General features: G+C 33.5%; 5 protein-coding genes and 1 long non-coding RNA gene across 8 annotated transcripts; 4 read left to right on the forward strand and 2 right to left on the reverse strand.

Annotated features, from left to right (window-relative positions):
* The first annotated feature begins 3253 nt into the window (after positions 1-3253).
* On the forward strand, positions 3254-6736 carry LOC122597840 ((3S,6E)-nerolidol synthase 1-like). Its single transcript, XM_043770411.1, has 7 exons — positions 3254-3389; positions 3512-3773; positions 4490-4850; positions 4937-5155; positions 5270-5408; positions 6078-6326; positions 6435-6736. The coding sequence occupies exons 1-7, from the start codon at positions 3306-3308 to the stop codon at positions 6705-6707; spliced, it is 1587 nt and encodes a 528-aa protein (XP_043626346.1). The 5' UTR covers positions 3254-3305; the 3' UTR covers positions 6708-6736.
* Positions 6737-19082: 12346 nt separating this feature from the next.
* Positions 19083-20171, reverse strand: LOC122597067 (pentatricopeptide repeat-containing protein At1g55890, mitochondrial-like). The gene has a single exon (XM_043769700.1). The coding sequence runs from the start codon at positions 20169-20171 to the stop codon at positions 19083-19085; it is 1089 nt and encodes a 362-aa protein (XP_043625635.1).
* A 1705-nt stretch (positions 20172-21876) lies between these two features.
* Positions 21877-23403, forward strand: LOC122597068. The gene has a single exon (XM_043769701.1). The coding sequence runs from the start codon at positions 21877-21879 to the stop codon at positions 23401-23403; it is 1527 nt and encodes a 508-aa protein (XP_043625636.1).
* Positions 23404-29875: 6472 nt separating this feature from the next.
* LOC122595730 (DAG protein, chloroplastic) lies at positions 29876-33102 on the reverse strand. Its single transcript, XM_043768159.1, has 5 exons — positions 32667-33102; positions 31165-31262; positions 31020-31085; positions 30692-30890; positions 29876-30111 (listed from the first exon to the last, which is right to left on the reverse strand). The coding sequence occupies exons 1-4, from the start codon at positions 33026-33028 to the stop codon at positions 30715-30717; spliced, it is 702 nt and encodes a 233-aa protein (XP_043624094.1). The 5' UTR covers positions 33029-33102; the 3' UTR covers positions 29876-30111; positions 30692-30714.
* A 23796-nt stretch (positions 33103-56898) lies between these two features.
* On the forward strand, positions 56899-59594 carry LOC122595878 (transcription factor bHLH112-like). 3 transcript variants are annotated; one of them, XM_043768348.1, is made up of 8 exons: positions 56899-56974; positions 57078-57360; positions 57637-58063; positions 58212-58322; positions 58414-58479; positions 58611-58676; positions 58790-58840; positions 59100-59594. In XM_043768348.1, exons 1-8 carry the CDS (start codon positions 56914-56916, stop codon positions 59247-59249), a joined length of 1215 nt encoding a protein of 404 aa, XP_043624283.1. In that variant the 5' UTR covers positions 56899-56913; the 3' UTR covers positions 59250-59594. The 3 variants fall into 3 exon arrangements, with proteins under 3 accessions (XP_043624283.1, XP_043624284.1, XP_043624285.1); XM_043768349.1 differs by having other exon boundaries at positions 57640-58063; XM_043768350.1 differs by lacking the exon at positions 56899-56974 and having other exon boundaries at positions 57008-57360.
* Positions 59595-68357: 8763 nt separating this feature from the next.
* Positions 68358-69140, forward strand: LOC122598624. The gene is made up of 4 exons (XR_006323671.1): positions 68358-68534; positions 68651-68716; positions 68806-68855; positions 68986-69140. It is a non-coding gene; the product is annotated as an uncharacterized LOC122598624 (long non-coding RNA).
* Positions 69141-72089: the final 2949 nt, after the last annotated feature.

The raw sequence follows: 72089 nt of genomic DNA on the forward strand, positions 1-72089 counted from the left end.
AAAAAATAGATGAATGAAATTAACCGGTATAAATGTATAATGTCCTTCACTATTGAAGAGTCTAAAACCAGCAATGTTGGATGAATGATTAATATTCTCGGCTTCAGAAACAAAGGTCAATGGTTATATTTTAGATAGAACTTGAAAGCAATTTTTTTACATCATTGATCATAATAAAGCTAAAATTGTGTAAATATAAACTTTTTCATATACCGTTTGAAATATGGAGAGCTAAAAACGGTTTTAAGATCGTGTGCAATTGTCCATGTTGAAATATGAACGGAAAGTTATAAACCCCTCTATCTAAAACCAAATATAGCTGGGCCATTAAATGCAAAGATACAAACCCACATATAAATTCCAAGCGGTCATGTCCTTTTCTACCCACGTTAATCATTTTTTATTTTGATGATTCTCAGCCCGACTAGTAGACAAGCAAGGAAATTGTCTTAACGTTTGGTTTGATCAATGATCATGATAACATTAATTTTCATTTATTAGATTTTAACTAAAATCGGATAATTAGAATATTTATACTAAACTATTTTTTTACTCCAATTTTGCTTCGGAAAACATAATAATAATTAAAATTTGCAATGTGTATAAGGTCTAGCAATACATATATATGTTAAAAATACATTACAAAGAGAGTTATTAGCCAAAATACCACACGAAGAAATTTAAGGTAAAAAAATTACAACATGAAGAATTTTAAGTTGTGCAACAAAAGACTTTGAAAACTGGCCATCTTCTTATCACATAAACACTAGATCATATTATTTTGTAACCCCAAAATGTAGAGGCGTTATTAAAAAAAATTCTAGAAAAAAAAAAATTAAGAAAAAAATATTTAAGAAAAAATTACAGAAAGGTCAAAATTTATAAATTCATTTAAAAATTTTAAAAAATGCATGTCAAAACTAAAGTTAGAAGGGAGTATCAGCCCCCATCCCTTTTTTGGTACAACCTCAGTCAAAATGTATATACCTTTTTATTAAGTATTTTAAATTTTTACATTTGAAATATCTATAATATATATTTAAAATACTTATAATACTTATAATATATTTAATTTACAACACCTATTTGTAACTCTTAAATAACTACAATATTCCCTTTAATATCAATTACTTTTACCATAACAACCACATCATTATCATCGTCATCGTCGTCACTCGTCACTGACATCACCACCATCGTCGTCGCCATTATACCGTCATATTACACGAACATATGACTTTCTTCTTTTCTTTTTTTATAAATGACACTGGGGTGAATGAAAATTGGAGCAGATTGTTTAAGAGTTTTGTCACTTTGTGTCATAGGTTTATAAGTGTGGAAGGTGGGAAGTTGGTGGAAAAAAAAAGTCAAACATAATAACATTTTGCAATGATTTTGGGTTAAAAAAAACCGCCAATGTTTTAAATATGTGTACCGGTATGGTACTAAGGTCCCGTTCTTTTTATCAGTTATTAAGTGTTAAATTTATTAAGTAGTTTAATGTATAAATAATGTCTATTAAGTAAAAAATATGTAATGGACAATTATTTTTTTTCATTAAGTAAAAAAAAAAAACATAAAATTTGACTAAATGCATTAAATTCTTAATTATTAAGTCAATTAAGTAAAAAAAGAACGAGGCCTAAGTATGGTTAATTATATATATATATATATATATTTAGAAATTTTATTAAATTTGTTATAATTTAACGAAAATAAACAAAGTACAATACTAAATAAACATTTTATAAGAAAATATAAGTTTTAAAATTTATAAAGAACAAGAAAATACTGGCAGTGGTTAATAGTAAAGATATCAAAGAAAATATCAGAGTAGTTGTACCGGAATACCCCCGATAACGGTATTACCGGCCGATATACCGGTACTTAAAACATTGACTTTAGCTAATCCCTTTAGCGAAAGTAAATGCTAGTTATTTATTTTTTGAAAAAAAAAAATTATTTATTTTTTCTTTTTTGTAAAGCTAGTTTCAATTCAGACGTAAACAATTTTAATCAGCAATTTGCTGGACCTTCTCATAAAAAATATCTTGAGATGAGAACCAGTTATCCTATTAATAAATATCAAAATAACATATTACTCTATTAAATAACATAAATTATCTACTTATTGAATATTACCAATAATTATATTTACCGTCCAACAAACGTATTAATCTAGTGATAGATATTTTAAGTTTTCAAAAAGAAATACAATAGGTATTTCAAGCTCACTTAAAAAAAGGAATTATAAATTATCTAAAAAATGGTAGATTGATAGGAACCGTTTGATCTCATGTATCGAATTGGTACCCACATAACCCCCGGTAGGGATAGTGTCAAGGTAATTCAACCACTTAAATTCAATTCTGCCTCTAACAAGATTCGAACCCAGGTTGCTCCTAGAAAGTGACAGCTAGTGGCTAATATACCCTTAATGAAATAATTTACACTATTAGTCTGTAATCTTTTTAAAATTTCTTCACTACCTCTTTAGATCAATTACATCACCATCAATTATATTTAAATCAACCTACACCACTCGACATCACCGCCGCTGCCAGTAGTCACACCTCACCATATGTCGTCAACACCACCAACCGCCGTCACGACTAGCATTGCCGTATTGCGTGGATACCGTGTTAGTAAATATAATATACGTAAATAATTTATCATATATATCAAGGTAAATAATATTTCTAATCAATACTACTCTTTGAACCACCAAACAAAATCATCCTAGCTAACTCAGTCTGATCATTGAAGATTAATCATTGAATCCCATTCTAATCTATTTCAATCAATTCAACCATCAATCAGTCATTTAAAGTTCCCCTAATGTATGTATATTATGACTATATATATCCACATATCCACCATAAGTTTTGATCGTAACGGAAAGTTCTATAGTGTAGTTAATTAGCTTATTTCGCTCGTTTATTTGTATACAGAACTTTATATTATTATTTTTATCTTTGTTCTTGCAAATATTGTAAACTAATCGTATGTGTGTGTATATATATATATATACCCAATCTACATATTCTATTTTTTTTAGTACTGGTATTATAACTAGTTTAATACAAAATATGAATATGAACATTTATACATGCGTAATGCACATGTGCAGAATATAATAGTATAGTATATTCTATATATACAAATGATATGTCAACATCCCACTTTATTAGGATTTTTGTGCAATAGTTAAAAGAGTACTATAAATATATCGTCCACGAGTTATACAATCTTATATCAATCTCTCTTAAAAATAGCCTTTCATTTCCAATTTGTATTTATTAGTAATGTCGATCGATAAGTGTGTTACAGGGCAAAACATCCAACCAATCCCCTCACAGGAAAGTTTTAGGCCAAATGACATAAACAAGGTCTGGTTCAATATATCAAAAATTATGGAAATTAACATCAAACATGCAACATACAACTTTTTGTTTTTTTGTTATTTTTTCTATATAATTAACCATCTAAATCATGGCTCTGTGAATTGTAGGAAGAGTTTTACATCAAACACTCACAACTCATAGAAGAGGTCCGAAATCTTTGTAAGAATGGTCCATTTAAAACCTTGGATATGGTTGATGCTCTCCGTAAACTTTGCATCAACCATCACTTTAAAGAGGAGATCACATCCATCTTGAAAATGTTTCACACCCAAATGCCATATGTAGATGACTATACCGATGCTCAAACTCTTTGCGACGTTTCCAATCGTTTTAGGATCCTTCGTCAAGAGGGATACATTGTTTCAGCAGGTAATTAGAACAAACACACGTCCATGTTTTCAACTTTTATTACAAGGAACAACTTTTGATGTTCCACATTGGTCATTAAATATTGGTCCCCGCCAATTTTGGGATCAAACTTTGTATAGTAATGTAATTCATTTTTCTTCATTATTCAACCATGCTTTTTTTTCACTCAATCGGGCACTGCACATATTGGTTTATACAGAATTACAGACATATAGTCGATACTTTCTAATTAAACCATATAAATTGCAATGCCCATTACACTAAAGCCTAAATATACATAGGGCGGTACCAAAGAGGGGTCAATGCCCCTTGGAAATTTAAATTATTTTTAAATTTTTTATCAATTTTAAAAATTAGTCTGTCAATTTTTCATCAATTTTAAATTATTTTTATATTTTTAACATTTTGTCATTTTTAGATTTCTTTTTCATGATTTTTTAACTCTGTCTTCTTTGGGGTTTTTTTCTAGTACCACACTTATGTATGCGTAGATTTATGTCCCTAGCTTTTATGTGCGTATAAAACACTTCTAATAACTTGGTCACTTAATTGGTAACAATTCAATCACCAATTTATGTGGATCATCCAGATAATCAGGATTCTGTCCTTTTTCTTTCTTTTTTTTTTTTTTTTATTACATTATCCTTCCTTTGAATTCATAAAAGTGCTAGCTTTTTTAATTACAAGGTACTTTAAATCTGTTCAAATTAAATCAGATGTTTTTGAGAGATTTAAACAAAAGGATGGAAACTTTAAGCAAGAAATGGCACAAGATGTTAAGGGTCTAGTTGCATTATATGAAGCATCACAATTGAGCATAGAAGCAGAACATATTCTTGAGGAGGCTGCAGAATTTAGTAGCCATGCTCTTAAAGATGAAAACTTGCCGTTTCTTGATCAAGATGAAACCACTATGGTTAGAGATACATTAGAGCATTCTTATCAAAGAACCCCTTCAACTTTCAAGGTCAAGAAATTCATTAATCTATTCTTTGGATCAGCCATATCTGATCTAGCTAAGTTGGAATTGGCTATAGCTCAACACTTACATCGAACGGAAGTAGAAGAAATCTCCAAGTAACTAATGTTCTATACGTGTTTCCATCTGATTAATTCTTTAAGCTTTTATAGATGTGCTTATCTAATTTTTCTTAATTGGATAGATGGTGGAAGGACTTGGGATTGGCTGATGAGTTCAAGCTAGCAAGGAACCAACCGATGCACTGGTACTTATGGCCAATGGCTGGCATCACTGATCCCTGCCTGTCCGAACCAAGAATTGAGCTCACAAAGGTCATTGCATTAGTCTATATAATTGATGATATTTTTGATGTTTATGGAAAGCTGGACGAACTGGTAATCCTCACAGAAGCAGTGCAAAGGTAAAATTTAATTACTATATATATATAGTCCTATAAATACTTGTGAATTGTTTCAATAACATTACTAAATTACATGTTCAGTGAGTATGTATTCAATAATAGTTATATTTGCAGATGGGATCGTAACACTCTTGCACAACTCCCATATCACCTACGGATCTGTATTCAGGCTCTCTACGATGTCACACATGAAATTAGTGACAAGATATACAAGAACCATGGCTTCAATCCCATAGAATTTTTAAAACAAGCGGTAAAGACTTGTATTTATTTTCACTCAATGTATTAATAATTAAGCCCCTAATTTGCATTACAATGAATACATTAGATGACTCCCAATGGTTACTGGTTAGGTACCTATGTCGCATAAAATGAGCGCTGTCACGTCAGCTCCACACCTTCATTAGCTAAGATATCTCCGTATCTCTTTACATTTTTATCATTATTCAACCAATCATTTAAAAAGAAAAAGAAAGATGAATGGCTTACTAAACTTAGGGACCTACTAGTTTTCTTTTTAATTGCTCGTATCTGCCATACCGACAAGGGGCTTGCAAAACCATATTTGACACAAACGTGACGTGCGTTGATTAATCAGTTAACGAAGTCATTGGGAATTTTATATAGTACTACAGTACAAAATTCAAGAAATACGAATACGAAGTACACACTATGATAAGATAGCTCTATATATGTAAATCCATATATATGTTATCATCCACTACACTGTACACATATTGCCTGCTTTCCCCACATATCTTTGACATATTTACAAAGTTAGAAACGCCTTCATCATTCGATCTCTAGCTAGAATATATTTACAAAGTTAGAAACGCCTTCATCATTCGATCTCTACTAGAATTGAATTTATAAACTAAAAGTTTATATATATTCTTAATTGGTGTCTAATATTGTTTTATAGTGGACAAGCCTTTGTGAAGCATTCCTAGTCGAGGCAAAGTGGTTTGCTTCTGGTTACATGCCAACGGCAGAGGATTACTTTAAAAATGGGATTATTAGTTCGGGGGCAAATGTCGTGATAGTTCACATGTTTTTCCTCCTCGGAGGTGGCACTAGCAAAGAAAGCGCAAACACTATTAACGACAACCAAGGCATTTCATCTTGTCTGGGGAAAATTCTTCGACTTTGGGATGATTTAGGAAGTGCTAAGGTATAAAATTACTCGTAATTCACTACAATCTCTAGGTAATTATTTGATTTGATGACTTGATGTTCATAACTTTATAACTTCAATCATTTTGAATGATCGGTAAAACAGGACGAGGATCAAGATGGTAATGATGGATCATACGTGACGTATTACATGAAAGAAAACGAAGGGAGTTCAGTTGAAAGTGCAAGGGAACATGTGATGGAAATGATAAACAACACTTGGAAGCAACTGAATAAGGAATGCCTCTCCCCAAGTCCATTTTCTGCTACATTTATAAACGCATGTCTCAATCTTGCAAGGATGATTCCTCTTATGTACAATTATGATGAAAATCACACCCTTCCTCTACTTAAGGATTATATAAGTTGCATGTTTTAATGGGAATGTTTCATCTTTCTCATAACAAACACATATGGTTTCTTATGTTTAAAATTTGTGAGTTACTCTTCTATTAGTATAAATTGTTATGTAATATGATACATATAACATGTATATTGGGTATGTATTATTGTATTGCCTATGTAATGAACCCAAGTTAATGAATAACATAATTAAGGAACAACAATTTTCAGCCACCAACTTTAATAGGAAAATGATATATATATCTTTATCAAAAAATCTTTCTAATTAACCCTTGATCATGATACTAGTAAAATCAATGGATAAAGAAAAAAGGGAAATTAATAGATTACATTGATCATATAATGAAGTTATTAGAAAGATTATTAAGCTGGTTTTCATTAAGTAAATATATCATTTCCAAATCCAATATTCAAAGGTGAATCATATAAAATTGGAGCATAAATCAAAATGACGATGTGGTTTAAAAGTTCGAACTTTGGAAATACAGTTTTTTTTGGTAAAAGAAAGTACCGAATAGCTACTATAAGAACCAACTACCAGCTAAAAACAATAAAGAATTTGAAGCTGGTTAAATTGCATTCATTAATTAAGTTATTTCGAAACATCGTAGCTAGCTTTATGAAAAACAATGAGTCTATTGCATGACTTTCTTGCATGAGCTACTTGCATCGATTTATTATAGCTAATTTAGGTTATTTCGAAACATCGATCCTAGCTAGCTTAATTATATATTGAATATGATCCATCAATTAAGAAAAAAATATATTGATTATGATCTATCAATTTAGAATAAAAGTAGAAATTTAACTTGTGTTTAGTTGAGGTTTTATTTGCTATTCTTAATTATATAACTTATATTAACGTCTTTACAAAAATAAGTCTTCGGCAAAACATATACTTGTGCATGATTAAATCAATTTAACGTGAAATCCGACATGTAAATATCACATCTCTAAACATATATAAAAAAGAAACCTTAAATCTAAAATGGAAAAGTTTGAACCCTTGGATAAAGTTCAACTTTTAATTAGAACCATTATATCAGATTGATGATATCATTTACCTTTTATAACCTTTTTTATATTTAATTTAAATTTAATATATTTAAATATGGTCATTAATTATGGAAAATAAGTTTCTACAATTTATAATTATAGAAAGCAATTGATTTAATGATATAATTATGGAAAGTAATTCATAAACTTAATATTATTTTTTTAAAAATAATTTTTTTATTTTTTTAGTTGTTAATATATATGACTTTATACATGTTTTATTTATATAACGTAATAATTATTAGTTATAATTATAAGTATTTACTTTTATATTGTTAATATCTTATAATATTTAAATAAAACATATATCTACTATACATAGCGTCTAGATCAATAAAAAATAAAAAGTTATAAAAATGATAACATCGCCAAATTTCAACATCTTTTATTTATATTTGTTATAAAATGATATAAATATAATACGAAGATTAAGTATGTGAACAATTGATCACTAAAATCTTTTTTTTTTTCTTTATATCTACATCATCCAATTCTTTTTTAACAGATATAAAATTATTTTTTTTCAATTATTTTTATTTACAATTTGTCAATATATCATAATGAAATATTAGTAATTTATTAGTTATATATGTTTATCCGCGTATTACGCGGGATATAATCTAGTACCTTAAGATACAAACAACTATAAAATAATAACATATATATTTGCTATCATTTAATACACGAGTATAGATGTTTTTTCTTCTTTATTTATTTATTGTAAAAATGTCATTGATAAATACTGCCAAACAAACAATTTGATGTATTTAACATATAGTTTAAATTTTATACCGATTTGAGCCTAAAAATTTAAATCCTGTATCATGTGATTTATGCTTGATTTATTTTCATACGTACATTAAACGCATAGTACCCGCGCATGGGGCGGTACCTGCATATTGATGTAAATATATCGTAATGGGAAATGATTAATCTTCCCAACAAATTAGCCTAAAAGTTCTCCTAACTATTGGATGATGACATGTGGAAAAATCAGGGGCAAGATTAGGAAAGAGAATTAGTGGATACCACATGTCACCTTCTTAATGTATTAGGAGGATTATTAGGCTATTTGGTTATGAGGATTTACCATTTTCCTATCGTAATTGATGGAAATAAATACTCGTACGGTACCCGCAAAAAACATCAGTGTTTGTGTCAGCGACGGGGTGATGGTAAGAGACGATTGTTAGTGGTAGAGACGGCGTCGGGTTGTGTAAATAGTTGATGTAAAAGTAATTAATGTAAATGATTAATGTAGATATTTTAAAAGATAGAGTACTGAGAGTGTAATATAATCATGGAAGATATTTTAAACTGATATTTTTTAATAATAAAGGATAGATTAAATGGACATGCGTTAAATCTTTAATTACAAAGAGGTTACTGTTTCGGTCAAAAATTACCTAACATAATTTTAGAAAGGATTTTGGATTAATAATCAACCGAAGATTTGTAAGTGGAGTTTGGTGTTCAAGGATCTTCAAATAAAAAGGAAAATTTTCTTATCAAAAATAAATAAACTAGGAGTTTGTACTAAAAACGAGTTTGAGAAGATCTTTGAGATCGAAATACATTGAAATCGAAATACTTTGAGTAAATAATAAAACAGTTGAAGATAATGTAAAATAGAATAAAATAACGTAAAAGCTTAACCAAATTGCAAATAAAAGTAAAGACACCAGATTTTTGTTGACGAGGAAAAACCCTTGATCCAATTAAGTGATCTTAGGTAAAAACCTCGGGAGGATGCAATCGATCCTCCAGTTATTCTTTTATTACGATATTTGTTTATGAAAGATCGATTACAATGAAATAAATAATTGAATGAAATGCTTATAAAGTAAAGTGTTGTTAATGATTGTTGAATAAGTGTTGTAAAGGTGTGAGTGCAGATGAGAATGTTCGTCCCTTGTGCAGATCAATCTTCCTTCTATTTATAGAGCTAGACGTTGAACAGTATTTTCGAAATATCCGGGATCTTCCTTGAATTACTCTTCTTTGCTGACTTGACTTGCATGACCGTTGAGAACTTATTCTTCTTCAAGTAATTTTGTTTTCAATCCCGATTCTTGTGGACGAAGTGGTAGACTAGCCGTTGTGGCACGTTTTTAATATAAGACGCGTCTTTGACCTAATTCCTGCAAATAAAATCTAATATACTAGACGTATATTCGTTAGTTTGATCACAGCTCTTGAAGATATCAAGATCCTTATATATCTGGAAAACATTGATTTAAGGACTACATTACCAATACAGAATCAAGGATCCTCTAATTTCATACAGCATTACGAATTTATTATAAAAGGACTTAAACTATAAAATATACTCAGGATCCTAGTAGTGGAAATTCTACCCCAAACAATTGTCCCCAAAACTTATATTTCATTGTAAATAAAGATAAGTTTTTTAGTTTACAGTTCACTTTTGACAGTTAATAAAAATTCAGGGGTAAAATGTGTATTGATGAGACTTTTACAACTACCCTCTTTTATCCACCACTTATATGCATATCGACAGTTTTCTTTTCTCACTTATCTCGGGCCATTATCTTCAAACCCTAAAGGTTAGTTTCTTCTTCCTTCTTCAAACTTTTTTTCATCTTTATTTTACAGAGTAAATTATGCCTCGGTTATCTTCTTCCCGTTCGTCAGTTAAAACAAGTAAAGAGTTCAATCCTACCTATATAGCTAAAAACCCTAGCAAATGTTTATTTACTGACAGTGATATCGAAAAGATTAAAGGTTATTTCCCTAAAGATACTAAGTTTAGGGCCTTCGATCCTACTCTTACTTCAGACACGCAGTCAAATCTATGGTTCTGTTTCCCTGGATTTCCTTTTGAAAACCTAAAATTATCATTCCCTTTCCCCAAATTATATGAAAAGTTTTATAGGTTTTCTAAGTTAGCATACCCACAAGCCATGCCCATGTTATGGAGAACCCTTTATGTTTTGGACCATTTAGTTAAGGAAAAGAAAATCAATTTTAAGATTTTAGACCTTCCCCTAGCATACAATTTGCAAAGTTTTGGTCCGGGTTACTATATGCTTAAGGCTCCTAGCAAAGATGAGAGATTGGCTTTGGGGGTTACTCAGAATGAGCCATCATGGAAAAGTAGATTTTTCTTTGTTTCAAAAAAGTCTGTTAGAAATCCAAAAATAGTGATAAATTGTAATTTAAATTAGTGGACTTAGTTGTTGTTAAGACATGCTGAAATGATTTCTAAGGTTGAGGGACTAGGAGTGTTAATTAGCTTAATTGTACATTTAGACTATAAATACCCTCAACTCCTTAGAAATCATAAGCCTTTGATCAATTTTTACATACATTTAATCCAGATCGTTCCAATCTCTCTCTCTCTCTAGAAATCACACACACTAAACACACCAAGAACACACACACTTGATCCACCATTGTTGAGATCAAATCCAGAGAAGAAATCATGTTATGACATGTGGTATCAGAGAAAAACATCACTTTGATATCGATCCATAACTGATTTTGATCTCAATTTTCATCCAAATTCATATCAAAAACCGTTTTTCATACCGTCCCCTGTTTCATCATTTTTCATCGATTAAAACACATAAAATCATCAATTTTTGTTCACCAATAGATTCCTCATAGCTCAAAACATAATTCTGTCAAGTTTTACGTTCCAATTCAATTGAGATCTCGAGATTGAACTTTTGGTTTTTGGCGCTCAAAATTTGGATTTTGATTCTGTTGTGTTATTAGCTGAATTTTGTTCAAGGATTTGTTGCGGACGTGATTACAAACATTTTGCAAGAGATTTCAAGTTCTAACTCCAAGTAATTCGAAAGATATTGAAGCTTTAAAAGTCATCAATGGAGTTTTTGCAAACTGTTATAATGAAGAAGATGACCTCCAGACGATCTTCACTAGGACGATCTTTCTCAGATCGTCTCAGAGCTTGAATTTTCATTCATTCATACTTTCTGTGTTGTGGCTTGTAGGACGATCCTCACAAGATCGTTCTAGCAAGTGGTTGTGGTGTGAAGTATTGATTGTGGCTAACCAATCCAAAAGGATCGGTTTTGGTCAATTCAAAGTGATTTACTTTGAAAATTAAGACAGAAAACTAAGACGATCTTGCCAAGATCGTCTCAGTTACCTGACTCTAGGACGATCTTGCCCAAGATCGTCTTAGTGTCTGTTAAAAGTTGGTGTGTTTTGGTTGTTTAATTGAAGTTGTTGTGATTGGGAATCACACACTTCCTGGGTAACTGATCATTCTTGATTGGTTTTGCTCAAATTCATTCCTACCAATTCATAACCAAACTCTGTCCAAATTTTCTTAAAATACATAAAAAATTTCTCAGTCACCCAAGACGATCTTCAACTCAAGACCGTCTCATTTTCCCTTCAAATTCTAAGACGATCTTCAACGAGATTGTTTTCATTTCCAAGTCTGTCATTTTCCAATTTCCTTTTCAAATTCCTTTAATTCAATTTCAGTTTACAATTCCAAAAACACAAAATCATTATTCAATTTCAATTTCATTTCATACTTAGTTAAATTTCATCAAATTTCTTCCAAGACGATCTTCCTTAAATCGTCTCACTCTTTCAAATCTAAGACGACCTTCACCAATTTGTCTTACTTTTTTCTTCTTCTAGGACGATCTTCCAAAACGATCTTCACCTAGGACGATCTTCATCAAGATCGTTTCATTTCCTGAATTTTACAAATCTCATTTCATTCCAAGTTTCAAATCAAATCTCTTTCAAATGGCTTCTCGTGAAGCATTGGCATTGGGTTCCGATACAAGACCTCCAGTTCTCTACCGTGGTTCTTATGGACTATAGAAGAAAAGATTTATGGACTATGTGGAATGTCAACCAAATGGTCACCTTCTTAAAGATTCTATCCTTAATGGACTTGCAGTTCATCGCCATCCCACAACTGGTGCAATACTCACTCTTGATCTTTTGAATGCTAAACAAAAAGATCGAACAGCTGCAGATAACAGAGCTAGATCATGCTTATACAAAGCACTACCGGATGAAATCTATGGTTCCGTTGATTCTTATGATACATCCAAGGAGATATGGGATGAGGTGGCAAGACAAATGGAAGGATCTGACCTAACTTCAACAATTAGATTGACAAATGTGTTGACTGAGTTTGACAACTTCAGCAAATTGCCAAATGAATCTCTAGAGGCTGTCTACTGTAGATTCTGCAATGTCATAAATGAACTTAGGAAGAACAATGTCAAGAAATCAGAGATTGAGTTAAACATCAAATTCATCAAAGCTCTTGGTCCTGAGTGGGAAGATTATGGAACTCAGATTAAGCAACATCAAAATCTGGCCAAGTTCTCCATCCATAATCTTCATGGATCCTTCAAACTCAATGAACATCAAGTCCTAAACAAAGCTTCATCAAACAAAATGCCAGAAGTTGTATCTTCTGATCCTTTGGCATTAATTGTTGAAAAGAAGGTTTCTGAAGCTCTTAAAAGGCAAATGGTAGTTGTTTCTTCGTTTGATGAGGAGGGAGATGATATGTTGGCTCCAAGAGATGGTGTTTCTGACGAATTATATCAAGCTCTTGCCGCAGTTACCAAACACTTCAAGAAAAAGTTCTACAAAGCGAGGCTAACAAACAATAATCTCCGCACTTCTTCCACAAGTGCATTTCTCAAGAAGGAACACTATCATTCTAAGAATAATGGTCAAGGTGAATCAAGTGGATCCAAGCATGTTGAAAAGAAAGTTGAAGGTTATGACAAACAAGTTGTTGAAAAGGGTAAAGCTTCTGATAAAAAGTGCTACAATTGTGGAAATCCTGGTCATTTTGCAATTGATTGCAAGCAACCTTGTAAGGGGAACTATGAGTACTACAAGCAGAAGATGTTGTTGGCAAAGCATGTGGAAGCCGGTCATGCATTGCTTGCTGAAGATGACAAATGGCTGTTGCTCTCGGATGATGAAGATGAAGATCTCTCTGCAAATGTGTGCTTCATGGCGAGGTTAGCCAAGGACAAAGCTTTTTAGGCTGAAAGCACTGATGATGAGTACCCGGATGATGAGTACCCGGATGATGAGGTAAATCTACACTCTGCTTTTCAATAGCTAAAGATAAAGAGTCGTTTGATTTAGCTTTATCAAATTTGACAACTCATATCACGTCTTTAACCAACAAAAATAAGAAGTTGAAAAATAGTATTTCATCTTCTAAAAGTGAATTTTCAAAACTCTTTGAAGAACATTCAAAATTACTTTTTGATCATGATACTATTAAACAAGACTTTCAGTCATACAAAGAAAGGATGTTGGTTAAAGAATGTGAGTTGCATGCCTCTCCTGATTCTAAGTTATTACATAAATGTCACAATCTTGAAAAAGACCAATGAGTGGCTTCGAGCAAATGCTAGACAAATGGATGTTGATATTCTTAATAAAAAGCTTCAAGAATCCAAACCAAACAATGTTGAACTAGAAAGAAAGATTTCTGATTTAAATCATACTTGTTTTTTGAAAGGTGTTGAGATTGAAAATCTTAAAAACCAAATTGAGGAATTCAAAAAGAATATTCCTTTTATCAAGAGAAGTTATATAAAGTTGAACAAAACCCTCTTTTGGATTTTACCGCCTATTTCAACAAGTCGAAAATTGACAAATCGGAACTTCTTCATGGGTTGGGATTTGAGAATATCACTCCATTACAAAAGGCAAAAGACCAAATTGAACCTCTGTATGATGAAAAATTTCTTCGCCTTGGTATGGTACAACAAATTATTCGTCCACTGGATGACGAATTTGAGACTGATGATGTTGAGAAAATACCTCAAACTGAATTTTTGGTTAACTATGATGCTATAAATGCTTCAAGACTTTCAGTTAGGATGCTTGGAGCGTTAAGGATACGCCCATAGGCAGATAATTCACTGGATTTCTAATCATAAACCAAAGTTTAGATTCTTTTTGGCGAGATTATGGCATCCAACGAACTCCTGTAATTTTAAAGAATCTTCAGTTTTCAAATTAGAAGAAATAGCATCAAATTTTCAAAACCAAAAGTCAATTGGTATTTCACCTAAACCTACTAAAATGTATGTTCCATCCACAATTTTGGAAAAACAAATAGAAGGTTTACAACAAAAGGTGAATTCTCAACAACAAGTCATTGATCATCTCAAGTCTCAAAATCAAAGTCCAGAGACTGAATTAATTGACGTAGACACCAAGAAAGTTTGTGTGAATGTTTCTACTCAAACTAATCTAAGTGCTGAAGTAGACCATTCCACTCAGACTACTTGTGTTTCATCTACTGATTCCTCCACCCAGATCTTGACTGATTCTCTTGAGTGTTCATGTCAAACTGCTGCTACTATAGCTGATGATTATGTGCAAACTGATTTATCTAATGACGAACTTGCACATAGTGGCATAGAATTCTTGCTACTGATTTATGTGCAAACTGCTGCTACATCAAAGAATTCTCGGTTGCGGCATAGAAGGCTTTCTCACCTAAACTTTCCTACCATCAATACTTTGGTCAACAAGCATCTTGTTGAAGGCTTGCCAGACTATAAGTATGAAAGTGAGCATGTGTGTCCTTCTTGTGTTGTTGGGAAGATTAAACGAGCTTCTCATAAACCTAAGAAATCTCCAAATTTATTAGCACCTCTTCATTTGCTTCACATGGATCTTTGTGGGCCGATGAAAGTACAAAGCCAAAATGGGTAGAGATAAATCTTGGTTATTGTTGATGATTATTCAAAATATACTTAGGTCAAGTTTCTTGCTTCCAAAGATGAAACAACTCAAATTCTGATCGATTTCATCACTTCTACTCAAGTAAATCTTCAACTTCCAGTCCGTTACATCCGTTCAGATAACGGAACTGAGTTCAAAAATGCCGTGTTTGATGAATTTTGTAAATCCAAAGGCATTACTCACCAATTCTCTGCGGTTCGTATCCTACAACAAAACGGTGTCGTTGAAAGGAGAAATCGAACGCTAGTGGAAGTTGCAAGAACAATGCTTGCTTATTCTAATTTGCCTTCCAATATGTGGGCTGAAGCTATTGACACTGCTTGTCACACTCAGAATCGGTCCATTGTTAATCAGCGTTTTGAGAAGACTCCTTATGAGGTTGTTAACAAACGGAAACCCAACATCAACTATTTTCATATCTGTAGGTGTGTTTGTTATACTCTGAATGATCGGGAAAATCTTGGAAAGTTCGAGAAGAAAGGTGATGAAGGTTACTTTGTTGTTATTCCAAGACATCGATTGCCTACCGAATCTACAATCGCCGAACAAATACGATTCAAGAAACAATGAATGTTTGGTTTGATGAGATGTCGGGCATGATCTTTGAGCAAGAAAGTTTGCTACCAACAAGTAATGATCCAAGTAATTCAAGTACTTCATCAAGGACTTCTACTTTGGCATCTAAATTCAAGAAGTTTGCAGCTCCAACAAGTGATGAGTTAGATATTCTTTTTGAAGAATTCTACAATTCTAAACCGATTCATGATGAAGAACCTCAAGTCATCATTGAACCAGTTCGAACCATGATCCAGTTCCTGACAACCATCATGAATCATCATCAAGTTCTTCTGAGCAAAATGCTACTTCTTCAAGTAGTAGTTCTTCATCCTCTTCTAATGATTCTTCTTCTCAATCCTCTCCTGATAATTCTTCTCCAGTGAATGTTCAAGAACAACCTATCCAATATACCCAGACTACCAATCCGATGAACACTCCAAATGTATATGTGCCTCTTCATTTCGATCATCCATCCTATGAGGAAGCTGTTATACCAAGCTATGATTCCATCTCTCAGCAAAACTCTGGTTTTAATGATGATGATGTTGATGTCAATCAACAAGATCCTCTTCCTCATGATCACAAATGGTCACGTATGCGAAAAGATCATCCTACAGATCAAACTATTGGAGATCCACAAGCCGGAGTAACTACTCGTACTTCAGTGAATGAGTGTCTTGTTGCATTTTCTCTTAGCAACATTGAACCCAAAACTGTTTCTGAAGCTCTTCGAGATCCAGAATGGGTTAAAGCTATGCAAGACGAACTCGCTCAGTTTAAAAGACTAAAAATATGGAGATTAGTTCCAAATCCAAGAAAAGATGAACCTATTGGCACAAAGTGGATTTTCAAGAACAAGAAGGATGAGAATGGAGTGGTAGTAAGGAACAAGGCTCGATTAGTTGCAAAGGGTTATTGCCAACAACCTGGTGTTGACTTCGACGAAACTTTTGCTCCAGTTGCAAGAATGGAAGCCATTCGGATTTTCTTAGCTTATGCCGCATTCAAAAACTTCACTGTGTTTCAAATGGATGTGAAGACAGCTTTCTTGAATGGTGATCTCAAAGAAGAAGTTTACGTTGAACAACCAGAAGGTTTTGTTGATCCCAAAAGACCAAACCATGTCTACATGTTAGACAAGGCTCTCTACGGTCTTAAGCAAGCACCCCGCGCATGGTATGATTCCTTATCTACTTTCTTGATTAGAGGTGGCTTTACCAAAGGCACAATAGACCCTACTCTATTCATTCGTAAACAAGGTAAACATGTTCTTCTTGTCCAAATATATGTTGATGACATTATCTTTGGGTCAACCAGTCAAACATTTTGTCGAAACTTTTCATCTATAATGGTTAATCATTTTGAAATGAGCATGATTGGGGAAATGAACTACTTTTTGGGTCTTCAAATCAAACAACTACCAAATGGTATTTTCATATCACAAGGTAAGTATATTCATGACATGTTGAAAAAGTTTGATATGACTACTTGTTCTTCAATTTCAACTCCAATGGTTGCTCGTACAAGTATTAATGCTGATAAAAATGGGAAACCATTTGACCAAAAGAGATATAGAAGTATGATTGGTTCATTGTTGTATCTTACAGCATTTTGCAACAGATATAATGTTTGCAACATGTATGTGTGCTAGGTATCAAGCTGCAATATTATTATGGTTCTAAATTTAATAAAAATACATTAAATACCTTAAATACCGGTCACTTTTTATAAAAACAAAATTTCAATTGTAAATACCATACGTTTAAGTAATTACAGTTTACAACATAGTTATGTTAGTTAAATACATCTACTGGTACTAAATTAATATTGTGATTAAAAAAATAAATAAATAAAATTATTCAATATATAAACCTAAAAGAGTTGTATATTCATTAACTTTCTAATATTAGTCTATAAATGACTTTTATTTTTGTGCTGAGGTTTACTTTTTTAGTTTATTTTGAAAGGTAAAAAATAAAGAGTAAGTATTAATATTTTTTTTTAGGGAAATGCTAAATACAGTCTCTAAGGGCTGTATTTAACGTGCATAAAAAAACTTGTACCTTCCATATTAAAAGGGTTGTATTTAGCAAACCCCATATTTTTATGTTATTATAAATATTTATGGGGATACTTTGAAATGAGAAGTGTTATGTTTTTTTTAATGATATAAACTCAAATGTCATATAAATTGTTAAGTATAATGTAATTAATTATGAAATTGTGATTGATGAGTATGTTGTTACTAATCATTGTCGTGTTTCTTTTTTGGTACACAAATTCAAAACTTCTAAGAATAATTAGCATTAGTATTATTAATATGCAATTAAATAGTTACCATGTTTATTATCTTTTGACTTTTAGATTTTAGAAAGTTGACTTTGAATTTTAAAGGTCAAGATTTAAAAGCTTATGATTTTCAATGGCCAAGATCAAAAGTTTAAAATATTTTTTTCTCTTAGCTATGGTAGCCATATATATATATAATATATAATTGTGGTGGTTTATCAATCAGGAGGTTGTGATTGAACTGTTCAAAGACACCTTACATACATGAGGATACAATAGGCTTGTCGATAGGTATGTGTGTTTTATGCAACACCACAATATAATTTCGGTCTACATCCAAACCAGAACAATCAAACTTCGGTCTACATCCTACCCAAAAGAAGCAAACTTCGGTCTACATCCTACCCAGAAAAATCTCGCTGTAAATTCAAACCAAACAATACAGACAGTCTGATTTGAACGTCATGAAGCTCATTTGATGTTGACAAGAGTTTTTGTCACCAAAAACAGACAACAAAATTCCTCAAAATTTGCATAGAAATAGCAGTAGTTTTATACTTGATGCACCATAAATCAATCATACAACTCAGGTATAATTCCATACATATAACTTAATGCACCTTAAACAAATACCAGGCCATATTAGGGATCACAAAATGATGAAATGCCAGTACATTCCTACTAGATAATGAAACAAAACCCTAAGAAACATATGTTAATTTCAAGCTCTTAAGTACTAATTAACAGACAACTTAAGCTTATAATATAGCAGATTACTTTGCTTATTAACAAGTTCCACAAGCTCCTTTGCTTCATCAATCGCCGACTCCTTTACTAATCCATCCACCACACCCTGCAAACTTGATCTACTAACGTTCAGTTCCCGAAGCAAACTCGTCCTGCTCAGCTCATATGCATATCGGTAATCCGCTCTTTTAGAAGCAAAATTGATAATGATCCTAAACGTTACCAAGTCAGGAACAATCTTATTTTCCACCATTTCTGCATACCATTTCTTGACTCCCACCAAATCATCCTCTTTAACAAAACCATGAATCAGACCGTTATAAGTATACACATCTGGCGTCACCCCATTACCTTTCATCTCATTGATCAATTGAACAGCTTCATCGATTCGTTTATCAACAATCAATCCACGCACTTTAGCATTATAAGTCCATACATCCGGTTCAATATTCTTCCCTCTCATCACCTCCCATAACTTATCACCATCCGATACTAACCCCTTTGCATATAAAGCAACAATAATCGTATTATACGTATACAAACTACACTCACATCCATTCATCTCCATCTCATCAATCATTTTCAACGCGAAATCGCAATCTTCCATCTCACATAACGCTTTGATCATAACATTATACGACACTTCATCCGGCTCAATCCCAACAACCTCTTTCAGTTCTCTAAACAACTCAGGCATTTTATCAACCTTTTTCGAGTTAATACACGCATTAAGTAGCGCGTTAGCAGACAAAACAGTCCGCGGACAATTTAGTTCAGGCATTTCATCAAACACCTTACGTGCATGATCAAACATTCTTGCTTTTCCATACAAAGATATCAAACGAGCGACAAAGGACTCATGGGTCATTTCCGTTTTGTATCTTTTTTGATGTTCGAGGATTTCTTCAATGTAGGCATGTTGTCTAGATTTTGCAAGATGTGAAACGACGTCGTTGTAGATCTTGTAATTATACCGAAATGGGCCAACGTTTGAAGATCTTTTGAATGTATCTATAAACATTTTGAGGTTTTTTAAGGAATCTGTTAATTGAGACATTGGTAAGGGCTCAAAGGCCATCTGGGTTTTTTTATTTTTGGGCCGTGAAGTGGCGGTGGTGGTGGCGGCGGCTTCGGTGGGGGTCTTTTTGGGTCTCTTAATTTTTTCTTTTATTATTTTGGTGGTGGTGTTGGACACGGCGGTCCCGGTGGCTGAACCGGCGCCGGTGGTTGAATTGAAGAGGGAATGGAGACGGTTGTAAGCGGCGGAAGACATAGTATCGTGAACAGGGGAGTTTGAGATGGGGATTTACAAAAGTAATTTTCCCAACACTTTTCAAAATAGACTAGGGTTTTAAGTATTATTCATTTTTTTGAAATAATTTAACATAAAATAACCAGGGCTGTCAATTTTTGTAAAGCGCAAATTTTGGGTTTCAAATATCATCCTCGGTGTATGGGGAAGTTGAGATGTAGACAACCTTATTTATACCAGAAGTCGAGAGGCTGTTTCTAAGTTTTACAAAGGTAGAAAAGGACCTCCAGCCTCAAACTTTGCTGGACATGAGGATCGAACCCATGACCTCTGTCTCCAGAGGTAAAAGCTCCAATGATCCAGCCCAGTTGTATTTTTTTTAAAGTGCAAATTGGCCGTAGATATTAAGTGGTAATGTGGAGTCCTTTCACAAAATAAATCTCAATTTAATCCTCTCGATAAAACATTAAAACCCTATCACTTCAAAATCTTGAGAAATATATCATTCATGCCGATCATAAGTGAAAATTATTAGAAAATTTTTTCGAAACGGGCGTATTTGAAGGGTGTTTTGTCAAACAAGTTTTGGAAAAAAAAAATTTATGAAACCAGTGAATCCGGTATTTGAAATACCGGATTCAAATATTCTAGTCAAATCCGGTATTTGAAATACCAGTTTCAAAAAGAATATTTGAATCCAGTATTTCAAACACCGGACTCGAAGGTTGATGTGACAGTGGGACAGTGGTGGTACTGGTGGTACAGTGTAGTAGTACTGGTGGTACAGTGGTCAAATACACGTTACTCGAAACCGGTATTTGAAAAACCGGTTTCGAGGAAACCCTAACACGTGTCGAATGGAGGTGAAACCCTAATATGATATGTTAACCTAATTAGTTTTTTGTTGTATATATATAGTATGTGATGGCTTCTTCTTCATCAGTAAATATTATCAGTACTCAACAAACATTTTTAGATAACATTTCAAACACTTTAAAAAAAAATGGCTTCTTCTTCATCATTCAAACCCATTGTAGTTCAGTTAGTATGGGATGATCAAGTATCATTCATAAATGGAATCCTTCAAAATACAGATCCATCGAAAAGAAGAAGTTTTCCCATTTTCCACATGATGACTTATTCACAAATCTCTGATATAACTTACAGTTGTTTTGGTGTTTCAAAACAACAGTTTAAACTGCAATTATATTTGTGGTATGAATTTAAAGGTGTTCCTTTTAGGAACTTAATTACGGATGATAATACTTTGGCAATGATTTATTATCTCGGTGAAGCGCAATTTGAAGTGAAGTTCGAGCCTAGTTTTACAAACCAGTTGTTAAGCTTGACTCAAAGCCAGTGTTTTTTTCAAGGGAGTAACCAGCCAGAAAATAACGAAGATGATGAAGATAACGAAGATGATGCAGACAATGACGATGATGAAGACAATGACGATGATGAAGACAATGACGATGATGAAGACAATGACGATGAAGACGATGAACATGTTCAAGATCATGAAATTGACCCAATGGTTGGTGGATCAAGCGACGAGGCACCTTATACAAGTGATGATACCATCGACGCATATAGCGTTGATGGGGATGTATCTGGAGATGAAGAAGAAGAAGGGGCTCACGCACAAGGTCCTTTGGAGCATGAAGAACTTGTTAATCTTCAAGATGATAATGAAGATCGTCTAATGCCATTCAATGAAGTTCAAGAAGATGTGGTATTTTGGTCGCCAGATAGAAATGTGATAGAAAAAGGAATGTTTTTTCAGAGCAAGGCGGAGCTTATACACGCTGTTAGGCTTTGGAACATAATAGAAAACAGAGAACTTATTGTTATGGATACAAGGCCAGCGTTTCGGAAAGCACAGTGCATGACCAGGGGGAAGAATTATCATGGTGTTTTGGACCGGATCCCGTGTAGGTGGCTTGTAGCTGGATCTAACAGAAACAGATTAGGATTGTTTCAGATCACAAAGTGGGTGGCGAGTCACAATTGTTATGGAGAAGTGATATCTAATAACAATCGTTGTATGACAACAAGTATGATTGCTTCTGAAATTTTGTCACAAGTGCGGGAGGATTTAACTTTAAAAGTTAGACAGATCCAGGCCCAAGTAAAAACAACGTTCAATGTTGATGTGAGCTATGCCAAGGCGTGGAATGCAAGAAGGTTAGCAATTGAAAGGTTGTCTGGAACTTGGCCGAGTAACTTTGATGCACTGCCCAAGTATGTTGCTGAATTACAACGTGCTAACCCAGACACTATTGTAGAATGGCTCCATTCTCCAACCAGTTCAAGCCATATACATACATTCAAGTATGTATTTTGGGCATTTGGACCGGCAATTAGGGCATTCCAACGTTGTATTCCGGTGATCTTTGTCGATGGCACTCATTTGAAAGGCAGCTACAAAGGTAAGTTGCTAACTGTAGTGACAAAGAACGCCAATGGACAACTATTGTCGGTCGCTTATGGCTTGGTTGATGAAGAGTCTAATGAAAGTTGGGGATGGTTTCTAAATCTCTTTGAAGAGCATGTCGGGTCGCAGAGGCAAGGTGATTTGTGTATCATTTCAGACCGTCACCAAGACATTCTTAATGCAGTGAGCCAAATTGATGGGTGGCATCATCGGTATTGTTTGAGGCACGTTTGTAGCAACGTCAACTCGCACTTCAAGAACAGGAGAATCAAAAATCTGGCTTGGGTTATCGGTTCCACCTCCCAATCATCCAAGTATACTTGGGCGATAAACACAATCAAAGGTGAAGATGATGCTGTTTGGCCGTATTTGAGGAACATTGGTTTGGAGAAGTGGACTCTAAGGCACGACTCGGCGCTTCGTCGTTGGGGTAACTTAACGACAAACATTGCCGAGTGCCAAAACAATATCCTTGGTAAGGCTCGAATGCTACCTATTAGAGCTTTAATTGAGAGCACTTTTACTTGGACAAGAGACCATTTTGTCAGCCAATACCGGAAGGCAAGTAGTTGGAACCCACCACTAGCTCGCAAAATGTGGCAGGTTTATCAGATGCGTGAATGAGCGTCAACAAGCCATAGAGTGGAAGTGTTTGATGAACGAACAGGTAATTACACGGTCAGAACAAACCAAAGAAATGCACAAGGCGAGTACACATACAATGTTGTCATGGGGGAGAATAGGAAAAAATGCTCTTGTGGAGCTTGGCATTATTAAAGGTTTCCATGTTCTCATGCCATTGCTGTTTGCGGATATAGACAAGAGAGCGCTGCTAATCTTCCAAGTAAAAGGTACACAACTAGGACATGGATAAATCAATATAATGCTGCACTTTCTCCCCTTCGAGAGGTGAATTACTGGGCGCCGGTAGATTGGCAGATTCAGGGAGACCCTGAAAAACTGGTCACGCAAAGGGGTAGTAGACGCACCAGACGGTACCGGAATGAGATGGATGAGAGTTCTACGAGCAGATCTTCAACCTCAAGACAACAAGCTAGATGTGGTATTTGTGGTCAATTGGGCCATAACAGGAAGACATGCCCTGAAATTTGAATATGTCATGCCATGAAATTTCAACCTCAATTAAAATGTTGTTTTTGTTTGTTTTTCCTGAAATTTATGTCTCTTTGTATTGATGAATTTGAAATTTATGTTTGTTTTTTCCTGAATTCCTAATCTGTTTTTAATTGGTTCCAACATGAAATAAAAACACATTTTATTGATAACGTTACTTAAGTCTTAAATACAACACAAAATATAAAAACATAGTACTTAAACTAAAATACAACACAAATTACTCTTCATCTTTGCTTGACATTTTCCCCCAGCCGCGGTAAGCTTTTTCGTTTGCCCACCACTTGTCGTGTTGTGGGCATTTGACTTCCTAAGTACTTTTGCCTTCCCCGCAGTTGTCATGAAATGATTCGGCCCAGGTGCACTGGTCACCCACCGTGTGACCAGCGTCAAAAACGTCATCCACCACCCTCTTTATCTTCTTGATCTCATCCTGCAGAACCAACGATTATGTCTCTTCGTGCTTCGAGAGTTTACGGCCTGGTGCTTGTAGTGCCTCAAGCCGATGCTCGCATTGTCGCCTTTTTTCCCGTAGGTAACCCATTTGGTTAGAGAGTTCAGTTTGAAGGAGAGTATCCTCTTTGACATCAGCAATGATTCTTGATTTCATCTCTTCTTCGATCAGACGAGGTCGATGAACATTCTTGTTTGATGATGAGGAGGCCATTTTGTTAGCAAGAGTGTGTGAATTTGTAAGATACTGAAAATGTCTCGTCGTGCAAATGAAGTGTCTATGAGTTGGTATTTATAGCTTGGATTAAGGGACCAAAACTGTACATCTTTTGAATTTGAGGTACTAAAATATTATAGGGACTAATTGTGTAAATATTTTAGCTATAAATATTGGCTCCTTATCAGATATTTCTTACAAACTCTCAAAATCTTATACATCTTAAATGGCTTCCTCATCCAATGTCTTTCGATCATGTAACCATAAACCACCAATGACTGTCGATCAAGTGAATGACAGTATCATGGCTGATATCCTCGACCACCAAAAGTCCAAAGAGGAAATTGTTGAAATTGGTCTCAAACTGGCAGCGAAAAAGAAATGGTGTGCTGAAGAAATCCGTTATATACAAACCGGGCATTGTACTGAGCTTGAGTGTCAATATGTCACTTATTTGCAGGGGAAGTACGAGAAAATTGAACTTGCTATTGACCAACTTGCTAATGCGGTTTACACATTCAACGAGTTCATCATGACGGCCAAAGGAGTCCATAAGATGATGAAATAACTTTGTTATTTAATAATGTGTTCTATGTAATATTATGTTGTATGTTTGTCTTTAATAAGTTTGTAGTATTTTTAAATTATGAATAAAAGTCTGTTTTTATTAAAATACAAAGTAAACATTACAATACATAAAACAAACATAAAATAAAAATACATAAAACACACTAGAATAATGGTTTTTAGTTAAAAAAAACTATTTAATTGGGATATAAGCCAAAATCTTCAACATCAACAAAATAATACATTTGTTTGTATGTCATCCTTGTATTTTTTGGTCAGTTATTTTGAAACCGGTTTTTGAAGTACCGGTTTCGAACTTAGTATCCATTACCCCTATTCACGGTCACATCAACCTGACAAAAACCTGCAGTATCCGGTTTTTAAAAAACCGAATTCAAAAAGTAACATTGATTCAGTCTGTTGTCTTCAGGTGATGTGACAAGTCTGTTGACTGGCTACAGTGGTCGCGTGCATCAATTTCGAAACCGGTATTCCAAATCCCGGTTTTAAATATAGTATATATATATAACTCGGGTGTTTAAGCATTTGTAACATATATATCCGACATCTAAAAACCCATAACGATTTGTAAGTTATGGCTTCTTCATCGTCATCTGACCCATCATCACCTCCTACGGTAACATTTCATGCATTGAAAGCGCAATGTAAAGAAGATATAAGCGACAGGTATGAACTTTACTTGAAAATTAATGACTGTAAGCTGCTTATGGAACAAAGGAAGCTCGAGCATAACAAGAAAATAAAAGAAATAAGCAAAAAGGGCATCGGAATGATTATAAGTGAAGAAATGCATAAGGATTATCTTGAGACGACATTACCAAGTATCGACGAAATAACATCTGAACTTGAGAAACTGTTAAAGTTGGTTAACAAAAAAATCGACTTGGCGACAGTTTATAAATTGGAAGCTGAAGACGGCTTCAGTTAAAAAGTTTATGTAGTATTTCAAATATGTATTATGTTTATTTAAGTTTACGTATTCCTTTTATCCTTACTTTGATATCTTTTATTTTGAATATATTAATTTAATGTAAGTTGATGTAAGTTTTATATCCATTTTGTTTTTTTTTAAATATTTCAATTAAACAATATTATAAAAAAAATATATTTATTTAAAAAATATACAGATAGTTATTAACACAAACCTAAAAAAGAATTACAAGAAAAATATAATTTATCTATGCCCCCCAGTTCCACATCCCGGTGGATTGCCACGTTCTCGGTTACTTCTTCTTGGCTTGAACACGTCGTCCTCTTCTTCTCCTTCATCATTTGCCAGATTTGTAGCTGGCAGTTGAGAAGAACCAATATAAGGAGAGAAGTCTTGCATCAGATAAGGAGAAATGTTTCGAGCCGGTGGACCAGTTCCGTAATAAAAATTAGGATTAAAATGATGTGGAGGGAGATCAAATAGATTAGTTGGTCCTGCATTTTGGGTATAATAATTCGGGGTTTGAAAGCTACCCATGAAGAAATTACCCGAGAACATTTGATGGGTTGCTGAAGTCGAGGCTCCAGCCTATGGGTTACCCGGTTGGTAACTTTGAAACCCTGAATTGGGTGTCGGCCTAAAAACAGTTTGGGTATTAAAACTGGAAGGACCACCTGCCCAATTAGAAGGACCAGCACCAGAACTGGAAGGAGCTTGATAACTTTAGGAGGGAGGCATTTCAAATGGCTGTGGCTCAGGAAACTGCCAATTTTGAGACGAATAATTCATTCGTTCTTCCTGTTGAGTCAACGAAAATGTCTCCCTCGTTATTGTTCTAAAATCCCCAAACAAGTGACTTATCTACGGATTTGCTTTTTGTTGTTGACGAGCTCGCTCGTCAAGCTGTACCAAACTGTCTTGTTGCGCACATTTAAATATTAGTAACAAATAAATATTTATTAGTAGTAAGGTTTATTTAACAAAAATAAACTTACATAAAACTGTTGGGTAACGCCCCATTGAGGGTACTGGCCTGGAGGCTGTTGCTGACCGGGCTTACCGACTGTTAAGACGGTACGCTCCAAATACCACTGCATATACCCTGGTGCACAGGTGGCCCCTCGGTCTCCCTGGTGGATCCGCTACGTCCGGTTGTTCCACTGGTCGATATAGTCGGCATGTACTTCACAGTAATCGACCCTCGCTTTTCGCATTTTGATAAGGGTCTTATGCTGTGCTGGGGCCACCAAAGCATCATTATCAGGAATGGCTTGTATCAAGCCGAACTGTCTAGCAACTCTATCTGCTAGATGGAACTCCACTTCCTCCCAACAAATCAAGGGGCCCATGTATCTCCATATGCTTCGCCCAGTCTTACAACTCGCGGGGAGTATGTTGATGAAGTTGGTATACGGAGTCCATTCGAACTGCATTAATTAAAAAGTATTCAAAGATATTAACATATTATAACTTAGAGATTAATAAGTACATATAACTTAAAACGTATTAAAACATATTAATTATTACCTGGTCAGGTGTTAGCGCATTGAAAAAAGAACGAAACGAAATTATACAGTGTCCCGGTGTATCACGATTTGAGTGGTCTCCACACCACTTGTTTGCTAAACAGCTTCCGTATTCATACACCTCTTCTTCTTCTCCGTCATCCGGTTTGAATGGCGTGACTCGTGGGGCAATGCGTGGGAATCTTTCCCACGCCCAATACTGCAACAACAACAACGGTCCATCAATGCCTTGTCTAGTAGGCCAAGTCCCCTTAGACAAATTCCTATACAAACAACAAAGGGTTGCTGAACCCCAGCTCCTTTGACCCGCTATGCTCAGGTCTACTAGAAACGACAAATAGTTAAGACTAACATCATAGCTGTTAGAATCAGGAAAAAGCTGCGAACCAATAAGAGCTAGAATAACCCGTCTAGCCATTTGTTGGCAACGCTCCTCATCATTCGGGTCCCAATGTTCAAAAGTAATCGTACCCGCCAACCGATTAAACTTCATCCGACCTTTGCGCAAGTCGTCATCTTCCGGGTAAATACCCAGATACTCCTGACACAAATTCTTCCAATATTCAACATTTCGGGTCTCTGTAACCCACTTACCACACACCGGTGGTCCCTGTATGGGTAAACCCCATATCACCTGCACATCTTGCAAGGTGACAGTCGTTTCACCGATAGGAAAGTGAAACGTGTTGGTTTCAGGACGCCATCGCTTAGCCAACGCGATGATCAAAGAATGATCAAGTTGGCATGTATATGCCTGGAAGAGTTCGTAAAACCCAGCACTCCTGATATAACGTACAACCTCTTCGGGCACACCATCTTGCAGTAGTCTGTTAAGCCCTCCATCACCTCTTCTGCAACGTGGCTCTTCTGTGAGGGCACGGTCATGGGAGATGTTGTATGACCGATGTTCATCTGCAGCTTGTAGCCACAACAACTCTGGGTTTCTGGGAACACAGCTAACATTGATAGAGGCCATTTTTGTTTATGAAAATACTGCTTTGATAAATTGTTAGTTGCTTGTTTATGAAAAATATATGTTTTTGCGTGATCATCTATGAGAAAATATGCATGTATATATACAATACATAGTCTGCTACGTTGCATGGGCTTTTTTTGTCTGAACTTGAAACCGGTTTTGGAATTACCGGATTCATAGTCATCTCGTACTGTTCCTACTGCCATCTTCCTGCACCTCTGAACCAAGGTCACATCACATCAACTAGGGTATCACCAGGCATCGGCACGTGTTAGGGTTTGGTTGAAACCGGGTTTTGAAATACCGGTTTCGATGTACTATGTTCTGTCACTCTGTCTGCCTGCTCCTCTGAGTGCTCTGTCTCTGCACTGTACCACTGTCTCTCTATTGTCACATCAAAGGGTGAGTCCGGTATTTGAAATACCGGATTCAAAGTTTCTTTTTGAAACCGGTATTTCAAATACCGGATTTGACTAGAAATTTTGAATCCGGTATTTCAAATACCGGTTTCACTGGTTCTATAAAATTTTTTTTTAAAACTTATTTGACAAAACACCCTTGAAATACACCCGTTTCGAAAAAAATTTCAAATTATTACATTTAGAATTACAAATTTTTGATACATAACAGGTTATACCCCGTGTGCTCAACAAATTCCTAACACACTTGCGTCGTAACATCTGGTATGGAATAGGAGAGTCGCATTACATTGCGATAGAAAAGCATTCGTCACCCAATCATCTCATTATACGCTACTGGCAAAGTACGTGGCAAAACATCTCCTACTCTAGAACTACTTAAGACCGTGCTACAAATTTGATGTGTAAGGCTAGGTTAGAGAAACTAATGAAGTTGTCAATGCAAAACATGAAACAAGTGAAAAATTATTTAAATACAAAGGTGGAACTAAAACCCATATGAAGCTTTCGTTTGCATACGAAATTTAATATCCATCTATCATAAAGGCATGAATGATGATGGGAAGGATATGAGAATTTGGATAACAACTTGTAAGACGAGAGGATTGTACTGTCTGGTTTCAGACTTTGCATAATCACACTGAAGCTCTACACATAATCTTCAGAAACCAAGCAAAATGGTTTGGACAATTGAACTTACAAAACCTCATATAAAGTTTATCAAAAGCAAGCTTGATCTTTCTCATGTGGGTAAACTATGAGTTGACTGCAAGGAAACCAATACTTTCTGAGTGTAGCTACAAGCAGCCAGAGCTTAGCTTGATCATTCTCTTTATAACTCAAACTCTACAATTAAATCCAAATACGACATATATTCTTGCATATTGAATAATATTATCATTCATTCATTCTAGCTAGTGTTCAACCACAAGTCAATCACAGCTTCCACGCAATTTTTGCAATAACATTTTACAAAATTAAACCACATCATAAGCAGAGATCGCTAATATCTTGACTGCGTAGACATGGCTAGGTGTTTCTAGCATTCCTGACAAAGTCTCTTCTCTTTCAAGCTAAAAGTTGGCAGCCTGCAGAAGCATAGCAGAAAATATTAGAGCTAAATTTTTTAACATGGTTCAATTTGATAAGTTTCAAACTTAATTATGTATTAAGACCGTCTTCCTAAATATAATTTTTTAAACAAAGAGCAGTTTCCAATATTTGTGACCAAAACAGACCATATCATCCAAACAACATCAAATTTTACAGTTTACATGCATCTTGTGATCATACTCAACTTTGTAATGAACTTGCAAGAAAGCTGCTTTTCAATAGCCTTCATTAGAAGTAGGCAATTAGCAATAAGGGTAAAAAGAAAGGGCTAATAAAAGTGCCCAAAGAATAATTATAAAACATAAAAGCCATTCAACTATTTAACTATAAAAACTATATGAACTAACAAGAGTCTATAAACAAATGCTCACATACCTTCCTGCCTGTACCCAACATCTTCCTGCCTGTACCATAAATTACCCCAACCCCTTCTGACCATTTCCCTACCCAAACTGCCCATTGCACTAGCTCATACTATTCTTTGTATAACAGTAATACTCCTCAAAGGTCTAGTATTCAGGAATAGGAACCAGTAGATGATAGAGAAAGAATTACCATAATTTGTCCATTTGGAGATATCATGATGAGGGTGATTCAGAAGAAGCAGCCTCTTGCTTTGGTCTTCTCTGCTCAGGAGGAGGACCATCTCTTTGTCTCACATACCTTTTACTCTCGTATTTTGATTGCTTCCGTGGCTTCGGTTGATAAGTCGGATATTGGCAAGGAATTATTTCCCCATTCACATACTTGTCACCTGAGAAAGACAAATGTAATTATCAACTCAGTAAATTCAGAACATATCAAAAAGTTCGATTGCAATGTTCTGCACATAACACAACAAAAACGAAAGTTAAATATAATATATAGAAGTTAATTAAATCACCTCCGTAGTCCTTATTCTTCACATCTATGTATGAATCGGGCAAAACCCAGAGCACTCCAGGTAATCCTACAAAACAATTACCTATGAGTATAGTTTCGTAAATAATAATCATCATAGATGATATCTGATCTGGTAAGGATCTAACCCTTAAACTTTTCAGATATCTCCTCAGATACTGTGCATTGGAATCCAGTGTATGTTGTGGTGCTAAAAGCATACATGTTCTTCTTTGCTTCCTCCATGCTGACATTCACATTTTTAGCACAATTATGTAAGTTTAAAACATTCATCATTGCAAAGAAGTAAAAATCCTGTTACTTAAAGATATATATTCATATCTGAGCATAAAACATATTTACACTTCTATATGAACATATACTCCTGATGGAAAAAAACATAAACAGAAGTCTACACATCTCTCATTTCAATTTCAAATAAACTTGCAACATACAACATAATTTATGTGAGCTTTAAGGCGTTCCTTAGAAAGAACCTAGTTAAAGAAAATACGAAGTGTTAAAATAAAGAGCAACATAGCCGAAATTTAGTCCTTTAGTAGTTTGAGAATCTGTCTACATCCATACAGAAAATTAAAACTGAAAACAGAAATATAAGATCTTTTCATTGTCAACTTTGAGCATAAAAGATTTCTTTAAAACTTGACTGCAAAACAATTTCTCTGAAAGACAAATTTTATAACATACAAATACTGGGCTTTTGTAGGTCGTCGCAATATTTAAGAAAACACAATTAAACTTCTAAATAGTAAAAATCTACCTAGCTTAGCAGCAAGTAAAGCCTTTATACATGGCAACAGTGGAGAAGGATGGGAGACAAATGAACTTCTGGTACAAGGTATAGGAAAAAATCTCATTCTTGTACTAACAATGTTTAATGCATTTTTTTACACCTTTGATATATCGATTTTTCGGTCAATCAAGGTGTAAAAACATGCATTGGACTCATGTGACCTCCCAAATCCTTCCTACACTATAAACCATAATGTGACTTTTATACTAAAGTACTGAATCACTGAATCACATTTCGGGGTACAACTCAATATCTGTTGTGGATTGTTTTAGCATATTCTAGTTTTTTTCATTGATTTTAAGGATTTAGACTAAATACTATCGTCATCTAAGGACGGGTAACTTTTTCAATTTTGATACATTTGATAACAATTTCCATTCAACATGATGACAAGGCTTGAAACTAACTTTTTTCTAATATCCCTTGAAACTTATAAAATCAAAACAATTATCCATATAAATGTATCAAACCAAACAATTATTCTTTCTTTAAGCGAAAGATACTATTTTAACATCATACTATAATTAATCACCTCTTTTTAGCAACAAACCCTAGTATATAAACATTTAAAACAAAAAACCCTTAACAAACAATCACAAGGAATATCTTACTACTAACAGCTAACATTTTCCATTTATAAAAAAAAAAAGCACATACACACAGACACAAAACATAGTGAGACGAGGAAGCCCAAAACCCCTCTAAGTATACAATAAATATACAATACAAAACAAAACAAAATTAAAAAAAATATATATCAGAGACAATTATATAAACAAATCATCAAAAAAAGAATAATAATAATAATTAAAAAGAAGAAAGAAAGAAAGTGGAAACCTGCCAAGAACAGTGGCAAGGGTATTCAAATAAGTATCAATCATTTGTTCTCTAGTAGGAGCAGGGTCTTTAGGAAACTCCATAACAATCAACCAATGATTATAATCACACCCAGGTAACATTATTGTCTCTCTTGGTTCACTACTACTACTTCTTCTAGAAGAATATTCCCCATCTACTGCCTTGACCACAGTCAAAATGGGTCTTTTTATGGAATGAAATGGGTTGTTCCTGTTGTTGTTATCAAAAGGGAAGTTGGAATTCAGAAAAGAAGCTGGTTTTGAAATGTTGGGTTTATGGTTAAGAGGGGTTATTGTTGTTGTTAGGGTTTTAGAAAGGATTGTGAAATTGAGAGTTGCCATTGGAAAAGGTTTTGTGTTGTGTTTGAGAGAGTGAACACTGGGGTATTTGAGGGATAAGAGTGTTGTACAGAAAATGAAATGGAAAAGAGATTGTGATATTTTTGCTTTGAATGTTGGAATGGGCTTTCTTTTCTATGTGCTTGTGTTGGGCTTTCCGTAGTGGCTTGTTTTAATTGTTGGACTACATGTATTGGGCTTGTAACTTTTCTAGGCATTTTTGATTTATCAATTCGTGTGTGTGTTTCGGAAAAAGAAACATAAAACACGGGAATTTTTTATTTATATCATGGTAATGATAATTTGAAAGAGAAAATGATTTGTACCGCAGACTTTACTTACAGTGGCGAAGCTAGAAATTTTTCAGAGGGGGTCGGGATCTAAATTTTTTTTCCCTTAATGATATTTTTCGGGTAAATGAAGAATCGAAACCGAGTATATCAAAATTTTTCTACACGAAAACAATATAACCCCTACATCGCAAAAAATATTTCGGGGGGTCGGGCACCCCCTCCGGCCCCTTAATAGATGCGCCCTTGTTTACCTAAGTGTAAGTACTGTCACTTTAAAAAAAGTTACAAATTAAACCTTTAAATTTGATAAACATACATAGCCTCCCCTTTTTAATTTTACATAATCCTCCTACTTTACCTAAAATAGATACTACATCTTTTACCTAACCTTTCCCCTAATTTGAAAATTAAAATTTTTATGAAAATTAGAAAATTTGCCAAAACATACAGTAATTTGAAATTTAACACAATGAGGTTTTAAAAACGCATTGTGTTAAGTTCAGATCACAATGTATTTGACTAGTTTTCTAGTTATCACACACTATCAAAAACACATTTGTGTTACGTTCAGATCAATATATGTTTTGACTAGTTTTATAGTTTTCACAGAAATTTAGTTTTCAAATGAATACTTTATATTTTTAAATATTAGGTTGTCAGATATCTAAGTTTAAGTATGAAATATTTATATATACTAATTTTTAAATGCATAAAAAATATGGTTGAATCATTTATTCATTATAAAAAATATTAAATAGTTAATATTTGAAGGGTTACACACTTAACCTTAGGTGCTGAAATCATTTATGTATGAAATGTTAAGTTTTTTTTTTCTTTCAGACAATAAATATTTTTGTTGGTGTAATATACTATTTGATAAAAGTTATATGATTAAAAAGTATTTATTTAAAACTCAATCCGTCCATACATTTTATATGAAATGTTATATAATACAAATAAATAATTTTACAATCAAAATTAAAAACAGAAAACTTAACGAGTCAAAATTGTATATTACATTAAATCATGTACAACTTTGAATCAAATGGTTTATATGATAAAATAAGCTAACTACCGAAAATTATGAGAGTAAAGGCATGATCTAGCAACGTAGCTTCAATCAATTTCTATATGTTTAATAGTGTTGAGGCTCGTCCAACACGGGTAATCTCAAAATATATTATTCAAAGCTAAAAATTGGAATTCAAATATATTAAATCTTTATGACCAATATTAGAATTTAACCAATACAAAAACGAATGAAAGAAACATATAAAACTTAATTCCATATAAATATTGATTCCAGTTTACCTTTTTTTTGTAACTTTAGTTAAATAAAAAAGAGAAAGTTACATTTTTCGTCCCTCAACTTGGCAATTTTCACAGTTTTGACTCTAAAGTGAATTAATTACAATAAAACCCCAACGTTGGTCACTTTTTGCAATTTAGACTCCATGACTAAACGGGGTTGGATTTCAGCCGTTAACCCTTACACGTACGTTACACGTGAGGGCAATTATGTACTTTTCTCCATATAACGTTCCTTTTACTTATTTAATAATAATAAATATATATATATATATATGATACACATTATTTCTTTCCTTCTTCCTTCTTTTTCTGTTTCTTAACAAAAACCCTAAAACTCCATAACCTCAAAACACACCATGGTGGTTCGATGTTATTATGGTCTTGTTGCCAATGTAGCTTGTTCATGGACCGACATCAACCCCGAGAGAAGGTTCATTTGTTGTTCTCAGGTAAATATAAAAAAGCTCTAATTTTTTAATTTTTTGATTTTTAAGGGATTATTAAACCCTAATTTTCAAGTACTAAAATGTGGGTTTTTCACATGGTTTGACCCACCTATGTGTCCAAGATCTGTGCAAATAGTTCTTGGATTGTTAAGGCCCAAAAACAAAGTGGAAGATCGATTAAAATTCAAGAAACATGAAGCAAGAAAGATGAAGTTAGGTCTAATTGGAAGTTGGGTTTTCTTTTGTCTAGTTATGTGGATTTCATGTGTATCCACTAAATGAAAAAAAATGGAAAACCATGTATTTTACACTTTTGTAGTTTGACTCTCAAAAGTCAATGGTTTTATGCATTTGCAGGCAATGTAATGCAGTTTTTGGACATAATTTAGTCATGTAATGTATGCAGGTAATGTAGACAATGTAATGTAATGTAATGCACTGTTTTGTGAAGTAATGAAATGGGAATTTTCTGCATTTGCAACAACATATAACAATAACTTGTGACTTATAATTGCCAAAATCCTGCTTCAAAAGCAATACAAATCACAAGTTTGAAATCCTAAATAAAGTAGCAGGACAAACACAACACATTACCAAAGTTTGAATCCAGACAACAAAATAAACAAACACAACACCTAATATTGTTTAGAATTACATAAAACATAAATAAATACTTAAGCAGGCTTCAGCTTCTTCATGCTCTAGCCCTTGGTCCTACAAACCCCTTTGGTGCAACCCATTGAACTCCACGTGGACTGGAAACAGGCTTCAGTACAGTGGTAGCTTGGGTGGGTTGGCTTGATTGACTTGGTTGGTTGGCAGTAGGTGTTTGAGCAGCAGATTGACTTGGTTGGCTTGCAGTAGGTGGTTGAATGGCTGACTTAGACTTGACTGCCTTCTTTCTTGGCCTATGACAAACACATAGCCAAACTTAGGAAAACCCTAATACTCAAGTTATGTAAATAAACCTAGTTGGAAGGATTGCATACCTGTTTTAAGTTGGTTGGCTTGATTGTCCTTTGCATGACTTGGAGTTGTGACCCTTGTTCTTGCATTTTCCACAAGTAATAGTTCCCCTTTGTTTGATAGTTTATTACCTTTCACAATTGGTTCATTCTCATATTGGCTTCTCTTTCTTTTCTTTTTTGGCCTCCCAACTTGTGTGTGGTGTTTAGGAGGTAGAATCTTCATTGGATTATTACTTCTTTCCCATTATGTTGCACCAACAATAGGTTCAACCTTGTTTGAATACACTTGTTGCATGCCATGTCTGCAGAGTGTTAGGTCAAAAATCGACTAAGTATAATTTGTTCAAAATAGTTGAAGCTCAGTAAAGAAAGCTTGCTCAGGATTCTGATGTCATTCAGGATATAGCTCACTGAAGCTTCACTTCAGATTCAGAATCAACCAACACTGAAGACGTTCAGACGAAAGTCAAAGACTGAAGACTGAGGAAGAAGATCATCTCAGAAGCAGAGCTCAGAGAAGATCTTACCTGAAGTTGAATCTGAAGAGGCTCAGTGAAAAAGTACTTACAACACTTTTTCACTGATTACGAGGAAAGTCTTTTTGCAGCTTTAACTACCTTTACCCGGTTAATTACTATCAACATGGGATTGTGAAAGTTTTAGTAAAAAGGTTGGGAATAAAGTATGTCAAGTCACATCAAGAAAATGACATACTTTACCTTAAACAAGCGTGTTATGGATTTGTCCTACAAATCCATCCAACCATATTTAGTACGACTTTTTGCCATGTCATCAAGACATGCTTTGCCTATAAATATAAGACTTCTCACACTTGCAAAATTGCTTGGAACTTTGGCAATTGCAATGTGTGACATTACTCTAAGTATTCTTACGAGTAATTCCTCGTTACATAGATGATTTGTATTTCTGGGTTGTTTAGATACTTTCACAAGTGTGATTATCTTTGTTCCGCAACAACTCTTGTATTTTGTTTATTAGAAATAAATAAAATACATTGAAAAATACATCTTGACTCATTGCCATAATACTTGATTATATTTAGTAATTTATTTAGTTTCAAGCAACCATACTTGATTACTCTTATCCATTATCTGGATCGTAATTCTAACTAGTCCCATCTAGTTTCGATTTACTTGCCAGTCGGGTTACTTGATATAACTTGTGATTATTATTGTCTAACCTTATATCTTGTTATATCTTGATCTTGTGTACATCTTGTTAGGTGGACTCACACAGAGTATATGCAGTATGCACCCAGTCTTCAACCTCCCCTACATCATAACCAAACTTATCCATCTTCCAAAGAACAGCAACAACATGTTTGCAAGGTATCCTTGTCAAGTGCCACTTCCTGCAAGAACATTGTCTATTTTGAATATCAACCACAACTTGTTCATTCCATGGCCCATTTACCTGGAATCTGTTTTCCCCATTCCAGATAATATTAAACTTTTCTGCCTCCTTCTTATTTGTTTCAAGGATTTCTGTGGCTGATGGAGTGAGTGGACCCTTACATGTGTTAATAACTTGTTGCACCTTAACTATCCTCTTCATTAGATACTCCCTAATGAACTCTAAGGCAGAGATGATTGGTTTGTCTCTTCCCTTAACTAGTCTACTATTGAATGATTCACAAATATTGTTCAAAGTATGTCACACTTTTCTCTCCCTGAATACATATTATAATTACACAATTACTTAATATGCTAACACAATACTGGATATATATGCACAATGAATCCATGGAATTAACATGTACCTAAAAAGTGAGCTCTAGACCAAGACTGGGCTGGAATTTTTCTCAAGTAATCATAAGCTTCAGGATGTATTCTCTGTATTTCTGACATTGCATTCTGAAACTCAGCCTATGTTCTTCTTGTGGCTGCAAACCAAAGGTTTTCTCTCAACCCACCATTTCTGAATTTTGCCTTCGTGTTCTCATTGATGTACCTCAAACAAAATCTATGCTCTGCACTAGGAAAGATTTTACTGATGGCTGGAAGGATACCTTGCGGAAACTGTTTAACAATAGTTATAGAATATTTAACAATAATTAACAATAATTAAAAAATAATCAAAACTTACCTTTTGCCTGTTAGATATGAATATGAAATTATCATTGTTGGGCAGTCCCAAATCATCCCCAAGGCACTGCAAGAACCATTCCCAGGATGCCTTGCATTCAGCTTCAACCAATGAATATGCAACATGATAGATCCCATTGTTCCCATCCACACTAACTGCAGTTAGTAATTGACCAGGGTAAGGACCTTTCATAAAAGCCCCATCCAACTCTAACAGCTCCCTACCTAACTCTTCAAAGCCCTTTAGTCTCAAACTGTTCTGAGGTGGTTGGATGAAAATCCAACTTAACAGTGGTGCCTGGATTCCTATGTTTGAAAACTGCTCATGGAAGTCTCCCCTCAATTTCTTGACTGCTTTATCCTTGGCTCTATAAGCTGTCATTCTGGAGATGTTTATTCCAAACTTTTTTCACAATTGATCTTCAATTGCTTCACCAGAGATGTCTGGATTGGATCTCACAATGTCACCCACATGTTCAGATAAAAAAGTGGAATTGGTTGCACTTATTTTTCTGGATTTTAGGCATGTGTGCTCACTATTAAAAGTCTTTACAGTCCAACGCTCCTTTCCTTCTGGTTTTGACACGTGTAGGGTCCAAGGACAAGTGGGTTTTGGTAAAATCACCTTTTTTCCCTTACTTGTCTCCCTTTCTTTTGTTGAACCTTCAGTTTGAACCTTCTTCTTTATAACAGGCTTCTGTCTACCACCCTGCTTTTTGGCACATGGAACCTGGCCATAACATCTAGCTCTAACCCTAAATGAATCATTCTTATAAAACTTAATATTCCTATTTGTTTCAACTGCATGCTGTTTTACCAAAACATTCACTTATTCTCTGTCAGCAAATGATTGTGAAAGATAGAATGGTGGTTTAATGACCTTGTCACAAATGGATTTCTGCTCATTTTAAAAATCCTTAATCTGCAATTTTCTTTTGGAAACTGGATCATCACAATCAGAACCTACACCACTGTCATAAGCATCAAAGTCAATCCTAATCACTTCTTCACCCACTTTCAACTCCCCCACACTTGATTCTACTCCTTTTCGTAACCAGTTAACATGAAGCATGCTAAATGTTTTATCAAACTTAGACATGTCTACATGTACATCATGAACCTTGTCACTCTCATCCACTGGGTAATCTTCCTCATTTTCAACTTCAATATGTTGTTCTGGCTTATCAACATTACACCCTTCAAAGCCAGGTGGCTCAGTCGGACCATCAGAACCTTCTAACCCACCATCTAAACCAACTACATTGTCATCTAAAGCAACTGCATTGACATCTAAACCAACTGCATTCTCATCATCAAACAATTTCCTACAAGGTCTACTAGTTTCACCATGTTCAAAATTATTTCCTATTGATGTTGTACCATGTTCTACATACATCTCAATAAACCTAGTTCTCCTAGCATGCATTATCATACTTCTTAAAATCTTGATAATTACATATAGGAAAAAGATCCAAATCCAAATCTCCACCAGGTTTCTTAGAGTGTAAAAACAGTTGCATATTAGGATCAACCTTCGCATATTCTACAACCACAGTTTTGAAGTCATTTACCTGAAACTCCAAAGTATTGAAATTCAGCCAGTGTATTATATGACCTTCTGACCACCGACATACTTTCTTTCAAGGAAAGGTGTAAAAGAACCAGCATAATGTATTGTCATTGAGAACATTTCTAGGTAATCATCTGTTTGGTCGCGGAGTCTAAATTGCAAAAAGTGACCAACATTAGGGGTTTTATTGTAATTAGTTCACTTTAGGGTCAAAACTCTGAAAATCACCAAGTTGAGGGACGAAAAATGTAATTTTCTCAATAAAAAATTTACAGTTTGTTATATCTAAACTTACTATAAACACAAACAACAATTTTAGACTAAACGAGTTAGAGTTAAGCTCAACAAAAAGTAAAACAAAAAGTGTACAATATATAATTTGAAAAATACACACCAATTCATCTACAAAGACCATCTCGAACGTTTTGATTTTCTTCGGGTTGTTCCACTCCGAAACAGTCCATACATGCACAACACGAAGTCGTAGATGATGGTTAACATGTGTTGGCTTAACATCTGCAAGATGAATTAATGTGCTCTTATTTTTAGTTGTAGAAGAATAAACCATAATGAACTATAATGGACAACAAACTAAATTATAATAATAATAATAATAATAATAATAATAATAAAAAATAATAATAATAATAATAATAATAATAATAATAATAATAATAATAATAATAATAATAATAATAATAATAATAATAATAATAATAATAATAATAATAATAATAATAATAATAATAATAATAATTTAAGTTCATAATATATTGAGTTTCATAAAAGTGATAATCTTTAAAAATTATAAACATGTTACCTGGTATAGCAGGAGGTCGAACCTTTTGGTTGTCGATTTTTTTTTTTTTTTTGGTTTGATCATAGGTTATTTTTTTGGTCGAGAATGTGAGGCTTTTTCCTATATATACAAAATATATAATTTTTGGGAGACTTTTAAGGTTAAAAAGATTTTTTTATTAATAATGCCAGTCTTTAGATTTAATAAATAAAATAATATTAAAAAAATAGAGATTTAATGAGGGGCCAAATGAACCCCAATCTTCTCTTTAGTTATATTATTAATACTAATACCTGTACGATATACGGATTAAAAATTTAAAATTATATTAGGATCTAGTCTAATCAGTATAACCCATATAAATTACAATTTTAAAATAACAGTACAACAATAACATATCACTTTACCATAAATATCATATCCATACATTTTTTGTTTAAATATCATATCCATACATTTTTTGTTTAAATATCATATCCATACATTTTTTGTTTCTTCGGTGATTGAAGAAATGGTGGCGATCTGTACACCACCAACTATTAACCGTACACTATCAAATATGCATTAAAATGTTGTATAGTACAATAATGCAAACTATATTTGGTGGTATATGATTAAAAGTTAGTGGTGTACAGATCACTACCCAGAAAGAAACCTCAATGACATGAATAGATAACATGCAAATAGATATTTTGATATTTAATTGTAAATAATAAAAATGAGAATCAACAACAATTATAATATTATGTAAATTTAATTATGTAATTTGTGAAGCATAGTTGTTACGGATGTATTGTTAGACCTATTGGAAGAATTTTCAAATTAAAAAGACCCATCAATAGTATAAATGATAAGTGTTATATTTGGATTAAAATCGTATGCTTAGGATAATAATAATAATAATAATAACTTGATAACTTTACGGTAACTATAAATTATAAATTTCTAAAGTTGAAAGTGACACATGTTAAAATATTGTGACATGTACGTGTCGATAAAAAATAGTGCAATCATGTTTTAGTACATCGATAGATATTATAGATATAGTATATGATGTATATTAGATTAGTATCATGATGTTTTAAAGAAACATATCTATACTCCATTATAAAATAAATTAGCCCTCTTATGTTTTAAAGAAACATACTATATTCCATTATAAAACAAATTAGCCCCCCTCTCTTTTCAACTTTTTATTTTTAAAATATCTAAAATATTCTTAATTTTCAACACATTCTCAATTCATACACTTAATCTACCCAAAATATCCCTGCAATATTTTTCAACCAAATTTATTCAAACTTTTTCTCTCATTTATTCATTAATTAATAAATTTCCACCTAATATCTCTATAATACTCTTAATAAAATTATTTACAAAAGATACATCCCTTAACCATAAATTAAAATAACTACATTACCATTTATATCAGTTACTTTCAGATTAATAAACACATCGTTACCACCACTCCCACCACTATCTGTTGTCGCCATCATCACTGCATTGCACGGGTACCCATCTCGTACACACACACACACACACATATATATACTAGGTCTTTTACCCGCACGATGTGCGACAACTTAAAATAATCTAAATAAAAGAAAAGTTTTGATATTATAATTCTTGATGGGATAAATTTTAAAAGAAATATGTCTTTTTGATAAATTTTATTAATTTAGGTTGTACAAACAGTTAACTATTAATTAATTAAATAATATATATTAATAGAAATACCTTCAAGTATTTCCATGCATGTCGAAGTACTTTATGTCAAATACATAAAAAGCTATCCTCATTAAAGAATTATTATATCATCATCACTTTATATTTTGCAATGATAAATTGATAGACACAACTCAAAAAATCTGTTTTAACTTGGATTCATCTTAGTAGGTTTAAAAAATACGAAAATATTGTAAAAAAACATTAACTATAATATAAATCTAAGAAATAATGAATACAGTTAATGAACATAAACCTATGTGATTTTATAAAGGATGCAATTGCCTTGCATTCAAACCCAATAACATAAGGCATCAAATTGTTAGGTTGAATGAAATTGAAAACGATGTAATCTTCCTTCAACTAATTTTCCTCTTTATTTATAGTTATTTGGATCGATAACTAATTATTAGACTTAGAATTTGTTGCCAAAATTTTGGATCCATTAATATATAAAAGTTGGAAAAAAATATGGAGATGCCATGTAAGATAAATCCTATGTGGCAATTTTTAAAAATAACTTTAAATTAAGGTAGATGGCTTAAGAATGCTAGGATAACTACTCTTTTAATATATATATATATATATATATAGATAGATAGATATAGATATATGGTAACACTCTAGTAAGAACACTCTTAAAATAAGAACGATGAGAACCCTTAAAAACATCATTGTAATGCATTAAAAGTCCATAAAACTAACATAGTGCATAACTAATTTTCATTATTTAAGTGTTTAACAACACATTGATCCATCAAAATCGAAACAATCACGTTTTTTGTTGGATGCATCATTTTGATGAATATGCATCCAAGATGGATGCAAAAAACAAAAAACATGATTTTTTCGATTTTAACAGACCAATGTGTTGTTAAACACTTGAATAATGATTATTAGTTATACACTATGTTAGTTTTATGGATTTTTAATGCATCAAAATGTAGTTTTTAAGTGTTCTCACCGTGTTCTTATTTTAAGATAATAAAATAAGAACAACCTTAAAATAAGAACACAGTGAGAACACTTAAAAACTTCATTTTGATGCATTAAAAGTTCGTAAAACTAATATAGTGTATAACTAATTATCAGTATTAAGTGTTTAACAACATATTGGTCTGTTAAAAGCGAGAAAATCATGTTTTTTTGTTTTGTGCATCCATCTCGGATGCATATTTATCAAAATGATGCATCCAACAAAACACATGTTTTTTTGCGATTTTGACGGCTCAATGTGTTGTTAAACACTTAAATAATGATAATTAGTTATGCACTATGTTACTTTTTATTACAAAAAAGAGGCCTTCAGAGACTGAAAAATCAGTCGTTGTTGATTATTCAGTTACGGAAGCTTAGTCGTAGAAAGTACCAGCCTATAGAAAACAGGAAAATCAGTCTCTATTTTTCAGTCTCTGAAAACCTGTTTTTTTGTAGTGTAATTTATGGACTTTTAATGCATCAATATGATGTTTTTAAGTGTTCTCACTGTTCTTACTTTAAGAGTGTTCTTACCAGAGTATTACCATATATATATATATATAGGGGGATGGGAATATAAGTTTGTTAGGTACCTAAGCTTAGGTGTGGAACACTCACATATTGTTTTTTTAATCCATAAAATTCATGGGGGTCTAAGCATTTATTCATTAATCAAGAAATATTAAAAAAATTGTATGTGAGAGATTCCACACTTAAACTTAGGTTCCGACCAGCATTACATTCACTTTTTTCATATATAAATGTTAGGTACCTAAAAAGCCCTTATATTCACTTAGGTGTGGAACCCATCACATACTAAAATTTTATTATTTCTCCTTTAATAAATAAATGCATGGGCCCATGATTTTTATGAATTAAAAAAACAATATGTGAGTGTTCCACACTTAAACTTAGATACCCGACAACCATATATTCTCATCCCCCATATATATATATATATACTAGGTTTTTGACCCGCGCGATGCGCGAGCTGTATAAAAAACTATATAATACACTTTATATATATGAAGAAACGATAGCGAACATATTTCATTAGAATTACGTGATGTGAACTATATAGATAGTTTAGTAACATATAAACATATGGTTGAACAGAAATAGATTCAACCAAAAGCTTGACAAAATATGAACTTAAAGAGATAGAAAGACTTAAGCTATTAAGCTATACTTTAAATTCTCATTAAGAATTTAGTAATATGTTTTTCTTCTACTAATTCTAGTAATTTGCCTTTTGTTGCCACTAAATGATCTACATCTAGAACATGTATCATGTAGTCGTTTTGTTACAACAGAACTCAAAGACATACAATTTGATCCTTAATGTAGAGTGACAATTCAATTACATTTCTCTCCAAAAAAGTTAAAAGTCACATGAAAAATTACAATTGGCTGGATATATAATTCAAAGAGGATAATTTAACTATGCCTTAATTAGGATGTAGAATTTGGTTTAAGGGTGGGGTAGGTCTTGGACTCCGGGTGATTTATAAATACTTGAATTTATATGATTCAATTTTTTTTGGGTTTTGCTAAACGAAACCCTAAGGGTTTTTGTTAAAATGTATTAATTAGTTGTACGTTTACTATAAAACCCATCTTATTTGTACTTACCGGCTATTGGCAAAGAAGAAAGTATACACCAAGGTATACTTAAAAGAGGATATTGTTTATTAAAACAAAAAGTTTAAATTTGGAACATATATTCAAGGTGTAGTTAATATAATGTTAAGATTTATGAGTTTCGATGTTATCTTTTAACTAATTAAATCTATTTTTTACACTTAATTTGTTTTATTTTTGTATATTAATATAGTTTTGAAAACTTTCATATAATCATCATAAGAAAAAAAGGAAAAGAACTTTATGTAATCTTGAATAAAAAAGATAATGAAATATCATTAGGTATAGACGTGATTTTTTAGTTAAAGAGAAGATATCATTTTATCTAATGAGAAGATCTTAGATTTCTACAATATATTTATTTATTTATTTATTAATAATTAATTAATATATATATATAAGTTCATTTTTTTCTTAAATATATAGTTTATTTTTGAAAAAAATATGGAGTTGACACATAGGATAAAATCATATGTGATATTTTTTTAATATAGTTTTAGATTACAAGAGGACTTTAAAAAGCTTAGTTAACTACTTTTTTATAAGAGTTATAGATATACATGGAGATGAGATTCCTTTGTATAAGGCTAGAGGGAGTGAGGGGTCACTACAACAAAAAGGGCTTTTTAGGACCCTTTTCCTAGGATCCTATTAAACGAGTGTCCTAATAAGCTATGTAAAAGGACGGATGAATGCTTGAAGCCATATTATAATATAAGCAATTAAACAGGCGTCCTAAAAAACTATATAATAAGACGGATGAGTGTTTGGGGTCTTATTATCATAGATATTAGTAGGACACATAAAATATGCGTTCTAATAAAACCTACAGAGTGGCAATTCTAATTGTAATGGTGCTCTTACCCTGAACTTGCCTTCGTTTCTTCCTTGTATCAGTCTTATAGTTGATTTCAGATTTTTAAATGACAACAATTTTAACAATAGACTTATGACCCTGCATTTTACAATGTAGAATTATATGTGGCAGTCTAGCTCTACTCTATATGTGATTACGCTGCCAGCTCATGTCCCTGCATTTTACTTTGCGGAATGTTCGTGACAAGTGAGAAGAATACAATATGACCGGAGACTATATTCTGATAGTTTATTTCATTGCTCTTAGTTGCATGTTTAATGTTAGAAAATGTTGGATATTAACGTTATAACTTTCTGTTTAATGTTTTGTTATGGAGATTATTCAATATTCATTATAATGCTAATTACAATTTGTTTCTTCCATTAGTTGAAGTACTTCTACTAATTTGATGGTATATCATTTGTATTTTTGAATTGTGATTAATGAGAATCATTTCAGTGACATGGATAACCTTCCTAAAAAAAATATGCTCAAATGAATAAAACGTCCCATTATATAATGTTAGGACCCTTTATGTGGTACTAACAAATATGATCTAATTTTTGATCTATCCACTTCTTAGGACACTAATATGTGTCATAATAAGTATGCATCTTAATACCTTATAAAGTGTCCTATCTTATGGTTTATTAGGACGCCTAAACTTTATAGGACCCTTTTATATGGGACGCTTTTACTAATGGTCCTATCATCTCAAAGGTCCTATAAAGTAACATTTTAGGACACTTTTGGGCGTCTTATAAAGCCAATTTTGTTGTAGTGGGTTCTTGGAACCCCTTTTTGCTATCTACGTGACACGTGTAGTTCCTTTGGACATGGGGGGTATTGGAGTAAAGGGTTAGAGAAAGATAGAAAAGGAAAAAAAGGATCAATGATAAAGCTTCAATGTGGGTGGGGTCAGAGAAAGAAAGAGTAAAGTTGACGTCCAAAATCGAACGGGGGAAGGATTTTTTTACATGGAACACCCCTGGAGGCGGTGTTGCGGGCGTTTTCGGCGCTTTTTGGGCGTGCGTAAGGAAAATAATGCTTTACTCCTGATGGCCTAAGGTTTTGGGCTGAAGCTCAGCTAACGAATGTAAAGTGTAAACTGTGAATTTGAGTTCCGTATACTATCTGTTTATAAGTTACTGTGGATTTTTAAGTGATTTAGATTTTTAAGTGATTTAACAACTAACTTGTTGAAAATAATTAAAAGAAAAAAAAAATCATGGAATTATGGATGGTGGTTCTAACTTTTAATGGATAGGTTGTCCTAAAACATTCTTTGGAATTGTGTATGCATAAAAATTTGGAGCAGGCCGGGATACCAAATGTTTTGGTATTTAGTAGGCCATTAGACATTGACCTTAGCATTTCTTCTCGTATAGTAATTTGGTGAGATTACATTCGTAGTGTTATGGATATATTTTTTTGGAAAGTACGACTATCAGTCCATGTAGCCATTATAGTAATTGGCATATGTGGTCGTTATAGATATAGGTGAGTATAAAAACAAACCGAAACCAAACTAACCGATATAATCAAACCCAAATAAATGAATTTATATAAAAACTAATGGTTCGGTTAAAATATTTTGGTTCACCAAAAAATTAGTGGTTTGATTATGGTAATATATGGCATTCTTCAACCAAACCATTATTAACCAATACGAAATCGTATGGAAGTTCTGTTTTGGCTTCTTGGACCTTTTTTTTTTTTAATTTGTTTAAACTCTTTTTTTTTTTGTCTCATGATGGATACAAATTTTTGGCTGTTGGTTTAGTTTTGCTATGTTAAAATGCTAGTTAATTATAAGTTCGCTTTTAAAAAACTGCTAATTACTCTATTTAGCTTGATAGGATTTTATCGAACAGAATACAATTCGGATGGAGATAAAAAAAGTCATGGATGGCACAAGCTTTTTAAGAGATTTTCAGTAGCTTTAGCTTTTCATTTTAAACTAAAAGCTCCTAAAATATTTTAGGAGCTTTTAGTTTAAAATAAAAATTTAAAGCTCTTGAAAAGCTCTCGAAAAACTTGTGCCAAACATAGCCGAAGTTATTACTCGTGGGGTTGACAATAATATATAGTATGGTGTTAGATAAAATAAAACAATTATTAAAGTAAAACAAATAAAACAATATGTTTTTATTCAGTGATAATCACCACGTATCATGAAAATCATCGTACATCAATTGTTTTGTGAATCTTCGTATATCAATTTAACCATAACCTAAGAGTCAAGATCTTGTATTATTTGTTCTACTTTAATACTTGTTTTAACCCAACCCCTATATAATATTAAAAGGAATGGATGGATGAATAGTAACTAAACTGCGTGGTGAGTTACTATTCGTATAATCTATTACCGATTTCCATTTGGATTTTTAATTATGGGTTAGTATATTGGTTTTATGCATATTTTTTTTCTTTTGGGGTTCCAACTAATATATTGCAACTTTTTCGTTTCCATGTCTTGTACCATTATGTACCTTATAGATAGTAAATCACCCGCGTGGCGAGTTACGATTCGTCTGCGTTAAACCCCATACAACTAGGATTTTGCACCATCGTATTGCGTTATTGCTTTCAAACTCGTGTTATTAATATTTTGTATATTTTTTTTTCTTTTGGGTTTACAACCAATACATAGCATCCCCTACCATTATGTACCACTATTCGGGTTTTTTTTCCACACTTTTCTCCTTTGATGTTTTCAACTTATATATTGAAACCCTAGCAGGCAAAATGGGCGGGTCGGGCGGATTTGGTTAACGGGTCAATTTGGGTTCGGGTCAAAATGGTTCCGGGTCAACACGAGTCTTTTTAAAAACGTGTCAATACGATTCAGGTCAAAACGGGTTAATATTGTATATTAAAGTATATTATAACTAAAAGCTTATAAATTTTATAATTTAATAAACGTATTTTTCTTCACAGGCATCACTCTATCACTAGATTATAAGGATTTATATTAACAATAAATAAAATATTACTATAAATAAAATTTAAATAATAATTAATAATAGCCCACTAAAAAAATATTGTGACAGTTCCACCATCTTGAGAATCGTGCATCTTAATAAAGCATTGATGAGCGTCCATTTTACGATAAAAACCCATTTCGAAAGGTCTCATTACTATGTCTTAAATGAGTCAATATTCCAGAACTATCGGTACTTAATGCATCGTATTTTTACGCAGGTTCACAGAAGAAGCGAGTGGGGCTAAATGGCAACAAGTTACTCAAGATGAAGGCCTATAAAGTTACAATACACAAGGAAGTAATCCGGGAGCTAAACGAAGCAAATCGAAGAGCAGCAGTAGCTACCATCGCCGCTGGCCCAGTCCCAGCGCCACTAGAGCCCATTCTAGCGCCGCTGGGCGGCCCAAATTAAGGAACCGACTTAAACACCTATTTAAGTCGAAGCAACCCTCAAAACCCAAAGCGAGAGCCGATTCAGCAGCCTAAGCCGCCTATATTCAACCCTAGGTCGATGTTGCAGATTCCAAGGAGGTTTTGGAGCTTCAAATACCTTTCGATCTTCATCCTCAACCTACATCTACTCTTTTATTTTACTTTCAGTTGGTAAACAATGTCTTTCATCTTTTTGGACTTTGTTATTCCTTTAATAATGTCAGACTAGTTGGCCGAATACTTGTTTGGATCGATATGACGATGTATATTATTTTACTTTATTTGTTAGCTCTGTTGGAGTGTGTTTTACTTTTTATCGTAGATCCATGTTTTACTAGTTCTTCACATAGTTATCGGTTCTATATCCGAACATATTAATTTAATTCTGATGGTTGTCTATGATCATACACTAGGACTAATATGCTAGTATGGAAAACACTGGTCGGTCTATAACTAGATGTAAAAGGTGATTCACTTGTAACTGAGGGATCCAGAACCATAGTTATTAGGATGAATAGAACATGAAGCTTAACAATGTCAGACGCGATCCTTTGACTTGGAAACGAGCATTGTGGTCACCGAAGATAATTACTTTCTGGCCTTGGCTTAAGATCCGAGTAACTAAAAGATGAATTAGTAACACGAACTTTAGGTCATTAATGCTTAAACAATGAATCTAACGAGAATTTGTTTCCGGGGTAGTGTGAATCTAGGAACAGCACTAGCTATTTAGGAAATGTGAATCTAACGAGAATCTGAGCCGTGATTAACTTTCCAACAGTCTAGCAAATGGATTGGATAGTATTCGGTCGTATCATGAGATCGGAGATGCCAAAAAAGTATTTTAATTTAATAACTGTTATTTGTTTTCTCAAACTATTTTTAGACTAAGCCTATTGATGAACAGCGGTTGCAACTTCTATTTACTTTTTTTTGCGTTAGTTTAATAGGAAATCGTGACAACTTACAATCGTTAGAATTACACGTATTACTAGATTAGGTAAAGCAACGCGTTCCTGCGAAATAATCAGTTAACTATACTGCATCTGATCAATTCCTGCGAACTTACAATCCTCTACTTATCATTTAACTATATTGCATCTAATCAGTTCCTCTGCCTGCAAAGTGTGTTTTAGGATATTTACTTTTACTATATTTTATAAAAACTTGAAACAAACAAAAAATGCACATCAAGCGTTTTTAGTGCTGCTGCCGGGGACGCGACACATTCTTAATTTAGTAATGTAATTAGACCCTTTCTTGTGTTTCGGCATGAGAAAGTTACTTTCAGTACTTAGGTTTAAGTCATTTATGGTTAATATTCAAATTAGGTCAAAACTAGGTTTAGGTCAAAAATTAGGGTTAGGTCAACCTAGCTAGTATTTTCATTTTCTTAAAATTTCAAAAATCCACAAATATTTTAAATTTATCGTTTTTAGTTATTAAGTCTAGATTGTTTTCATTTAGAGTTAGCTTAATTTCGTTTTTTAAGTTAATAACCGTTTTCGTGTTTCGTGTTTTGTTTTTGTATTTGTTTTTGTTTTTGTTCTCTTTTTCTTTTATTTTCATTTAGTGTGTTTCAGCTAAGACCAAACAAACTAGGTTGGATCAGTGGGTGGAGCCCTTGCTTTTCGAGACAGAGGTCATTGGTTCGATCCTCATGCCTAGCAAGGCTGGAGGTCCTTTTCTACCTTTGGTAGAACCTGGAAGCATCCTCTCTACCTTTGGTAGGGGTAAGTTTGTCTACATCTCAACTTCCCCCATACACCGTCGAAGACGGTATTGGGAGTTACTTTTTTTGTGTTACAGCTAGGATAGGTACAATGCATTGGAAAGGACTTGAGTGTCCTACTTCAGAAATGGAAGAAGACATTAAGAAAGCGAAAAATGGAAACACATTTTGTTCAGGCAACACCAGCGCCGCTGGGAGTTTCCCAGCGTCGCTGGGTGACACTGTTCGATCCTCAAATTTCCCGTTTCATACTGCCACAACTTGTGGTCCCTTTGTCAACAGTCGGGAAGGTGTACTAAGGCACAATGTGGAATGCTTTGAGCAATTATGGTTCGAAAACTAGGAAAGTGCATGGCTCCGCATCAAGGAGACCGTGAACCTGCTTAATGATGAAGATTTGAAACCCGCGGAATATGTGCCTCGTTTTATCACGGATTATGAGATGAAGAAAGTGACAAGCTATGTTATGAAGCCACAAGCAATATATTCTTGAACAAGACAAAGGAAGCCTTAGAGTTTCTCGAAAGAAAGGTGAATCAAGAGGAACGTAAGTACATGGAAAATCATAGTTTCATAAACGAACTCAATTCGCAAGGGGTGTTCAAAGGAAGCGCAAAAAGCATTTTAGGAGAGAAACTAGATGATAAGAAATATGATTGGAGGTATGCCGAGCAGAAAATGGTCAAGGAGGAACCAAAAAGCGAAGAAGAAGGCGAAGCCGGAACCATTAGGGCACATTAGCGCCGTTGGGGGAGAGCCCAGCATTGCTGGGAGCTCCGGGAGATTTTAAACCGGAGCCTTTCTAGTGGGACTCAAAGAATTCAGACCAGTTCCGCGTGCCCATAGGATTCAAAAGATGGTTTGATAGAGACTTACAAGCCGCCTACAAAAACGAAGTATGAAAACTGTGTGATACATGAATTAGATCGAATTATCTTGTTGAAGAAATTTGAGAACGAATTTAGAAAAGCAAGCTTGGAGATGATTGGGAGAATCTTAGGAATGGGGCTTATGGATGTTGGAATTAGCATAGTTTATAATTTCCTTCACAAAGAAGTGTATGGATGCATAGAGGAGAAAATGGAAACGGATAAAAGAGACAAGAAAGCTCGGAAGGAGAAATACTTGGAACAACTAAGGGAATTTCATATTAACTAGAGACACAGTGGGCAAGTTGTTCAAGAGAAGGAAGAAGCCAAATCAAGCAAAATTGCAAAATTGAGTACTGCCACGGAGGCACCAACGCCGCTTGGGGAACCTAGTGCCGCTCAGGGATGTCCAACGCTGTTGGCACCCCCTGCAGTCCCGAACTTCGCGAAATCAAATTCATTACCACCCAACTAGCCTTGGAAGTCAAATACCGATTGACGTGAAAATGGTTGAAGCTACTAAAAAACGAAGGAACTCTGAAAGCTTGGAAGAGGGGAACAAAATGAACGTCAAAAAAGCCATAAGTCACTTCGAACGTTATCCAACGGGAATTGGACCCCGACCTACCCCGTATTCTCCCTCAACCTAGTTCCTAGGCCGAGTCCGGTCGAAGACTCGTTAAATTTAGCGCATCTTGGGATGCAACCCAAGCCGTAATTTCATTCTTATTTTTATTGTTAGAAATATGTGACTAATTGCAATTAAGTGATTGTTTTAAGTTTTATCATTTGCGATCTATTTTATGAGTATGTCCTTAGAATCACAGATGTGAGCGTTTAAAGGATCAAGGATTATTGCAATCGTATTTCGTTTTTATTTTTATTTTTATTTTTATGTTTTAGCTTGTTATTTTCCATTTTTATATTTTGATTGAAGTGTGTAGGAGTATTATGTCTTGATGTCTAAAGGAAACCAGACACTTGGCCAAAAGCTAAGTGTGGGGAGTTCAAACATCAAATCATTGGAGAAAATCAGACGTCGGGATACATACAAGAGTCAAAAGCGCCGCTACTGGACATCCAGCGCCACTGGGAAGGCATCAGGACATCCCAGCGTTGCTCAACCACTCTCAACGCCATTGGACCAGCACCTATGCAGATCCAGCGTCCAGCGCCGCTACCTGCTTACCCAGCATCGCTCAAAGCTCCGTCCGGCACACCCATTCGGGAAAAAAAAAACCCCATAAATCCAAAAAAAAAACAAAAATACACAAAATACTAAAAAGAAAAGAAGGTGGAGTCGCATCAATGGATCGCCATCAACGCATGTTTCTGAAGCTCATCAACATTCTAGACTCTCCGTAAATGCCATCTTCAACAGCAATTCATGCAATTTAGACCCGGGAATTTTCGTTAATACTTTATCTTACCGTGTTTTTTCTATTACCCTTTTTATTAAGTTATGCTTAGTATAGCGAGGGCGTTGTACATTTTAAGTGTGGTGGGATGGAATAGGAAAAACCCGTGGTTTAATTGCTTGATATTTCATAAGTTTTCTACTACTTAATTCATGCAAATTTAAATTTTTTCTTGTGTCGGAAAATCATTTTGAAAATATAAGCTTTGCAAGTAAACAAAAGATGACGATAACTAAGCAATATTAAATTTGTTAGATGAACAGTTAGTTAGAAATGTTAGTTTAATTATAGATTTGTGGCTGTTCATTTTTCCAATTAGATTAGAGCTTAGACTGAAATTGAAACTGAATGCGATTATGTTTGTCATAGCACACTTAACCGGACTTTAATATGCTTAGCAATTTGATCTTTCTAGTCATTAGTATAGGTGTATTATTTAGACTTAATTATACGTGCTTGTGTAGGAGCTAGTTTAGACGTATGGTTCGCCTTAATTCTTACACTATTTATTGTAAACTAGTTGCTTACGAAGTAAGTATATACTGGGGTCTTCGATAATATCTATTGCATGAATAATGTAGTAATCTTAAGAAAGGCAATCATTTGATTAATTAAAAAGAGCTCTAAGAACTTAATAACGAGTAAAATCTATACGCATCAAATTATGTCGCTTTGCGTGTGGGGAACCATCGACCTGTCACCGCTGTCTTGATGTAAGGTATAAACTCTAACCATTAGTTGAGTTATGTCGCTCTGCGAGTGGGGAACCACCGACCTGTCACCGATGTCTCAACTATTAAAGATGATAATATCATATAACTGCTAAATATCTAGCTACTGAGCATGACTGTAGTGTGAGAGTATGCCTGGGTAGTGAATCACAAGTACACAAACTTTGAAATGTGAATGCCTTACTAGTAGCTAGTAGTTCTGATTGCTATACAAACCTTAATTACGTGCTTTAACTAGTCAGTAGAAGGAAATAAGATTGAGTTATAGGACATGTGCAATTATAGAACGGTTTTAGAGGTATTAACACAAATAAAAAGTTAGCTTTTAGGTTTTAATGACCAACCATCTTGCCTCTAGCTATAGCTTACTGATTTTCTCCAAAGCTTTCTCAAATGATTTTGCATGACTAACCTTTGAAATGTTTTATAAAGTAGAATAACTTTAACACTTATGTTGTGTGCTCATCATTGTTTTATTTTCTTGGACTATTTGCTTGAGTACAAGCAAAGACTTAAGTGTGGGGATATATGATGAGCGTTCATTTTATGATAAAAATCCTTATCGAAAGGCCTCATTTCAATGTCTTAAATGAGTCAATATTCCGGAACTATCGGTACTTAATGAATTGTATGTTTACGCAGGTTCACGGAAGATGTGAGTGAGTGTAAATGGTATCAAGTGACTCAAGATGAAGGCTTATGAAGTTACAAGACACAAGGAGGTGATCCGGGAGCCGAACGAAGCAAATCGAGGAGCTGCAGTAGTTGACAGCACGACTGGCAGCCATGCCAGGACCGCTGGCCTAGTCCTAACACTGCTGGAGCCCATTCCAGCGCCGCTAGGCGGCCCAGATCAGCAACCGACTTAAACACCTATTTAAGTCAAACTGATTTAGCATCCTTAGCCGCCCATATTTAACCCTAGGTCGACTTTGCAGATTCCAAAAGGTTTTAGAGCTTTAAACACCTTCTGATCTTGAACCTCAACCTAGATCTTCTCTTTTGTTTTACTTTCAGTTGGTAAACAATGCCTTTCATCTTTTCGGACTTTGTTATTCCTTTAATAATGTCAGGCTAGTTGGCCGAATACTTGTTTAGATTGATGTGACCATGTAGACGCTTATTGTTTTACTTTATTTGTTAGATATGTTGGAGTGTGTTTTACTGTTTATCGTAGATCCATGTTTTATCAGTTCTTCATATTCTTATCGATTCTATATCTGAATATATTAGTTTAATTATGATGTTTGTTTATGATCATACCCTATGACTAATATGCTAGGATGAAAAACACTAGTCAGTCTATAACTAGATGTAAAAGGTGATTCACTTGTAACTGAGGGATCTAGAACCATAGTAATTAGGATTAATAGAACATGAAGCTTAATAATGTCAGACGCGATCCTTTGACATGGAAACGAGTATTGTGGTCACCGAAGATAATTACTATCTGGCCATGACTTAAGAGCCAGGTATCTAAAAGATGAATTAGTAACACGAACTTTAGGTCATTAATGCTTAAACAATGAATCTAACGAGAATTTGTTTATGGGGTAGTGTGAGTCTAGGGACAACACTAGCTATGTAGGCAAAGTGAATCTAACGAGAATCTGAGCCGTGATTAAGTTTCCAACAGTCTAGCAAATGGGTAGGATAGTATTCGGTCGTATCATGACATCGGAGATGTCAAACAAGTATTTTAATTTAATTACTGTTATTTGCTTTCTCAAACTATTTTCAGACTAAGCCTCTTGATGAACAGCGATTGTGGCTTCTATTTACTTTTTATTGCATTAGTTTAATAGGAAATCGTGACAACCCACAACCATTAAAACTACACATATTCCTAGATTAGGTAAAGCAACGCGTCCCTGCGAACGATCCTGTACATATCACTTAACTATACTGCATCTCATCAGGTCCTCTGCCTGTAAAGTGTGTTTTGGGATATTTACTTGTACTACATTTTATAAAAACTTGAAACAAACAAAAAACACACATCAAGCACTGTCTTCTTGGTCTTCAATAAGTCGGCCAAATTTGACTGTAAAACTACGATTCGGTGAATTCACTTTTAAATCTATCTGTTACCGACGATCAATAATAAGCATCACTGATTGAAAAATGATGACGGAAAATGTGCCACGGGGTAAAGACGCTGGTACCATGGTGGTGACGGCTTCATGGTGGTATTGAAATCACCAAAACACTTTATCATCGAAATTTAAGTGAAGAGAATGAGAATTAGTCGTTATCACCCATTCTAACCCGTTGAAAACCTTGTAGAGAGATCTATGTGCCCATTTACACCCGTTTCAAGATGTGAAGGTGTCCAAAGCAACCCAAAAGCATTTTAAAGCTGCCCAGAATCACCCATTTCTATTATTCTGGGTCAATATTGCTGGGTCTAATTGAAACTTTCATTCAACATTTTTTTTCTTTCATTTTTTACTGTTGGTTTATTTTACATATAAAATATATGTATTTGTTACTATAAACTTTTTGAAGCATTTGTGATATTGATTTTAGATAAATATCTATTTTATATGCCAGAGTTTTTAGCTAACATATATAACGACATATGATCAATACAAAGTGTAATCAAAATAATCTAAACCTTTCAACGCGCAAAATGAAGCTAATGTGTTTTTGCACTGAAATAAATATATATTTAACAAATCTATTAATGAAATAATGATTAATAATTAAGCAGTTAAATATTCAATACAAATACACTAAAATAACTCAATCTTTTCAATACTTAGAAACGCAGCCAAGCGGGGCCGAAATTTACTAGTAACTTAATATCAAAAGGCGCACAAGGTCTAAGAGGATTTCTGTTACACATTTAAGAAAACAAAACTAAATTGATTATTTTTTTAGGCGAAAGGATGTTAAGTTAGGATTAAAGTTAAGACTTGACGTAGCAATGGAATTAGATATTTAGCAATAACTCGTAATAGATTAATGTTTTGGTAAAGTTAAAGAATATTATAATCCCGACAATGCCCTAGTGGTTTGACTAAAAATGGAAGATTGGAAAGTTTCTCTTGAGTCAATTGTCAACCCCATATATCTCAAGATTTTAGGTTTACAAATTTGTGTTTATGCAAACCACTACATATAAGTCCAAGTGTATATAAGTGCATCATATCTTCTTAGTATATTAGTATAAGCTATTTTTCATGGCAGGAGAATTTCAGGCAGCCTTGTACAGTGGAAGCTGGTGTATGTCACAAAGAACTGCCCTAGCAGACATGGAGCACTTTGAACATTTTTGGCCAAGAGATTTGATTGATATGAAATCAAAGTCAAGTGATGGGTCTTCGGATGGCTCTATAGTCTTACAAGATGTTCAAGAACCGAGTGGCGGCACAGCTACTATGTCTCCAGACTCCGCTTTCCATATCATGGCAAACGCCTTTTCTAGTTCGTCGCCAACCACAGCCAACGGTTGGAAACAAAACTTACTATTGTAAGATATATATAACTTTATGCATACAAAAAGTTTTTCTAGCTGCTTCTTTTCCTTGCTTTAATTTCTTATTAAGAATTATTGTTTGGACACTTTTGATTTCCAGTAAATTAAATGGACCATGGACCATATTACAACAGGTTGTAGTGTAGTTTTTGGATTTTATATCTTTGTAATCACATGAAAAGAAGATCCTGATTTAATTTGTGATATATATTCATGTCGATCACATGATATATTCTGTCAGTTTTAAATCTTCTTCTTGTCATATTGTAGTAGAGAACAACATGGGCAGGACACCTTTTCAACTAGTCTTGAGGACGCTTCACCACCGGCGACAGAGATTAAATACCACGACTTCAGCGTGGACCAACAAGGATTAAGTTTTGAAACTGGATCCGACAATTGTTCCCCCACCCCATATGGCTACTCTTCAATATCATCATCACAATCTTTTCTAGAGTCTTTGCTTGATAGAAATTCACCATCCCTATATGGTTTCCAACCGAATTTCAACAATATCGATGTTGTTCAAAGCTTGCCTCTAGTAAGCACAAAACAACAAATTCCTGGTTATTTTCAGCTAACTGATAACACCTCGTTATTGAATACTACAACGTCACCATCAGACGATAATATTTCAAGCTTCCTGCCTTCAGTGTCATACAAAGCGGCACAAACATGTGTTAATGTCACCATAAAGGTAATATAGATTTAGATATGCGCATATGACCATACTATTAATCTTCTAATTCTTTTTCTAGCGACTAGTTTTATTTCAAGAGTTACTATACCTTTTTAGGGTTTTCTTACTTTCTAAATGAACTATAGAATGATATTTCTTACTATAGCCTAACTATCAAGATTTCGAGGATTTTGGTTCAATGACAAAGAAAAGCTCCGGTCGAGTTCTGTTGAAGAGACCGCGGCTTGAAACACCTTCACCGTTTCCTACATTTAAGGTGTAGATCGATTACTCTGCTGTACGTATATACTGACATTTATGTATGGCTCTTTAGCACAGAAACTATAATACGTTAGAACGATTGTCAGGTCCGAAAAGAGAAGCTAGGAGACCGAATCACCGCCCTTCAGCAATTAGTTTCACCTTTTGGAAAGGTATACGTAGTTGCAATCTTATGCATCATTATTCCTTTTTGTAGAGAGCTTTTCTTTACATCAAAAGTAGAAATAAGAATTGATTATTGTGTTTGTTTAATTAACAGTTTTGACTTAATCATATTTTACAGACTGATACTGCTTCTGTGCTCCATGAAGCCATTCAGTACATTAAGCTTCTCCATGATCAAGTCAATGTAAATGTCTAATTATATAATTCTGTATTATATTTACTGACAGACCATTTAAAATGATAGAATAATCTGTATTATTTTACTTCATTTTGATATATCTATCTATTTTGTTTCAGATTCTAAGTGTACCTTATATGGACAATGGAGCTACAAAGCAATTTAATCAGGTACATGATTCATCTCTCTATGAATAAAAATCCCTTAATTCAATATAAGTAATTAAGTTACAAGTATGTATTTATTTCTTAAGATATAAAGGCCTGAAAATTTGGGTTCTTTCGTGGTTGCATATAGTTGTGTCAGATTTTAAATGTACCTTATATGGTCAACGTTCTTTCGTTTCTACATATTTCTAAATGTACCTTATACATATGTTCATTAAACTTTCATCTATCCTTATTTCTAATTTTTGTGCACATTATTTAGATTCATGATAATGTGAAAGATGTGAAGGGACACAAACAAGACCTAAGGAGCCTAGGACTTTGCCTTGTACCAGTTTCGAGTATGTTCCCTGTTGCAACAGAGATGACACCTATTTCCTGGACACCGAGTTTTCAAGGATCCTTCAAGTAGCTAGAGATCAACAACCAACTCATCTATCTACATTCGTTAGCTTTTATAACATGCACAAATTAAAAAGCTGTGATCTACTATGCTTTTTAAATATTTTGGGTGCAAAGAGCTAGGTCATTCAAAATAACAGAAAAGCATAAGTAGTTGCAAGACTAAGTGCAGTAAGTTGTAGGATGATAAGCTAACGACTTTTGTTGGTTTACATTTCAAAATAATGATTGTCATTCGAGATTTAGTTGGGTGGTAGAGGCTACTATACAGTCCCTTGAGAAGAAGATCATGGTTCAATCTTTAATTATTGTAGACTGTGAATTTAGAAATATTTAATACTCCCACTTTTAGCCATTAGAAGAAAAAATATGTTCATGTAGGAATACACAAAAATGAGCAAAGGTAAATTGGAAAAATGGGAAGGAAATAAATCTACGGAATGACTCTTCAACGAGTATAAATATCTAGTCACTAGCTAGAAGTATGTACACGCGATGCGATGATATTGACGTTAGCAGTAATGGATGGTGGTGGTAGTGGCGGTGACGGATAATAACGGAGTCCATGACGGGGTGACGAAAGTGGTGGGATGATTGTTAATGTACAAAGAAATTAGACGTATGTCCGCACGATGTGATGACATTGACGTTAGCCTGGACGGGTGTAATTTTGAGTAAATTTTTGTTTGTTTGTTTGTTTATATTAGATTACTTTTATAGTTTGATGGTTCTATAGTAAGAAGATACTAGATATATAAATTAGATAAGGAATAAATATCTATATACGGAAATCATATACGAAAATCATGCGGCAGAGATGACTTGTGGTGATGGTGGTGACTCACGGTGGTGGTGGGTGGTGACTTGTGGTGTTGGGGATGGCGGTGAGTAGTATAAGTAATTGAATTAAAAATAATCTATACCACTCTATAAAGCAAACTATCTCCTAAGTAATTAAGATTTTAAAATGGCCATATTACCCCTCTTCTTTATTCATTAATGGGTTTAGTATCCCGGAATGTAAGTAACATTGCAATTTTTTCTATTGTGTGCATGCATAAAAAATTTTGAACATTTTATGTAAGTATCTCGCTAAATTGAACACTTAATGTAAAATTTTTACGTTGACCAATCAAAAACTTCTACGTGGGCAGCTCATATAGTTGTCACGTATACATTTTTCATTAAGCATTCAATTTAGCGAGATACTTACATAAAATGTTCAAAGTTTTTGATGCATACACACAATAGAAAAAGTTGCAAAGTTACTTGTCACAATAGAAAAAGTTGCAAAGTTACTTGCACTCCGGGATACTTAACCCTTCATTAATTTAAACATCTTCACATATTCACCTATAATACCCTTAATAAAATAAAGGGATAAGTACCCAGAAATGCAGCCAACTAATGCTCAAACGTTATTTTGTGCACGAACTTTAGGTCAGTTTTATTGTATTCAGGAAACTTGTTCGATAGTCCTATAGCATGCAAAAGTGACCGGGTCAAAAGTTAGTCGGTCACCACTTTCACGTTGACCCATTCACTGCTTACGTGACATGCACACAATAACTTTTTGGGATTAGTTTATGCACACAATAACTTTTTGGGATTAGTTTATGCACACAATTAAAAAAAATAGATTTTTTTTTTCAAACTCGTTGAAAACTGTAAATACTTGCCGGAAAACTTAAAAATCCGATTAAACCTTCGTTTCTTCGAATTAGACCACGAAATTGGCACCAAAATAATAAAAAAAATCAGCTGCGAACAAACCCTCGGCAAATGTTAAACCAATTGAGACTCGCCGGAATATTTAAAATCACCATAACTTTGTTGTTTCTTTGAGTTTCGGACAACAATTTTGAGCAGTTTGGTGTCGGTTTCTGATGTGCGAAATCTAGCTTTAAATTTATAAACACGATTTACCGAAAATACTGATTGTAAGCCGAAAACACGATTTTCGGTTTCTGACTCGCCGAAAATACTGATTGTAAGCCAAGATCGTTCGCAAGGACTTAAACAAGCATTTGTAAAACGTTAAATGATTCTAAGTAAAAATAGGGGTTTTGTGGCCAAGTTGCCACGTTGCAAGTAGTTAGTTTGAAAAGTCAGTAATCCCAAAGGATTAATCGAAAGAGAAGTTTGTTGTTGAAAACAATAATTTAAAGGTCACCCATCTTGATTTCACTCGACAGAATGCTAGGATTGCACATTGGATGAAGTTCAAATTCAATTTAGTGATTAAATAACCGAGATTCAAATTAATCGCCAACCCCGTACCCGTCAAGTTAACAATTTGTTCGACTCTCTTGTATAAACTAGTTCCATTATTAAGACTGGTACCCCGAGACGCCTTTTTATAACTTCCCTAGTTTAACAATGGTTTTGGTCATTTCAGATAACAATTTTGCCTATCGATTGTACCCAACCGTCAACCCGTTAATTCTTATCAAATATCGATTACCCTCTACCGTACCCGTCATAGAACCAATTGCTTCTAACCAAGCAATTAAAATAACTTATACCCAAATCCTAGTCGTCACTAAGCAATGAGGACAAATTATCCGCAATCAATAATCGAATAGCAAAGAATTAATAGATTGAGATTACGACAAAACGTTATATCAAATCACTTGAATTAATAAATATTGTGCAATCCCTACATAATGTGTCACTCCATCAAGATGGATGAAAAGGGCGATTAGCCACTCATATTAAATATGAAATAACAAATCAAAACGAAAGAATTCATTGTTACCGAATACAAAGGATTGAAAAACGAATAACGAAATGATTCCGAATAAGTCTTTGATCCTCCAAATTGATTAAAAATAAGAAAAACCCTAGAAAAGGCTCTTGAAATCGTCTGGAATGCGAAAGATAGCTTTTTGGAATGTTTTTGCAGCTATTTATATGCTGACTAAATTCAGCAGATACGGCATTAAACAGCGTCGCAGTTCCTTCTTTGACTTTTCTATTGACTTTGACTTTCATTGACTGGCCTTCTGTCGTATATAGCCAAAATGCGTCGCGGTTTCCCTATACTGCGAAGCAGTTTCAACCTCGACTTTAATTACTGCGACGCATACCCATACTGCGTCGCAGTTTCTTGTTGACTGGTTTGACCATCTTGACCAGCTTTGACTTTCTTCTTATCTTCAATTATGTGCCCCGTAAAACGTCCGTAAGCACTCGTTTTGCTCCAGAAATTTCGTTTTCTTCAAGTTATCGCTTAGGTACGTGTTTTCCACCTGAAACACTGACAAATACCAAAAACGCACCAACTGTATACGAAAACGACTCGTAAACCTCACTAAACAACCACTTTAAGCTATGGGAAATGGGCATAAAATACGATATATCAGTTTCAAGTCGAAACTCGAATAAACAACAAAGTTATGGTGATTTTAATATTTCCGGCAAGTTGGTGAATTTTCCGGCGAGTCTCAATCGGTTTAACTTTTGTTGAGGGTTTGTTCGCGGTTGATTTTTGAGTATTTTGGTGCGAATTTCATGGTCTAATTCGAATAAACGAAGGTTTAATCGAATTTTTAAGTTTTCCGGCGAGTATTTGCGGTTTCCGGCGAGTTTGAAAAAAAATAATCTGTTTTTTTAATTGTATGCATAAACTAATCCCAAAAAGTTATTGTGTGCATGTCACGTAAGCAGTCAACAGGTCAACGTGAAAATAACCGGTCCCACATAGCCATAATCCCGTTTTATGTTCACAATAACCAAAACTTCTAGTTTCGTGAACACAATAAAGCTGACCCAAAGTTCGTGCACACAATAACTTTTGAGCATTAGTTGACTGCATTTCTGGGCACTTATCCCTAAAATAAATTACAACATAGATTATCCAACCCTTAAAAAACCATATTAACCCCTCTTATATCAATTAATTTAAATTCACCACCACGCCACCACCCCCGTCACCACCGCACATCGCCACCACCACTGCTGCCGTAGCCACACCTTCGTTGCTACTACCATCAACGCCGCATCCCGCATGCATTCGTCTAGTTAGTATTAAGGAGGTAATGTAAGTGAAAATTAGTTTAAAAGGTATTAGATTAAAATATTACATAATTAAACATTTTCAAAAATAAAAAAGTTATGGTATTTTTTATATAGTGATATGAATGAGACTTTTCCGTAGATGCTAATCATTAAGCCAGTAAATACTAAATTTTAAGCCCGTGAAACAAGGAAATCATAAAAGAAAAGAAAATATTCAAGTTCCACCATATTTCATTCCTATTTAAGCAAATACACGGGATTTATTCATCCTTTATTTTCGATAGAAGCTTAAATTCTTTATTTGAAATATGTAAACAACTTATTTAGTGCATAATACAACTATAATTATTTATTTAAAGGTGGAAATTATTTATCTAGACATGCACTCCATTAAGACCTTTATAAATAAATGAATAACCTACTGAACCCTAAGTAACATCTATGGTAATTAAAGAAGAACGTTATGAAAGTGAAATATTCACTAGTAGAAAAATAGCCTTTAATGACACCTAAATTATGACACACGCATTTTAATGACATGTAAAAACGTGTGTCATAAAAATACTGTCATAAATTATAAAATTTGAAGGGTTTATGACACGCAATTATTAGTGTCATAAAAAAGTGTAATGTAACACGGGATACACTTTCCTTGCGTGTCATCCCTTGGTGTCGCCTTATTATTTTGTTCCAAAAAAAACCCCTTAAGTACTGGTGACTCAAAAAAATCCCAAAAAAACCCCATTCGGTCAATAATCGATTACCAACCCCCCAAAAAACCCCATTCGATCAATAATCGATTAGATCGCATCATCTAATTATAGTTTCAGAACATTCAAGTTAGATCGCATCATCTGAATTTATGTCGTACTGTTCATTTAATTTCGCTCGCCTGAAATACGGTTCATCATCTAATTAGATCGCATCATCTAATCAAGATACGATTCGCCTGAATCAATTGGTAATTTTAATTTCACTTTTTTTGTTAAATTATTTTTAATTATTATCTACATATATATATATGTATCTGTGTCTATATATCTATATTGAATGCAAAAAATATATTTGATATCTATATATCTATGTGTGTCTATATAGCTATATATATGTATCTGTGTCTATATTGAATGCAAAAATATATCTATATGTATCTGTATCTAAAATGTTTCGTAAATTTCCTGGTTATGAATCTTGTCATCTCCGTAGCCCTACACCTACTCAAATTCAGGTTTTTTTATTTTTTTATTTAATTCTATTTAATTACATTCATTCATCAATTGATTTTTAAGTATTTGAATAATTTTTTTGTGTGTGTGATTAACAGCCGTTTGGATTTACAGTATTCGTTGATCAGTCGTTTGGATTTGCTCGTTGATATGAATAATGCAATAACTTTTTAATAATATATATACAAATGGAAGCTTGACATACATTCTGCTTTAGATTCGTTAACTACTAGTTAAGATTGAGAGTTTATTTGGATAATAGTTGTAATATTTGGATTGTAAAATGCGTCAAAAAGAGTTGTGTTGTGTATACTATAGTATAAGTACTATAGTATGTTTCATGATGTTGATACTTCCAATTAATAACCTTTTGAATGAAATATCACTAAAGGTCTTAAATGACTGCGTCTTGACAGAGTTTTTATAGCAAAGAGGCGCCTTGCAGAGAGTGTCGTCCATATTAAAAATTGTTTTTCAACCACCGCAGCGGTGATTTCGAAATACCCCTTGAGGTCAATCTATTTCCCTTATATGAAGACTCCATTCTTAACTTCTTAGAGCACTACTAGAAAACTGGCCTTTACCAACGGAATTACCGACGGAAACACATCCGTCGCTATTACCGACGGATATACCGACGGATAGCCCGTCGCCACATTGTTTAGCACATATGAGTCAAATAACGATAGATTACCGACAGATTTGCGACAGAATAACGACGGGAAAATCCGTAGGTAATCTGTCGGATAAGTACAAACGTTACCGACCGATTAACGACGGACATTTTAAATACTACCTAATACTTTTTATTTTTAAAAATGATTATTTAGTTACCGACGGATTACTGAAGGAAATACTAGATAAATTTTATTTTATTTAATAATACTAAAATAATGAAATATAAATAACTACCGTTGACTTAGTCCGTTGGAAATGCGTCGCTAATAATTCAAAATTTAATATTTCAAGTAATTTGATCATCTAATCCGGCGGTTTTTCATTGTTTCATGTTTTTTTATAACTACTTTTAATATTAAAACCATATTCATCCTTGGCAATTGTGGTCATCGTGTTATCATTTAGATAATACTTTGCATTACTCACTTTCGTGTTTGTGTTTTTTATTCATTTGTTTAAAAATAATATAATTTACACTTTTAAATTTTTTTTTTCTCATTAAAATAAACTACATAAAATATAAATTCATGTTATTCTAAATATCCAAATAATTTATAAAAAAAAACTTTTTAATAATTAAAACTCAATTTGCTTACGGTTAATATTCATTAAACTATAGTTATAAGTTATTCAAGATATTCATCATTGGCTATCGTAACCATTTTAACATACTTTCTATGTTATTTTGCATCAATTATTATATATAATGATTATATATAGTATATGGGAAAAGTGAGTATGAGGCTGTTATGCACCCAACTTGGGTGAAAAACCCCTCACATACTAATATTTTAATGTTTTAAATAAATACATGGCCCCCCATGATTTTTACCTTTTAAAAAAAGGTATGTGAGAGGTTTTTCACCCAACTTGGGTGCCTAACAGCCTCATATTCCCTTCCCCCATAGTATATAACATACAACTACCATTTTTCATGTTTGCTTATATTCCTTCGCTTACCGGCTGGAGTAGCATTTGAATTATAAGACATAAACAAGACCAAACTAATAAGATATAATAATCTGTCGGTAATCCGTCGCTATTAACGACGGATTACCTACGGATTTTAAAAATCCGTCGGTGATAGCGACGGATTAGCGACGGTCAATTCTTTATCTTAGCCTTTTAGCTTTAAAATCTATTTTTCTAGGTTTTAAACTTCATACATATTCAAAAAAATATATATAAAATGTAACTATAGCTTGTTTATACTCACGAAAGTTGTGTTTTTATCATCGTCACACGTTCTATAGTTATCCTTAAGTTAACAATGATGTCCATCCTTAGCCATCGTAACCATTTTAGCATACTTTCTATGGTACTTTGCATCAATGATTATATATAGTATATAACATACAACTATCACTTTTCATGTTTGCTTATATTCGTTCGCTTACCGGCCGAAGTAGCATTTGAATTATAAGACACAAACAAGACCAAACTAAAACTTTATTAATACTATAAAAGATAAACATTTTTTATGGGTGTGTGTCTTCTAATTTGAGAAACACAAGTTTTAAAATTTTGAAACTAAAAAAGTATAATAATCCGTCGGTAATCCGTCGCTATTACCGACGGATTACATACGGATTTTGAAAGTCCGTAGGTAATCCGTCGGTGATAGCGACTGTCAATTCTTTATTTTAGCCTTTTAGCTTTAAAACCTATTTTTCTAGGTTTTAAACTTCATACATAATCAAAAAAATATATATAAAATGTAACTATAGCTTGTTTATACTCACGAAAGTTGTGTTTTTATCATCGTCACACGTTATATAGTTATCCTTAAGTTAAAAATGATGTCCATCCTTGGCCAACGTAACCATTTTAGCATACTTTCTATGGTACTTTGCATAAATGATTATATATAGTACTCGTATATAACATACAACTACCACTTTTCATATTTGCTTATATTCGTTCGCTTACCGGCTGAAGTAGCATTTGAATTATAAGACATAAACAAGACCAAACTAAAACTTTATTAATACTATAAAAGATAAACATTTTTTATGTGTGTGTCTTTTAAATTGAGAAACACAAAGAATGATGTTCTATAGTTGTGTTTTAAATTGAGAAACTTTTAACTTGTTTATACTCAAGAAAGTTGTGTTTTTATCATCGTCACACGTTCTATAGTTATCCTTAAGTTAAAAATGATGTTCATCCTTGGACATCGTACAAAGAATATAATAAAAACAGAATGGCAATATTATTTAAACGACACTTGACACGTTCCTTACACGAAATGTGTCTTTTATCGTAGTTTCATATTAACATACTATGAAGATTGTAACTGCTACATTTCAAAAATAACAACTTTGGTTTTTGAGTGAAAATTTGACTAAAATTTTTTCTAAGTAAAGAGAAAATTTGAGTTAAAATTTTTTTAAAATTGTTGAAAATTTTTATATGAAAAAAGTTAATTAAAGAGAGAATGAAAAAAATGGAAAAAAAGAAAATAGTTTAAAAAACAAGTTAAAAAAAATAGAAAACGAACATTCTCACCCTTTTCTCCTTAAGGTACCTTCTCATTTGATCTCTATCATATATATATATATATATACTATGTCTTTTACCCGCACGATGTGCAGCTATTTAAAAATATAATTGAATTCGATATTGTTAAAGCTTACAATGTAGACGTCAATCATGATCAATTATTTGTCTTTTTTTTTCTTTTTGATTTAGTAGTATAATACTAATGTGTTGGTTATCTTGTTTTTCTTTAATTTAGTAGTATAATGCTAATATTGTTTATTTGTTAATATATGAATAAAAATCATATATCTAAAGTATGTTTGACAAAAATAGTTGTAGCTTGTATTTGTAATTTTTATTTTAACTTTAAGTTGTAGCTTTTAAGCATAGTGTTCCAAACTTCTTGATACACATTTTATTATGTCTAGTTCTTATAATAATAGAATTATATACATCTTCTATGATAAGACTATCTTGGACAATCTTATCTTATAATTATTTAGGTTTATGTTTTACTTATTAAGTGTTTGACCAAATTTGTTACTATATTGTATTTTAGATAATATTGTAAATGAAGTGAAAAACTTGAATTTAGTTTCAATTTTTCGTTTCCCACCTGAACCCCCCAAATCCTTCGTATCCCAAACCAACCTTATCCTTATCTACATTTAAGATTTCTCTACTCTTATCCTCATTTTCTACCACCATTTTTTTTTCACCACTCTTTCTTATCATCTATTATTGTATAATAAAACCCATCAACCAAATAACTTAAAAAACACTAAATAAAACCTTCATAAATCGTATTCCACCTTTTTATTAATATTCAAAATCTGTAATCAACAAACCCACCACATGGAAAAATCTCAAAATCGATCGAGCACGCCGAGGTTTAAGCTTTTGTTTGGTTATCTATAACGTTTATGTTTGTTTTGTGTAGATCTATAAACCTATCTTTGTATGTTTTGTGTAGATTTAAAAACCCATCTTTGTTTGTTATGTGTAGATCTAATAATTATCATAAAAATGCCGAAGATGTGAGTTTATTCTTGGTCGATCCACACTAAAAGAAGTAAACAACATATTCTTGTTTATGTATATTCTCACTAACTTTTCCTTCCATATAAATTTGAAAATTTTATTATTTTTTTCCTTTTTCAGATTGTTGGAATAAGAAGATTTCATCTTTGTAGCTGAAATATAAAACAATTGTATGCAGCGCATGTATTGTTTTATAAGATAGAAACTAGTTATTAATTTCATGTTTCATTTTTATCAGTATTATATTATTATGTGTTTTATAACTTGTGTTTTTTATTTTGTTTCATGTTTTTGTTACAGATATAAAAGAATAAATTTTGAGGTATTGATGGAAAGAAAAGAGATAAAAAGTTATTAGTTTGTAATCTTGTATGTATAAAATAGATAGAGATTTATATTTTGATTTCGATTCGATTGTATCTTTTGTTGTAATGTAATTAAGTTCTATTGTGATAGTTCATATTGGTAGATAATATTAACAGAAATTAATTATGGAAATGAATGAAAATCTATTTGATCTTAATTTAGTTTAATTATTTATTTTTTAAAATTTTTTTTATTTATGAGTAAATGTTTGCCGACGGATTTTCCGTTGCTAGTTCAGTCAAACTAAACATTAATTTCACTTGGGAAAATGATTAGAGCGTCAGATTACTAACAGATTATTCTGTAGGTAAAATTTTAGGTCCGTCGCTAAATCTGTCGGAAAGAATTACCGACGCAGATTTTACCTACGGATTTTTTCCGTCGGTAATCCGTCGGTAATAGACATTACCGACGGATTGCCGACGGATTTGGCCGTCGCTAAAGCCCAGTTTTCTAGTAGTGGAGTTCCACCATATATCTGTTATTGCATCCATATGGTTCCCATCAGCCACTAATTGGTAAAGCACACATCCTAACCTTCTTACAATTATTATAATCCAAGTTGTTTGTTACAAGAATCCTTCTATACGTGTAGTATGGACTATGGATCTGTCTACATGATCAGTAACCCATATACTTGGCAAGTTTTTTACTCCTGGCCTATAAGGGATTATTTTTTGTTGAAATATAAGTGACTATTTGACTTATATTGGTATTTGACGTCTGGTTAGGGATACATAAAACACCAAAAGACTTTGATGTTATCACGACAGCTGATCTTAATTAGGTTTTATCCCTTGAAACTAATACGATATTGTGCTATTTATAGTTTACATGGCTGGCATGATGGTGTTATTCTGTTGGTTGTATGTTGTTGAGGTAAGTATGCATAATAATCTTGCAGATTAAGAAGCAGTTTCATCATTGTATAATCATTGGACGTAGATTTCTCATCTCTCAAATGCCTAGAGGTTGTAACCAATTAGACCTTAATTTCTAGAAAAAACTCTATGCATCGTGACTTTACTGTTAACAGGTATACGCTGCTTCTTTTGTGTATAATTTTCATTCTTGTGTATTGCACTGCGGAGAATTTAGTGTTTAATCACTATTGTTGGCTATCATGGTGAAAAGTTCTATAAAAGGCGCTTCCTGTGACTTATTTATTGTTTGATTTGTTTCTCGACTTCTTGGTTTCATTTTATGTATCTCTCTTTATGTTTAAAAAAAGAAAAGTTCTATACCCAGACTGCTCATTTTGCAACATTTAGGTTGTGCTTAGAAATACTACCTTGTAATTAGTCCCAAACCCTCCTTGTCCAACCTTACTGGAATCACTCCAATTTTCTGTGGCTTAATCAACAGTAGAATATATGAAGTTCAAGCTACTGTTATTAGCTTCAGCAAAACAAGAGCCTGAAATATTAAGTGATTAACAGATTGTTCCAAGATGCATATATGCACTTTCGCAGATCACTTAACACTATAGATGACATACTGTTTTCTTTTCTTCTGTATATATTTTCGTTTGCTGTTAATTTTGATCGTGTGGTTATGGTATGTCTTGTTCTCTCTTTTGGTATCTGGCTCTCTAATTAATGATTTTTGCTCCCAAAAAAGAAACATTTACATATGTTTCATACTTAACTGTTACACTCAGAAATAGTCGTTTAATTTTCTAGGTAGAAACACCTAAGAAGGTTTGAAGAGAAGCTATTTTAGATGTGCATGTTTCTAAGAAAGAGCTCCAGGATGTTGATCTTGCCAAAATTGTTTCTATGACAACCGGTTTCACTTGGTAAGTAACCTTAGAAACATTTTTTGCTAGTATAACCAACTTTTTATGTTTGAGTATGTGGTTTCTAATTTCTAATGCTTGTAGGACAATTTATCAATTGAATATGCAGGGCAGATCTTGCAAATTTGGTAAATAAAGCGGCTTTGTTGGTAGGAAGACAAAACAAAGTGGTGGTTGAGAAAATGGATTTCATCCAAGCAGTGGAACGCTCAATTGCTGTAGTTCTTTTATATATTCTTTTAAAGTATAGGTGTACATTTTGTCTCAATATGGTCAATAGGTTGATTGGTTATACCCTTTCTCTGTAGGATCAAGTGTGTAAGATTTAGTTCGGCTAAATTGGTAATGAGTTGAAAGTTACCGAATTTATTTGTATTATGAGATGCATTGATTTGATATCTATGAAATGCGCTCTTTTGCTATTTGTGTATTTATTTGTATCATGAGATTAAATGTTATTTTATGTGTGGATATTAGTAATTTTATATAAAAAGAATTTAAAAAAAAAAAAATTGAACCATGACACGCAAAAATGGTGTCATAAAATAGTGTCATAAAAGTGTGTCGTAAAAGGGTGTCATAAAAGCGTGTCATAAATTCATGACGCGCGAAATGCGTGCCATAAAGCTTTATGACGGGTCGATTTATGACACCAAAAAGCGTGTCATCTGACTCCTTTTATGACACGCAATCGGTGTCATTAAAGGCATTTTTTCTAGTAGTGATTAATGATACGATTTTGAAGATAGCTACATATTAACCGTATTGTAAATAAGATGAGAAAATCACGTCATTAGCTAAATTTCATTACGATTATACCAAATTAGCCAAGTTTTTTTGGATTTTCATAAAATAACCAATAAAATCGCAATAAACTGACAAAATCGCAATGAGATTTTCAAAATCGCAACGAGATTTTGCAGATTCGCAACGAGATTCTAAGAATCGCAACGAGATTCTAAGAATCGCAATGCGATTCTGATGATCTCTATGCGATTCTGATGATCTCTATGCGATTCTGATAATCTCGTAGAGATTTTGCAGAAGAATCTCATAGAGATTATGCATGATCTCATAGAGATTCTGCAGGATCTCATAGAGATTCTACAGAAGAATCGCACTGCGATTCTCAAGATCTCGTTGCGATTCTCAGAATCTCGTTGCGATTCTTCATAATCTCGTTGCGATTCTGTTAATCTTATTGCGATTTTGATGTTCTCATTACGATTTTGAAGATCTC

Source organism: Erigeron canadensis, chromosome 4 (assembly GCF_010389155.1).
Source record: "Erigeron canadensis isolate Cc75 chromosome 4, C_canadensis_v1, whole genome shotgun sequence".
Taxonomy (NCBI): domain Eukaryota; kingdom Viridiplantae; phylum Streptophyta; class Magnoliopsida; order Asterales; family Asteraceae; genus Erigeron; species Erigeron canadensis.

Excerpts from the sequence above, each read along its gene's own strand:
- LOC122597840 (XM_043770411.1), top strand. The coding sequence starts at position 3,306 with ATGTCGATCGATAAGTGTGTTACAGGGCAAAACATCCAACCAATCCCC. Across the intron at positions 5,156-5,269 it reads CTCACAGAAGCAGTGCAAAG|ATGGGATCGTAACACTCTTG; the intron begins GTAAAATTTAAT and ends TTATATTTGCAG. Across the intron at positions 6,327-6,434 it reads ATGATTTAGGAAGTGCTAAG|GACGAGGATCAAGATGGTAA; the intron begins GTATAAAATTAC and ends TCGGTAAAACAG.
- LOC122597067 (XM_043769700.1), bottom strand. The coding sequence starts at position 20,171 with ATGGCCTTTGAGCCCTTACCAATGTCTCAATTAACAGATTCCTTAAAA.
- LOC122597068 (XM_043769701.1), top strand. The coding sequence starts at position 21,877 with ATGGTTGGTGGATCAAGCGACGAGGCACCTTATACAAGTGATGATACC.
- LOC122595730 (XM_043768159.1), bottom strand. The coding sequence starts at position 33,028 with ATGGCAACTCTCAATTTCACAATCCTTTCTAAAACCCTAACAACAACA. Across the intron at positions 31,086-31,164 it reads GATATCTGAAAAGTTTAAGG|GATTACCTGGAGTGCTCTGG; the intron begins GTTAGATCCTTA and ends ATTGTTTTGTAG. Across the intron at positions 30,891-31,019 it reads GAAGAATAAGGACTACGGAG|GTGACAAGTATGTGAATGGG; the intron begins GTGATTTAATTA and ends TGTCTTTCTCAG.
- LOC122595878 (XM_043768348.1), top strand. The coding sequence starts at position 56,914 with ATGGAAGATTGGAAAGTTTCTCTTGAGTCAATTGTCAACCCCATATAT. Across the intron at positions 58,064-58,211 it reads GTGTTAATGTCACCATAAAG|CCTAACTATCAAGATTTCGA; the intron begins GTAATATAGATT and ends TTCTTACTATAG. Across the intron at positions 58,677-58,789 it reads TTCTCCATGATCAAGTCAAT|ATTCTAAGTGTACCTTATAT; the intron begins GTAAATGTCTAA and ends ATTTTGTTTCAG.